This window comes from Prunus dulcis, chromosome 8, assembly GCF_902201215.1.
Source record: "Prunus dulcis chromosome 8, ALMONDv2, whole genome shotgun sequence".
Taxonomy (NCBI): domain Eukaryota; kingdom Viridiplantae; phylum Streptophyta; class Magnoliopsida; order Rosales; family Rosaceae; genus Prunus; species Prunus dulcis.
Genome location: NC_047657.1, coordinates 3,077,857 through 3,146,771, shown reverse-complemented (window position 1 = coordinate 3,146,771; position 68,915 = coordinate 3,077,857). Strand labels below are relative to the sequence as shown.

At 37.9% G+C, this 68,915-nt stretch overlaps 9 protein-coding genes and 2 pseudogenes across 16 annotated transcripts in view; 5 read left to right on the top strand and 6 right to left on the bottom strand.

Annotated features, from left to right (window-relative positions):
* LOC117637379 (germin-like protein subfamily 1 member 16) overlaps positions 1-5,484 on the top strand; it is a 6,974-nt gene extending 1,490 nt beyond the window's left edge. The window contains exons 2-3 of one of the 3 annotated variants that reach the window (XM_034372258.1): positions 4,496-4,626; positions 4,931-5,484. In XM_034372258.1, the coding sequence (XP_034228149.1) occupies positions 4,500-4,626; positions 4,931-5,484 (681 nt within the window). In that variant the 5' untranslated portion in view covers positions 4,496-4,499. Of the gene's footprint in view, positions 1-4,495; positions 4,627-4,906 lie in introns of those variants that run through there. The other 2 variants (XM_034372257.1, XM_034372256.1) reach the window with 2 other exon arrangements.
* Positions 5,485-18,932: 13,448 nt separating this feature from the next.
* On the top strand, positions 18,933-21,096 carry LOC117636985. The gene is made up of 2 exons (XM_034371711.1): positions 18,933-19,539; positions 19,625-21,096. The coding sequence occupies exons 1-2, from the start codon at positions 18,933-18,935 to the stop codon at positions 21,094-21,096; spliced, it is 2,079 nt and encodes a 692-aa protein (XP_034227602.1).
* Positions 21,097-22,709: 1,613 nt separating this feature from the next.
* Positions 22,710-24,520, bottom strand: LOC117636984. The gene is made up of 2 exons (XM_034371710.1): positions 24,224-24,520; positions 22,710-23,906 (listed from the first exon to the last, which is right to left on the bottom strand). Exons 1-2 carry the CDS (start codon positions 24,518-24,520, stop codon positions 22,710-22,712), a joined length of 1,494 nt encoding a protein of 497 aa, XP_034227601.1.
* A 1,316-nt stretch (positions 24,521-25,836) lies between these two features.
* Positions 25,837-26,812, top strand: LOC117637349 (germin-like protein subfamily 1 member 11). Its single transcript, XM_034372219.1, has 2 exons — positions 25,837-25,963; positions 26,259-26,812. Exons 1-2 carry the CDS (start codon positions 25,837-25,839, stop codon positions 26,810-26,812), a joined length of 681 nt encoding a protein of 226 aa, XP_034228110.1.
* Positions 26,813-27,376: 564 nt separating this feature from the next.
* LOC117637145 (UMP-CMP kinase) lies at positions 27,377-30,045 on the bottom strand. 4 transcript variants are annotated; one of them, XM_034371957.1, is made up of 10 exons: positions 29,867-30,045; positions 29,560-29,725; positions 29,408-29,470; positions 29,200-29,233; positions 28,997-29,114; positions 28,748-28,904; positions 28,445-28,525; positions 28,261-28,368; positions 27,926-27,990; positions 27,377-27,726 (listed from the first exon to the last, which is right to left on the bottom strand). In XM_034371957.1, the coding sequence occupies exons 2-10, from the start codon at positions 29,620-29,622 to the stop codon at positions 27,720-27,722; spliced, it is 696 nt and encodes a 231-aa protein (XP_034227848.1). In that variant the 5' UTR covers positions 29,623-29,725; positions 29,867-30,045; the 3' UTR covers positions 27,377-27,719. The 4 variants fall into 4 exon arrangements, with proteins under 4 accessions (XP_034227848.1, XP_034227845.1, XP_034227846.1 ...); XM_034371954.1 differs by having other exon boundaries at positions 29,560-29,721; XM_034371955.1 differs by having other exon boundaries at positions 29,560-29,661.
* A 4,238-nt stretch (positions 30,046-34,283) lies between these two features.
* LOC117636523 (60S ribosomal protein L3) lies at positions 34,284-37,322 on the top strand. The gene is made up of 6 exons (XM_034371063.1): positions 34,284-34,359; positions 34,812-34,906; positions 35,135-35,245; positions 35,544-35,848; positions 36,262-36,671; positions 36,848-37,322. The coding sequence occupies exons 2-6, from the start codon at positions 34,822-34,824 to the stop codon at positions 37,104-37,106; spliced, it is 1,170 nt and encodes a 389-aa protein (XP_034226954.1). The 5' UTR covers positions 34,284-34,359; positions 34,812-34,821; the 3' UTR covers positions 37,107-37,322.
* Positions 37,323-39,862: 2,540 nt separating this feature from the next.
* Positions 39,863-42,036, top strand: LOC117636983 (annotated as a pseudogene).
* A 14,406-nt stretch (positions 42,037-56,442) lies between these two features.
* LOC117637435 (germin-like protein subfamily 1 member 16) lies at positions 56,443-57,408 on the bottom strand. Of its 3 annotated transcripts, none has more exons than XM_034372318.1 (2): positions 57,282-57,408; positions 56,443-57,020 (listed from the first exon to the last, which is right to left on the bottom strand). In XM_034372318.1, the coding sequence occupies exons 1-2, from the start codon at positions 57,406-57,408 to the stop codon at positions 56,443-56,445; spliced, it is 705 nt and encodes a 234-aa protein (XP_034228209.1). The 3 variants fall into 3 exon arrangements, with proteins under 3 accessions (XP_034228209.1, XP_034228210.1, XP_034228211.1); XM_034372319.1 differs by having other exon boundaries at positions 56,443-56,996; XM_034372320.1 differs by having other exon boundaries at positions 56,443-57,005; positions 57,294-57,408.
* A 2,179-nt stretch (positions 57,409-59,587) lies between these two features.
* Positions 59,588-60,575, bottom strand: LOC117637374 (annotated as a pseudogene).
* Positions 60,576-61,608: 1,033 nt separating this feature from the next.
* Positions 61,609-65,094, bottom strand: LOC117638835 (NAC domain-containing protein 82-like). Its single transcript, XM_034373984.1, has 5 exons — positions 65,006-65,094; positions 63,979-64,437; positions 63,598-63,875; positions 62,704-63,366; positions 61,609-61,974 (listed from the first exon to the last, which is right to left on the bottom strand). The coding sequence occupies exons 2-5, from the start codon at positions 64,133-64,135 to the stop codon at positions 61,774-61,776; spliced, it is 1,299 nt and encodes a 432-aa protein (XP_034229875.1). The 5' UTR covers positions 64,136-64,437; positions 65,006-65,094; the 3' UTR covers positions 61,609-61,773.
* Positions 65,095-67,768: 2,674 nt separating this feature from the next.
* Positions 67,769-68,915, bottom strand: part of LOC117637015 (NAC domain-containing protein 82-like) — a 3,394-nt gene continuing 2,247 nt past the window's right edge. Inside the window, exon 5 of the mRNA XM_034371753.1 lies at positions 67,769-68,409. Coding sequence (XP_034227644.1) covers positions 68,194-68,409 — 216 coding nt within the window. The 3' untranslated portion in view covers positions 67,769-68,193. The remainder of the gene's footprint in view (positions 68,410-68,915) is intronic.

The window sequence follows — 68,915 nt, the reverse complement described above, 5'->3', positions numbered from 1 at the left end:
TTTTATGCATGCAATGTTGTGACATATGTGAAATTGAACAATTCATGGTATGTTGACAGTGGTTGTAATAACCACATGACTGGAGATGAAAGGCTATTGGTAGATATTAGAAGGGATGTAAATTCCAAGGTGAAAATGGGGACTGGAGAGACAGTTCAAGTTGCAGGGAAAGGCACACTTGTGATAGACACCAAAGCAGGAAGAAAGCACATTCAAGAAGTGATGTTGGTGCCTGGATTAGAAGAGAATCTGCTCAGTGTTGGGCAGATGATGGAGCATGGAAATTGCCTGATATTTGGAAAGGGAATGGTGACAATCTTTGATGACTGGTCACTACAAAATTCCATTGCTAAAGTTCAAATGACTAGCAACATGTGCTTTCCTCTCACAATGGAGCCAGCTACTCAGTTGGTGTTAAAAGCTAGTGTGACACACAGCTTGCAAACTTGGCACAAGAGACTGGGGCATCTCAATGACCAAGCATTAGACTACTTGCAAATCAAGGCATGGTTCATGGCTTACCCAGTTTAGAAAAGGATTTTGAAGTTTGTGAAGGCTGCAAGCTAGGAAAGCAACATAGAGACTCATTCCCTGCAGAATCCACTTGGAGAGCCCAGTTTCCACTAGAGTTGATACACACAGACATCTGTGGACCAATGCAAACTGCATAAATGTCAGAAAACAGGTATTTCCTATTATTCATAGACGATTGTACTAGAATGGCTTGGGTCTATTTCCTCATAAATAAGTCAAATGCTTTTGAATGTTTCAAGAAGTTCAAGGCTATGACAGAACTGCAAAGTGGACACAAGGTGAAATCTCTTAGAAGTGACAGAGGTGGAGAATTCATGTCAAATGAATTTCATGAGTACTGCAGTGAAGCTGGAATACAAAGGCAGCTGACTGTAGCATATTCCCCTCAGCAAAATGGAGTAGATGAGAGGAAGAATAGGACTGTGATAGAGATGGCAAAGTCTATGCTACATGAAAAAGGGCTTCCTTATGAATTTTGGGTAGAAGCTGTTAATACTGCAGTATATCTACTCAACAGATGTCCTTCTAAGTCTCTTAAAGAAGTGACACCATTTGAGGTATACACTGGAAGAAAGCCAGGTATTGCACATTTGAAAGTGTTTGGAGCCTTATGTCATGTGCTCATTCCTTCGGCACTAAGGCACAAGCTGGAAGAAAACAGTCACAAATGCATTTTTGTTGGCTATAGACTTTGTGAAAAGGGGTACAGGTTATATGATCCTAGAACTAGAAAAATTATCTTGTCTAGAGATGTGTATGATGAAACTGCTTCATGGAAATGGGAGAACACTAGTAATGCAGAGGTGAGAATGCCTATGCAAATGGAAAACCAGGATAATGCAGAACATGAACAGATGGTAGTTGATGAATCAACTCAAATCTTGGATACTCCAATGCAAGAAGAAGAAGAAAACTGTACCTCAAGATGAGGAAATACTTGATAGGTCTCAAGTGTTTGATCACACACCTCATAAGTGGAGGAGTATTAGTGACATCATGGCAAGATGTAACATATGCATTGTGGAACCTGACAGTTTTGAAGAAGCTGATTTGGATGAATCATGGAGACATGCAATGAAGGCTGAATTAGAGATGATTGAAAAGAACAATACATGGGAATTAGTTGACAGACCATTTGACAAACCAGTAATTGGCATCAAGTGGGTCTACAAGGTCAAGCTTAATCTAGATGGCACTGTGCAGAAGAATAAAGCTAGACTAGTGGCTAAAGGCTACTCACAAAAGTCTGGAATCGATTACAATGAAACATTTGCCCCAGTGGCAAGGCTAGCTACCATCAGAACCTTGATTGCCCTTGCTGCACAAAAGGAATGGAGTTTATATTAGTTGGATGTGAAGTCTGCCTTTCTCAATGGCATTCTAAAGGAGGAAGTCTATGTTGAACAGCCACAAGGATATGACCAAAAGAATAAGGAAACCAAAGTTTACAAGTTAAACAAGGCTCTATATGGACTGAAACAAGCTCCAAGGGCCTGGTATGATGAAATAGATGCCTATTTCAACAATGCAGGATTCAAAAAGAGCTCTAGTGAAGCTATCCTTTATGTCAAAACAAATGACACTGCAGGTATTATTATTGTCTCACTTTATGTAGATGACATTATATATACTTGTAGTTGACCCAAACTACTTGAAGAGTTTAAGAAAGATATGATGCAACACTATGAGATGACAGACTTAGGGTTGTTACATCACTTTCTTGGCATGGGAGTGGTTCAAACAGATAGGTACATCTTCATTCACCAAAAGAAATATGCAATGAAACTTCTTGAGAAGTTTGGAATGAAGGACTGCAAGTCAGTGGCAATTCCACTTGTGGTGAATGAAAAACTATGTAAAGAAGATGGAAGTGAAGCAGCAAATGAAAGTGAATTCAGACAGATATAGTAGGGAGCTTGCTCTACTTGACTGCCACAAGACCAGATGTAATGTTTGCATCTAGCTTACTTGCTAGGTTCATGCACAATCCCACAAAGAAGCATTTGGGAACTGCCAAAAGAGTTTTGAGATACATACAAGGCACACTTGATTTTGGCATTGAGTTTGTGAAAGGGAAAACAACTACTCTAATAGGGTACTGTGACAGTGATTGGGCAGGAAGTGAGGATGATATGCGAAGCACCTCTGGATATGCTTTCACACTAGGCTCAGGCATGTTCTCTTGGGCTTCTATCAAGCAAAACACAGTTGCTTTGTCCACAGCAGAAGCTAAGTATGTGAGTGCTGCAGAAGCAACTTCACAAGCTAAGTGGCTAAGATTTGTGCTTGAAGATTTTGGTGAAGAACAAGTAGAAGGTACACCAATCCTATGTGATAACACCTCTGCTATTGCAATGGCAAAGAATCCAGTTCATCACCAGAAAACTAGACATATCAGTCGGAAGTTTCATTTCATCAGGGAAGCTATTCAAGCAAAAGAAATTGAACTAATCTACTGCAAGACAAAAGATCAAATTGCTGATATTTTGACCAAGGCTCTGCCTAAGGATCGCTTTGTTAGTTTAAGAAGCCTGCTTGGTGTGAAAACAGCTAAAGGATTAGAAGGGAGTGTTGGAATGTAATCCTGCAGCTGCTTTCCTTGAAGCTGAAGTCACCAAGCTCTATTACTATCATTTATGTTTATTTCATTTGAGATGTAATTAGAACCATTGGATCATAGTCCAAGTGGATTCTCTAGCTTAGTTTTGGGATGACAAGTGTAAACACCTCATAGGGTGACAGCTGCAATTCTGTTAGAGAAGAATCTCTTCTCCCTACTCACTACCGAGTACACTATGTAAGCAAATAGAGTGTGATTCATTTTTTTATTCTTCTCATCCTTCTCTTCCTTTCTAAAACATTGCTCATTTTTCTCTGAAATTTACAAATAACCATAGAATTCTAACAGTAAAACCCCAAGAAAGAGCAACTACTCAATACAGAGACCAACCGAGTCCTAGTGACACCTAGCAAATCATGAACAAGGCTAGATCCAATCCAACTCGGAGCCATATCAAGAAAACAAACACCTAGGTCCAGACTGTAGCTCCGCTGAGCAATACAATTAGCAACCACATTTCTTTCTCTATAAACATGCTGAAGTGCCCAGGTGTCAAATTTCCCATAAGCTCCCAGCAGCTTGAAACCAGAGACACCATAGGATGTGAACCAAGAGCAGTAGAATTCTGCATCAACTTAATAGCCACAGCAGAATCCATTTTAGCAATACCACTTTCAACTAGCTAGAAGGTGAAAAAATGAAAAAGAAGAAAAAGTCATGCACTCAACGTTAATTGGTGGACTGACTGTAAAATTTTATATCGAGGCAAATTGTCACCATCAATGTTAATATATAAGGAAATGAATTTCATTGTAGAATGAATCCATATATAGCATAAGCATTGAACATTTCCATTGGTTAAATACCACCTAATTAAAAAAAATAAATAATTATCTCCTAACTACTCTTTTTTTTTGGTACAACTCCTAATACCTGGTCTTTCATCATCATAATTATATGAATATATTCTCCCTCAACTGACCTTGTCTTATAATTAAACAACCCTAATAACCCTTTACAAAAGGTAACTTATTTTATTGAAACACCAAACAGTAGAGCTGAGTCAAAGTTCTTCAAAATTCTATCACAACTGAATTTTCTTTTTCTAGTGCTAAAATATATGTAGGAAATTTATTGTTCAATAGTTAAACTTAAAGGTGAGATTTTGTCAAATACCAAGTCTTGACTTGCCTCTAAATACTACAATATTCAAATCTTTACCTGCTTCGACAAGGAAAATCATATCCAAGAGTACAAGACCAGTTCATTCTCTCCAGTCTATAAATAGGCTTCTAACCCATGAAGGATTTTCATCCCACACCCTCAAACCAAAACTCTCTACACACGAAGAAAAAACGGTAAAAGAAAGTTCTGAGGCAACCTAGCTCTAATTAAGCCAACTGCAATGAAAGGTGTTCATTTCCTCATAAGCACTCTTGCCATATTGGCATCTGCAACCTTCCTTGTCTCTGCCTCTGACCCCAGTCCTCTTCAGGACTTCTGTGTAGCACTTAATGACAACAAATCTGCTGGTATGATTTAATTATATTGATTATATTCTGGCATGCAATGCATGAATAATGATTTCCACATGAATAATTTTCTTCCTAAGGCATTTATGAATATTGTTTTTCTGTTAACTATATGCATTTGCATGGCTTCTCATGCATGAACAATCTATTAGTACATTATTATATATATATATATATATATTTATTGTCCCTTACATATGTATGTGCTATTTGTACTATATTTACCGACCATCTTACTAATCACCTCTCTAACATATCATGTGGGTTCTGTTTCGCTTAGGTGGATATTTCGGTGCAAACGCAGTGTTTGTGAATGGAAAATTCTGCAAGGACCCAAAGCTTGTCAATGCAAATGATTTCTTCTTTTCTGGCCTCCAAAACCCAAGAAACACACAAAATCCGCTTGGTTCAAATGTGACAACTGTGAATGTGGACCAAATAGCGGGGTTGAACACTCTCGGCATATCCCTGACTCGCATAGACTTTGCACCAAATGGCCTAAACCCTCCTCACACTCACCCTCGTGCCTCTGAATTTCTTGTGGTCTTGGAAGGAACACTCTATGTTGGTTTCGTCACATCCAACGGTGATGGCAATCGCCTATTCACCAAAGTGTTGAACAAGGGAGATGTGTTTGTGTTCCCAATCGGCCTCATTCACTTCCAACTCAATGTGGGACACGTCAACGCTGTAGCCTTCGCTGGGCTTAGCAGCCAGAACCCAGGAGTGATCACCATAGCCAATGCAGTGTTTGGCTCCAAGCCTCCCATCAACCCTGATGTTCTAGCCAAGGCCTTCCAAGTGGACGGCAATGTGGTTGACTATCTTCAGAAACAGTTCTGGTACGACAACAATTAGTAAAATACAACAATAATCATATGCGAAAAGCATAAAAGGCCAAGGAAAGAACAACCAATCGATGTGCTTGTTTGGATGTATTAAGTTGGCCAATATGTTTTTTCACTACGTACCTACAACAAATTACTATGATGTAATATTAATTGAATAAGATTGAAATAACATAATTTCATACTTACCCTTTGGGTTTTGAAATAATATAATTACATACTGTAGTTTTGAAATAACATTATGCATTATTTCAACAAACATATTATGACACCTTAATAATACTAAAATGGAGGAGCCTTGCCATTTTAACATTGATTAGTTTGGCCCATGCTCTAGGGCAAATCAGGTCGAAATTTTTCTCTCTTGAGGACAGCTAGTTGTGCTCGAACATCAAATTCAACCGTTGGGTCGATATTGACGGTTGAGATTAAAACATGGGTTTTAAAATGTTACATGTGGAATATGGTAAAAGAAAACACAAATCCAAGCGGGATGGTAACGGGCGGGTTAGGAGTCGGGTATGGCAATACCATCCCCATCCTTACTTTCCATTCTCGCCCCTGTCTCTGTTCCCATCCCCGATATGAAATTTCGGGGAATCCCCGTTCCCATCCCTGTCGGGGAATGGTATCCCAAACCCAGCCTAAATCCTTTTTTTTTTCTTTTTTTTTTTCTATTTTTAAATGATCCATATTGTAACACTTAAATTTAACCTTAAACTATTATTCAACTCAATTACATTCAATTGAACTATACAATTTCACTCAACTACTCAAAATCATCTCAATTTAATTTGACAAAACAAATAAAATCATATAATAAAAAACATATGTCAAAAGTTTCACCATCTTACAAAGTTTAGGGTAACTTTTTAATTGTTATATTATATATTTAGTAATTAAAAACGTGATCAAAGTTCTTTTATACATAAATATTTTCTGGATGAGCTTTTAATTTAGTTCACGTAATTAAATCTTCCCTTTGGAAATGGATAAACCATTTATGCGTAAACTAGCTGACATGAATGAAAGTTCATGTCAATTTCATCACTTAATTATTTAAGGTAGTTTTTTAATTGTCATATTATATAATATAGGCTTATTTACAGTAGTACCCCTTGAAACTTCGGTCAAATCTTACTTTACCCCGCCAACCATTCAAAAGACTGTAAAAAATGCTGACGTGGCAGGGTCATTATGGTAAAAGCACCCACAGTGGCCAATTTCTTAGCATAGTTAGCATCCTACGTGACACAGTGGACCCCACATGCTTCTAAAATCCAAATCAAAGTAGATCAGTTCGTAGATTTGGCCAAAAAAAGAAGCTTCTCAGTCGAAATAATTTGGGAAATAGGTTTTAGAGTGTATGATCGGAGAGAGAGAGAGAGAGAGAGAGAGAGAGAGAGAGAGATTCAAAAATCTGAGAAGGAGCGAATATTGCAAAAGAATCAAGGCAAAAGAATTGAAATCTTGGGAGAAGCGCAAATATTGGAAAGATTGAAAAGGACAATGGCGGTGCCGAGAGAGAAAAGAGGTTCTCAACCTGAGTTTTGTAAGCGGCCCTTCTCTTTTGAAATGGAATCAATGAAAGCGAGATATTTACAAAATATGGTCCAAGTTTAAGCTTCTTTATTGTCTGCTTGCTTTGTTGGGTCAGGTTCAAAGGTGTTGAGTTTGAAAAGCCTAGAATAAAAAATTGTTGTGGTCCCCTATGTTTTGTTGCTATGTTTTCCTATTTACTAGTTGTTTAAAGGTTCTTTTAGTGCTTTAAAATTGTTAGTTGCGTGTGAATCTTGCTCCATGTCTGTTTAATGGTAGTTTGGTGATTGTGTTGTCCTTTTTAAACTGTTCATATGACTAGGCAGTGTTTAAAGTGTGTTTTTTTTTTTTTTAATGTTCTGTTGTGCAGATGACAAAGGAATAGTCACGTTTGAAGTACACCATGGAGGTAGAATGGTAAAGTCCCCAAATCTCAATGAGTGGTGGTTTTATGTGGGGGAGAAGGGGGGTCGGTTGATTATTTAGATTGGTGTCTTCTGAACTACATAAAATTGTTAGAGATATATGAGTATGCAAAAGAGCTTGGCTACCATGACCAAGTGGTTGTGACAGGGATACAAAATGGTAAAAAAGTGTGTATAGATCGTGATGCTTAGCTACTTGGTGTCTCCTATAGCTTTGAAAGAGTGATTGTAATTTACTTGGAACACCAATTAATGTGGATGAAACTATAGTGCCTTAGAGGGAGAGGGGTCCCATTGTAAGAAATCTAGTTGCTGAATTTGAACATGAAGATTATAGTAATGAACAATCTAGTTATGAGGGTATGTATAAGGAGGATAAGGATGATGAAGAGGCTCTTGAATAGGCTATAAATGTGGAGGATGAGGATGATGACATTGCTGTTGATGACGCTATAAATGAGGAGGTTGAGGGGGATGAAGATGCTATCTATGAAGAGGCTGAGAATGACAAAAGGACTGAAAATGAGAATGAAGACAATGAAGAACATGAGAAGACCCTAAATTTTATGACAATGTGTGAGCAAAGTGAAGATGAACAATGCTTGCTGGAAAAGGATGATAAAGCTTTTGACAACTATGTTGACCACAATGCTCCAGATATTGTTCCAACTGCATATGAAAGAGAAAAGTCGGATGATATGACTGTAAGTCATGTTAATAGCTTGGATAATAGCTTATGTGATGAGTTTGATATGCCTATGAGAAAGAGAAAGAGGAAACTGCCCAAGTTTGATGATTTTAGGCCTAACACAGGTTTGACTAACCTAATCTTTAAGATTGGTCTAAGATTTCCCAGTGTCTATGTATTTAGGAAAGCAGTGAAACTATTCAGTATTTAACATAAGGAAGATTAGGTTCTCCAAGAATGATAAAGATAAGGTTAGAGTTATTCATGATGGGATCAAGAAAAGAAAATGTCCATGGTTTGTTTATGCTTCAGTTGTAAATGGAAGTAGCATGGTTCAAATTAAGAGTTATGAAGAGGAGCAGACTTGTGAGACTGTTGAACACAATGTTCATGATAACTCATCATGGTTAGCACAGAGATATTCTACATAACTGTCTAGAATAATAAATTGGGATGTATGAGCTCTTAAGGAAATGATAAATGAAGATCTATTTGTCATAGTGTAACACCTCGACTCCAAAATTAATGTCTATTTTAATTGATTTAAAATAAATTACGATTTTACCCTTGGGTAAGGGATAAATTGGTCATTTTCTTGTCCAGAAGGATTTTGGGACCATGAATGGTGTCTCTGGGTAGGTAGTACTGAGACGAATTCGTAGACACGCGGTAGACTTGAATCGGAGTTGTAACGAAAAAGTTACGAGCAAAACATTATCAGTGGCAAAACTGTAATTATTTCGAAAAGGGTTAGAGTAAAAATCAGATTTTTTTTCATTTTTACCTCACTCTCTCTTTCTCCCGATTATCTCTCTCTCTCCCACGTCGTTCCTTCCCTCCTCCACCGACTGCAATTCGGGCAGCCACCGTCACAGGCCACGGCCAGCCTCGAGACCGGACCCAAAACGTCCGACCAGACCTCGCTGACGTTCCCCAGTCCACCTCCAGCCGTCAGCCGCTGCCAAGTCGCCGGAAAATACGAATTTCAGGCCGGTTTTCGTCCGAATTTTCATTCACTCGATCTCTCTCCTCCGACCACTAATTCCAACGGGTGAGGTATGGTTTCTCATCCATTTTTGAGTTCTAGCTGCCTGTTGCATAGGTTTGGACCGATTTGTTGTCTAGAAAACCTAGGTTTTGGCCGGATTTCAAAGTGAAATTCCGGCCAGTTGCCACCCGAATTGGACCTTCCCGTAGTTGAATGAAGTGATCTTGACCTTGAGTAGAAGCTAGGATAGGAAGGGTGAGCTCAGGTGTAAAGTTTTTCCGTCACCGGAATTTACTCTACACACCTATGCACTGCCGGGGTATGTGGCGGCACTTGGGTGAGGCTGGTGAAGCTACAATTTGACCTGATGAGATCCTTAGGTTGTCACGAGTGCATAGGAATTCGCGGATCTCAATTCGGACGTCGTTTGACTATCGAATGGATTTTCGCATAGTGCGTTATCCAGGTTCGATAGGTTCTGACCGTTAGATCTTTTCCGAATTAAAATATGTTGTTCTAGATATTCCTAGGACCGTATGGGACTTCACGGATTATGAATCGGAGCACCGGATGTTCCGATTCAATAATACAAAGTTTGCGGGTTAGCGATAACCGTACAATCGTGAACGATTCCTAAACCTGTAATCGGACCTTAGGATACCTTCTTCAACGTGCACGTATTGGGAATTTGGGGATTTAAGCATTTAATTTGTGATTTCCGCTTCGACGTAATTTTATATTAATTAACGGTTCGTATCTCGAAATAGGTGTTTCGACTGCACGTACTCAGCAGGCAGGACCCTCACGTGGTCCGGCAGCGTGGGAATATTTGTGAGTGGACTTTGTTTTCAATCATATGCATGGTTTTATTGATGAAAGATTTTTGCATAATGTTTTAATGGCTTATTGAATATATTATATTCATGAGTTGAATTTGATGTTTGTATAGCGCTTGCAATATATTGTGAGTTTGGCATTTTGGGTATCAAGAGTGTGTTTTATAAGGATTTTTGGGGGAAGTATATATATATATATATATATTCTCTATAGGCGAGATACCTGGGTTGTTGTTGTGGGTGGTGGAAGAACTTGATTATGAGGGGTTGTTGAGAGAAGTTGTATGATTACACTATGTAAGTACCTTCCCCAGTCATTAGACTTTCCACACGCGGTGTTTGATGTTCCGGCTGGTGGGAAGAATAGGTTATCCGTCTCACTCGCGGCGTTGGATGTTCTAGCGTGTGAGACACTTTCCATATACGGCGTTGGATGTTCCGAGGTATGGAAAGACTCTGTATAGTGTTTAGGGTCATCACCCATGGCGTTGGATGTTCCGGTGTGTGATGATCCAGTCTGCGCTCGTAGGACATAGTTTGGGAGCTACACATGGCGTTGGATGTTCCGGTGTGGGAGCTTTGGAGTTTCGTCCCCCGGTTGGACCGCTCATCCCTAGACGCAGGATAGCACCTGGAAATCCTGCATACTAGTCAAACGATCCCCCAGTTGGATTGTTTCCCCGGTACCTAGGTAGTGTGATGAGTATATCATATAGCTATGTATAGTTATATATATATATATGTATATTTATATGTATATATATGTATATTTATATGTATATGTATAGTTGAGTGAGTGAAAAATTAGAGTTTTTCAGTGGTTTGGCAGGAGTTGCAAGATTAAGAGAATGAGGTTTACGAAGGAGATGACTTATGTTTTGAAGAGTTTTAAATGAATTATGTTTTGAGTAATTAAATATTGAATTGTGAACCTGCATGACTTGAGCATTATTTTTACACGGTGGGGTTACTATATTGTTTTTAAGTGCAAATCTGGTTTTTGTCCACTCACATGTTTTCTGTTTTGCGCCCCCCAGCCAGTAGTCGCTCCAGGAAGCGTGCAAGTGGTGTACGAGGCTCGAACTGTGAATCTTTCTAGTTAGGAACTGAGTAATTTCTTCTACTCAACTGTTCTTGTAATCTAAATTCAGTAGATGCTCTGTTATCGCCCATGGTAGATTTTACTTGTGAGGCCGGAGGCCATTTAGTATGACTTGTTCAATGCTAGTTGGGACTTTTATTTTATGTATGTTGCAGAGTACTATAATCATTAAGTCCAATTTGGAGGATGGCAAATCTAGATTTCAAAAGATTTACATATGCTTGGCAACTACAAAGAAAAGGTTTATTGATGCTCTAAGGCCAATTGTTGGTTTGGATACTTGTCACGTGAAAGGACAACACGTTGGCCAATTACTTTATGTGGTTGGTGCTGATCCTAACAACGGCATGTATCCAATAACTTATGCAATGGCAGAGGCTGAGAATTATGAAACTTGGACTTGATTTTTGGAACTCTTAGTTGTTGATTTCGGCATTGAAAATAGAAAAGGGTATGTGTTCATTACATATAGACAAAATGGCTTAATTGATGCAGTGGGTGACATGTTCCCAAACTTTGAGCATAGGCACTGTCTAAAATATCTGCATGCCAATTTTATATTTGCTGCCATAGAGGATTAGTTCTAAAACAACATATTGAGATTGTTGCAAAAAGTACAACCATACCTTGGTTTCAAGCAGAGATGAAAAATCTCCAAGATTTGTGAGGACCATCTTTTGATTGGTTGGTGAGGCTTGATCCACTGTAGTGGTGTATATCTCACTTCAAAACACACTCAAAATGTGACATTCTCTTGAATAACATGTGTAAGGCATTCAACAAGTCTATCTTTGATGCTAGAAACAAGCCTATTATAACAATGCTTGATAGGGTCAGGTATTACATCACGTTGTTAATAGCAAGTAGAAAAGTAGCTATGGACAAATGGGCTCATGATGTGAGGCCAAGAGTTTTGCAACTCTTGAAAAGCTTAAGAAGCAGTTAGCCTGATGTATTCCAAGGCTTGCTCGGGAGAGAAAATATGAGAATAAGTGGAGAAAATATGAGGTTAAGTGTTTTGGAGGCACTTAGGTGGTTGGTGATTTGAGAAACAAAAGTTGTTCATGTAGGCAATGGGATTTAAGTGGGATCCTAGGTAAGCATGCTTGTGTTACCATTTGGTAGTTAAATTACAATCATATCAGCTGTGTACATGATTATTACCAAAAAATAAAAAAAAACAAAAAACAAAAAAAAAGGCCTTTATAACAATTTACAAACCCATGGTTCATCCAATGGCAAGTCAAGACTTGTGGGCTAAAATGTAACAACCCGATGCTAAATCAATTTTTGGTTATTAATTTATTATGGGAAAAGACCATTTTGCCTTTAGAATATTTTAGTAGTATAAAAGTTGGCTTTTTCACCGAGAAGGAATGTGGAAATTTCGATTGTACTGTTGTGTAGATCACGTTGAAACGAGTCTGTAGACACGTAGTGGCCTCAAATTGGAGTTATAACAAGGAAAATACAATTAAAATACTTATAGGAGCAAAATTGTAATTTTTAGAAACTGGTTTTAAAGACCAGATTGTTATTTTCCTTCTCTCTCTCTCTCCCCCTGCAAAATTCCCTGTTTCCTCCTCCCCCCTCCCCCCCGTGACAACCCTCTCCTCTATAACCACCGCCATATGCCACGGCTAGCCACAAAATCGGCCCTAAACGAACCGGCCTGGTCTCGCCATCACACCCCAGCCTGCTCCCACTGTCAGCGGCCGCCAAACAGCCAGAACCACCTCGAAAACGAGCTGGTTTTCGCTCTAATTTTTCCGGCTTCGTTCTCCGTCCTCCGGTCACCATTTTCGACAATCAAGGTACTCGGGCACCATCAGACCAGCAGGACAAACCCTCAAAGGATCAAGCTTGCTCGGACGCCCAGTGAGTGGACTTTTGTTTTATAAATGATTTTATGCAATTAAGTTTCATTATTTGGTCTTGAATAAGTATTATTGACTATGGCTTTCTAAGCATGATTAATTGGATTTAAATATTTTTATTTATTTATTTATATATTGCCATGTTTGAAATGAAAAAGGCTTGGAAAGTAGAAGTTAAGATGATTATAGGTTTGAATGGTTCGATGAGGAATAAAACTATAGTTTTTAAGAAAGGCATGTATTTTATTTTAAAAACCACCATAGGTACCCAAGGTTGCCTTCAGATTAAATGTTGCCTTCATAATGAATGTTGCCTACGAAATAAATTGTTGCCTTCGGATATGACGATATCCAAGGACATCCTAGTTGTCTTCGGTTGAGTCAGGCGCGTTTGACAATGCCACACGAGTTTCGGGGACGCCCGGACCATTTGGAGCGAGGAATGCGGATCAGGTTTACTAAATGTCCCCTGAATCCTGTGAGGATTGCGGCTCGAGTTACTTAGTGTTCACGAGGCTTGCCAGGACGTGTCGCTTAGGTGGCATGAGGAATTGACGAAAAATAAAGGAATTGACGAATATAATAAGGGTACACCTAGGTGGTAGGGAAATATTTATTTTCAAAGTTTGAACTAATGTGAGAATTTTGTAAATGTGTGAATTACTATATGAATATAAATATGCTTGCCTGTTTTCAGTACGTGTATGTAATTTAGTTTTCTAACTGTTTTTACGGAGGGGTTAGTATGTTCATATGTTATTTTCCAAACCCTTTTTTTTGTCCACTCACATTTTTCAGTGTTTTTGCCCCCAGGCAGTAGTAGTGCACCAGAGCGCCACCACATGGCAGACACCACACTCCGCTCCACCTTTTCTTTATGTAGGATTTCTTCTGTAATCAAATTGTTCTGTTGTAAATTTCTGAACCAATTGCTATGATATTGCCCTAGGATTACTGTATGACCTGGGGCCATTTATTTATGGTTGAATTGTTTGGATGTAAACAGATGTATGCTGAACAGTTAGGTTATATATATGCTTGTTGACATGTGGAAAATTTTGGGAATTAGCAAATTAGAGGGGAGACTCTGCCAAATTTTCGGCAAAAGTCAAACTTGTAGAAACTTTGGTTTCTGGTTAGAAGGGCAATTTAGTCATTTGTGCCCAGCACCCTCCAGGTGTCAGACATGCACATGGTTCGGCTCGGATTCCAAAGTGGAATTTGGGTTGGGTCTTGTCATAAAACAAATTTCTCATCTTTGCTACCACCTATGTATCACAAGCAATTAGAGAAGCCATACAAAAGCAGGGTAAGGTCAGCTGCTGAACCACCTCCAAGCTCTAATCCTAAAGACAAACACTTGCGAACATATAATTTGGAAACCAAGTGTTGCATATATAATCAAGCGGGCCATAATAAGAGGAAATGTGCAAGGACAAATCATGGAGGGAGTAGCAGCCAGGTATAATCAAAGCATCTGATTTTAAAAGTTTTGTATGTTTAGCATTATGATATGGATTCATATGTGATTTTTGTAGGTCAAGTACCATCACAAAGGCAAAAGAAGAGAGCACCTCAAGGCAACACATCAACTCATAGAGTTATAAACAATCAAGGCATAAACAAGCATCATCTTCTACACAATCAAGGCAAAAACAACCAGTAAGTTGGGTTTATTTTATTTAAGTAGCATTATGGAACTCTTCAGCTTTTTATTTTAGTAAATGCTCATGTTAATCTAACTCTGCCACGATTTTCAGATCATATCAAAGGCTAAAAAAAGGACCAATCATCACCAAGCATCTTCTCAATCTAACCAAGGTCCTCAACCATCTCACTAACCAGCTCAACCATCTCAAGCTTCTCGGTTTGAAGAAGCATCTCAGTTTGAATAAGCATCTCAAGCTTCTCAGTTTGACTATCATCTTAGTTTGAACAACCATCTTAGTCTTAAGAACCAAATTGGTCTCAGCCTCAAGCATCTCAACCTCCACAAGCTTCTGAACAAAGGAAAGTTAGGTTTAAGTAGGTTTAAGTCTCCAGCTAAGAGGAAAGCATTCTTAGCCAAGTTTGAGCCATGAAGATATTGAAAAAACTCTGCTCAATTTTGTTTATCGCATGTGTTTTGGGTCAAAGAAAGCATATGAATGTGTTTTTATGGGTTGAATGTTGGTTTTATGTTTTGTTGTGTCTTGTGAACATATGTGTTATTGGGTAGAAACTATTTGTTTGATATTTTGTTGTCTATTTTGTTTTTGGGTATAAACTGTTTGGCATTGCCATAGGTATCACAGGTGCATATTCAGTCTTTTGTATTTTGTTTTGGCATTGCCATGGATTGAACATGTACAATTTATGTACAAGACTATGTACAAGTTATTAATCAATGGTAGTTCAAAAGCTCCGAAAGGTTTCAAGAATTCTTGGTGCATACAAAAGTGTTTAGTCTTAACCATTACAAAAGGGCTTTGAAACCATTACATTTTCAAAATGCTTCAACAATTACATAAGCCTCTCATCTCACTAAATTGTCATTCTACTAGTTACATTACACTACATTACCTAACTTTCAAACATACCACATTGCCTAACTTTCAAATATATCACATTGCCTAACTTACATTACATTACATTCCCAAACCAAACCATAAACACAAAGGCCCAAGAAATAAATAGGGCAATCCACAAATTCTTCTCTCTTGCTCTCGCACGCCCAATCTGATCTTAACTTCTCTCATTGTCTTCAGCAGCCAAGCCATCAAAGCTCTCTCATGGGGAGGCATTTCAATATCAAGCCATACAAAAAACCTACAAAAGTTTTCCCCCTTTGCATTCAAACAAAAGTTCCATCACATTCTCACAATTTATTGTCAAAATTTTGATAAAATAGCAAATCCAAAACCTACCTCTAACTTTGGACACACAAAAAATCTCCAAAGTGGATTAGACTCTATCCGAGAAATCTGCAGCTGAGCAAGCCTCCCACAGTAGCAATGAGATGCAACAACGACCGACTCTTCTCCTTATCTTCACACCTTTTAATCAAACAAAAGATGGAGAAATTTTTCTTTGCGTATAAAACCTTAAATCCTTGAAATGGTGGTAAGTAATTTTTTTGTGTTTAGAAACCATTTTATCAAAGAAGAAGAAAGCAGATTGTTCACTGGGTTCCATTTGACCCCTTGAGCTGCTTCCATTTAGATTTTAAAAGCCTATGGGGTCCATTGTGCCACGTAGGATGCTGACTATGCTCAACAATTGGCCACCATAGGTACTTTTACCATAATGACTCTGCCACGTCATCATTTTTTTATGGTGTTTTGAATGGCGTTAATGATGTGGGGTAAAGTGGAACACAAAACCACAGTCAAGGGGATTAAGTGTGCCATTGTAACTTTAGGGGAGTAAAGTGAGATTTGACAGAAGTTTCAAGGGGTACTATAGTAAATAAGCCTATAATATATTTTGTAACTAAAAATAAATACATCCCTTATTGGGCCAAGTTCAGAGATGAGGATAACAATATTATCAATGACTCGTCTCTGATCGGGTATTTTGAAAAATCAAGAATCCCTATACCTACCCCCATTAGGGCCGGAGACCCGACCCGAAGCGAATTCTTGCAATCCCACCTAACTGAGACCTATTGACTAGCACAATCATCTTCTCTTTCCTATTTCTCCCCGTTCTTCTATTTTCCTCTCTCTCTCTCTCTCTCTCTCTCTCTCTCTCTCTCTCTCTCTATATATATATATATATATATATATATCGCATTTTCTTTCCCCTTCACACCTTTCTCTTTATCTTCTCACTTTGAAAATCCTATAATCTACAACCCTAGCAACTAGGGTTCGCATTTTCTTTCCCCTTCACACCTTTCTCTTTATCTTCTCACTTTGAAAATCCTATAATCTACAACCCTAGCAACTAGGGTTATTAAATATATATATATGTATATATATATATTCGACTTACTGATTTCCATAAAAATTAAATGACAGATCTGTCTCTTTGAAATATTACTAAAGGGACTGTTTAAAAGCTACTCAGTCAAGTTGGTAAACATCATTTGTAGCTAAGCAGCATCAAATTGAATTGAGGTGTGCCTGCCAATTATCTGAATAACATCTGTGTTTTAGGACCAAAAGAAAACACAATAAGAACCAAAAAATAAAATAAAATACGCACCAGCTAAATTGTCTAAATTGTCACCATCAATGTTAATAAGGAGATGAATTTCATTCTCTTTGTCTAAATTATATAGCATAAGCATTGAACATTTCCATTGGTTAAATACCACCTAATTTTATAAAAAAATATAATTATCTCCTAACTACTCTTTCTTTTTGGTACAACTCCTAATACCTGGTCTTTCATCATCATAGTTGTGGGAGTAAATTTCCCCCAAAAGAATATTCGCCAAAAGATTCCTTCGTCTTCTCCGCCTCTCTTTCTCCCTGCAAAACAGATCGGAGTAAAAGACCACACCCGGGGGGTGTTGGCCAAAGGCCCTCCGATGCCTAAGTTAGGTAGGGTAATTCAAGGAAAACCGGGTGGCCGGAGCCGTGTGTGGTGGCCGGAGCCTTGTGTGAGAGAGAGAAAGAGAGGAGGTTGCTAGGGTTTTTAAGAAATAACTTATGCAGAGTTTGAGTAGGAATTCTGACGTACCTCAACCATTGTGTGTGGCTATGCTTTTATAGAGGTCTCGGAGGCTAGGGTTTCAGAGGAATAATTCCGTAGATGGAAGGGAATTATTCCTCCCCTTTTTGGAATTGATTTGATTTAATTAGGGATTTGATTAATTAGGGTAAATCAAATCCCTAATTGTGGTAGGTATCAATCAATCCTGATTCAATTTAGGCAATTCCTCATTTAATTGGGGATCGTGGTAATTAACCAAATCAAAATCTCAACCTAATTAGGTAACGTCCAATTTAATTGGATAATTCCCAATTAAATTGAGTAACTCCTAATTAGGTTGATTGATTCCCAATTTGGTCAAATAATCCCCAAATGGTAGGAATTATTTGACCTAGGGTTTGATTTAATTAGGTTCCCACAAATGCCCCCCAGCTTCTGCATAGCGCGTGGTGGCATGTAGGAGATATAAATTATCCGTTGGGCTGTCCAGCTGTAACTGGGCTTCCTTCGTGGACTTGGGCTCCTGCGTAGAGGAGGTGTTTGACTTGCCAATTTTATGAACTCCCAGGTTGGAAAGAATTTGTGATTCCTTGTAGGTCAAGGAATTTTTATTCTTATAAATGTAGGGCTCCTCCAATTTATTCTTCACATCCAAAATCCATTCCGATTTCATTAGTGAGAGAGAGTAAGCTTTGGAGAATTTTCCCTTCTTCTTGAGCTCTTGTCTTCATCGCACACCCAAGGTAATTTAGACTTGAGTTATATATATATATATATATATATATTTTCCTTTGTTCCAATTTTTGGCAACTTGGATCATGCTTCCAGCCGATGTGGGTAGCTGAATGGGATGCATGTCCATGCCTTGGAGCATGGCTGGAGGTGTTGGCAGTTCAGCAGATTTGGGTTTTGCACATCTTGGGCTCGAGCATGGAGGCCTGAAGGTTTCTGACCTGGTGCAGATCATGGGCTTGCACAAGGAGTGGCGCTACATGGACTCGAGCTGGGCCTCCTGCTGCGTGCTGATGCTAGCTGGGCCGTCGCTGGATGAAGTCGGTGGGCTCGAGCTGTGCGTGCGCGCAGGCCAGGCTGAGAAGGCGCGCTGGGCTGGAGCAAGGTGGGCTGCGCCTGAGCGGGCCAGGCGGAAGAAGGGCTGGAGCGAGTTGGGCCTGGTCTTGCGCGATGGGCCGAGGGCGCTAGCTGGGCTGCGCGCTGGGCTGATCCAAGCAGCCTTGTTTTGTTTTGTTTTGTTTTTTTTTTTTTTCTGATTGCTGCTGCTGCTGTTTATTTATTTATTTTTATTTTTTTTGCATTCTAACATATAGAATTTTTTTTCTTTTTGCAGCTACTTGTTGATCAACCATGTCCTCCGGAGATGGTAGCAAGGCTCCCAGTTCTCAAGTCCCTTTGTATTTATGGGGAGGCTCCATAGTGCATAGCAAGAAGTTTGTGGCCAACTTGCATCGCGTCACGACTGATGCTCAGTTCCAAAAGGGGCGAGCTGCTTATGCGTCTGCCATTCCAGATGACGTGCGAGTTAAGCTATTGAAGTCTCGGAAGGACAACGAGCCTTTGGTGGATGCGAATGATCTTGATGCTAGGATCATCACCTTCCGTCCCTTTTACTTCTCCTTGGGCTTCAAATTCCCGCTGTCAAAGCTTTTCAAGGAGGTGTTCTGCGCCATGGGGTGTGCCCCGAGCCAATGTACTCCAAATGTTTACCGGGCGATCATGTGCTTCGAGAATCTGAGTCGTTTCTTCATGTTGGAGCTGACGGTGCGAGAGTTCTTTTATTTCTTCGAAGTGAGGCACTTCGAGCGGTATGCCCAAGTTCGCGTCTACAAGGCCAAGTTGTTCAACAGTTTTAGTCAAGGAGATCATGCTTGGCACGACGATGTGTTGGAGGTCAGCGGACGGTGGGAAGGCGATGTTGGTGACGGCCCACTTGTTCCTATCACCTATTGCGATGGTATGTTCCTTTGCAATTTTTGATGCGCTTCTTGTATTTGAATTTCTTGAAGTGTGGCTGACTAACTTCTGTCTTCTGCTTGCAGTGAGTGACATCAGCAAGCAATTGGAGTTTGGGCCGGATATGGCTAAGGTCCGTCGTGCTTTGAACATCCCTCCAAGGTTTCGCGAGTGGCGCTGGCTGTTGAGCGGGTACCGGGAGGAAGATGGTGGTTTGCCCCCTGTCGAGGATGTCGAAAGGTGGAAGCAGAATGGTCCTGACCTTGATGATCTGCTCGCCGGACAGGAAGAATGTTCTGCTGAATCTCTCTCAAAGAGAAAAGCTGCCGCCAAATCTCCGAGAGGTGAAGCTACTTCTTCGCACGCAAAGGATAGGTCTCCCTCGAGGAAGAAACCAAGGCCTTCTTCTGCTGAGAAAACACAAGTGGGGTCTACTCCCTCATCATCTGCCAGGGTCAAGCATCTCGTGGGTGCAGACAACACGAAGGTTGGTGGTATGCGCGGTATTCGGGGTGTTCTGCCCGAGTCTCCTGCTGACATGCCCGAAACCCATGATATGTTTCGTGAAGCGACTCGTGCCCGACTGAGTTCTGCCGAGCGTCAAAGAGATGCAGACATTCCTCCTAGAAGTTCGAGTCGTTTGCACCGGTCCAAAGATGAAGGTCGAAATAGGAAGTCTGCTCATGATCCAGAATCATTGACTCCTTTGGAGATGAAGCTGGCAGAGGCTAAGAAGATGAGAGAGTCATCTGCCCGGGCTAAGGGCTCTTCTTCCACATCGGCAGTTGGTCCTAAGGTGAACAAGCCTAGCTCTGTAGGGGATGCATGCGTATCTGATCTGCTTAAGACGAACTTCTTGTCAAATCCATCGTCCTGTGCTGAGTTGGTTGATCACATCCGTCAAGCTGGCGATCTTGGTACTTTCTCGTGCCTTTCCTTGGAAAAACAAAGGGAAGCGTCATTCCATTTGATTCAAAAAGGACTGATTTTTGCTGCTGAGACTATTCGGAACTCATCTGCTGTTGCCCCCTCTTCTGCCCAACTCAGCGAGTTGGAGAAGAAGAATGCTGAATTGGCCTGCCAGCTTTCCGTCGAGCAGGCCCGCTATGAGAAGAAGTTGTCTGATTTGAGGGCGATGATATCTGGGCTGAAAAGCTCTCTTACCGAGAAGGATTCCGAGCTCAACTCTTCTGCTGTTGATTTGGCTAGTCGAAAAGAGGCCTTCTTTCGTCTTGAGCGTAAGAATGCCGACATCTCCCTTTGCTATGACAAGCTCCTTGCTAGATTTCATGCCTATCATAAGTCTGCTAAAGAATCCAAGTCTGAAGCCACCATAGATGCGTACAAGTTGGGCTACCTGCACTGCTCAGATGAGATTGATTCTTTGTATGCGATTGACGATGTAGACATCGAGACGCTCCGTCCCAACTCACCCCCTATAGAAGGGGGAGTTGAGGAGCAGGTAGCCGGAGAGGATGATGCAGAGGTCATGGTACAGGCAGATGGAGTTGCTGATGACGTAGCTAGTCAGGCGGATGCCGAGGAGGCTGCCGCGTAAAGAGTCTTCTGCTGGCGTCTCCAAGTAGACGAAGACTCTTTTTTGTTTCTTTTCAGCCTTTGTAGTTTGCTTTCTTGTTTAGAATAACTGGTCTTTATTTGACCATTTTCTTTTTGTTGAACTTTGGCCGGTTGGTCTGTTGCTATGGAAATTTCAGTTACATTTTCCAACTTCAATTCGCATATTTGACTTGTGAACTGCTTGAGTAACCAGCCTATGTTTTGATTGCGCGTCCTCCTTTAGAGATTTGGGAGTACCAGGGTCCTCCTTGAAGGACTCCGGGCATGCACTGCATATCCCGTAGGACGATTTCCCTTAGGAAGTTGGTGAGCACCAGGGTCCCCCTTGAGAGACTCCGGGTGTGTTCTGCACATCTCGTATGCGATTTCCCTTAGGAAGGTGGCGAGCACCAGGGTCCCCCTTGAGAGACTCCGGGTGTGTTCTGCACATCTCGTATGTGATTTCCCTTAGGAGGTTGGCGAGCACCAGGGTCCCCTTGAGAGACTCCGGGTGTGTTCTGCACATCCCATAAGATGTTTTTCTCAGGTCACAGCATGTTTAGCCTATGTCCAGAGAATCGTCGATGAGAGCGGCCCATTTGGCCTACGTCCGGAGACGTGTCAATGAGTGCGGTCTGTTTGGCCTACGTCCGGAGACGTGTCGATGAGAGGGGCCCGTTTGGCCTACGTCCGGAGACGTGTCGATGAGTGCGGCCCGTTTGGCCTACGTCCGGAGACGTGTCGATGAGAGCAGCCCGTTTGGCCTACGTCCAGAGACGTGTCGATGAGTCGGGCCCGTTTGGCCTACGTCCGGAGACGTGTCGATGAGAGCGGCCCGTTTGGCCTACGTCAGGAGACGTGTCGATGAGAAGGGCCCGTTTGGCCTACGTCCGGAGACGTGTCGATTAGAGGGGCCCGTTTGGCCTACGTCCGGAGACGTGTCGATTAGAGGGGCCCGTTTGGCCTACGTCCGGAGACGTGTCGATGAGTGCGGCCCGTTTGGCCTACGTCCGGAGACGTGTCGATGAGAGCGGCCCGTTTGGCCTACGTCCGGAGACGTGTCGATGTGTGGGCCCGTTTAGCCTACGTCCGGAGACGTGTCAATGAGTGGGCCCGTTTGGCCTACGTCCGGAGACGTGGCGATTTGGCCTACGTCCGGAGACGTGTCGATTAGAGGGGCCCGTTTGGCCTACGTCCGGAGACGTGTCGATGAGAGCGGCCCGTTTGGCCTACGTCCGGAGACGTGTCGATTGCATTTGTGAACACTCCATTGGAAAGAAAAGCTTGAACATGTATTGATGCTACGTGACTATATTGCTTTATTGAACAAAAGAGATGAGTTGCAGAGGTAACATCAAAAGTAACTTGTCTTCAATGGAGGTGAGGGAGGCCTGGCCGCCTGCTTGGAGCGAGCTGATAGGCGAGGAGCTTGTGGATAGCACATTCGGAGGTGATGGGCATTCCGTTGTCTTAGAACTTCCTTCCCTTAAAAGGTGATGTCGGGATCGTCTTTCATGATTGGGTAGCAAGTGACAGCTTGGGAGACCTTCGCTTGTCGCTTACATGATCTTTCTCTTTTGCTCCTCGGTGGTCAGCTTGGGCTCTTAAAGTCGGCTAAGATCGTGCTGATCCGTATGACTTTTTTCGTGGAGGTTCATTGGTAGTCGCGTCACGATCTTTGACTTGCTGGATAGCCCCTTTTGCGATGAATTCCGCGCAATGGCCGTCTCCGACCAGTTCTTCGAGGTGCTTTTTCCAGGCGAAGCAGTCATTTGTGTAATCACCGTGCCCTTCATGGAATTCGCAGTATCTACTGGTATCCTTCTTGGCTGGGTTTCCCTTCAAAGGCAATGGTTTCTTCAACCAAGGCATGTCCTTTACTTGGGCTAGGATCTGCTGTATCGGAATAGTAAACTTAGTGTAGGTCTCAGTTGTTGGAGCACCTCCCTGAGGCTGTAATTCGCGCTTGCCCCCATCCCTGTCTTTTATCATGTCGTTTCTTTGGCTTGTCGGCTCAACCGGCTGATCGGCTTGCTTGGCAGCTTTCTTTGCGGCGGTCCGGTCATCGTCCCAAAGCGCATAGCGCTCTGCTGTAGCGAAGACTTCTACTAGTGTTTGGCAGGGAGAGATGGTCAGCTCGCGATACAGCTCACACTCAACTGGCAAGCCCCTCTTGAAGGCCGATGACGCGATTCGATCGTCACATCCGATGATGTTCGCCCTTTCTGCTTTGAACCTCTTGATGTAATCTCGAAGGGATTCTTCGTACTTCTTTTGCAAGTTGAACAGGTGGTCAGGATTCTTCTTGATCATCCGGTAAGAAGTGTATTCTTTGGTGAAGATATAAGCTAGCTCCTTGAAGCTGCTGATCGACCCAGATGGCAGGGTATGGAACCAGTCTTGGGCTGCTCCTAGCAAAGTCATTGCAAACACCTTGCACATTAGCGCGTCGTCAGCCTGGTGGAGGATCATAACACTTTTGAAGTGTTTTATGTGGCTCTCGGGATCGGAATCCCCTTTGAAGTGTATGAACGAGGGTGTCGAGAATCGCTTTGGGTGAACAGCCTGCTCGATATCGAGGGTGAAAGGCGTAGAGTTCACCTGGTCCATCTCCTTGCGTAGTGAATCCTCGAAGTTTCCTCCAGTCTTCAAGTCTTGGAGTCGGTCATTTACGAGCTTCTCAACGTCCTCTGCACACATTGCTAGTTTGTTGCGTTGGCGACCTCCACAGGATTGACTGACTTCCTCGTTGTCCTCTGAGAGTCGACTTTCTCGTCCGTGCTGCCTAGTTGGAGTGTTGGTGGACTGCGCCTGCGAATGATTCTCCGTAGCAGTCGACGAGAATTGGTTCTTCGAGAGTGAGTAACGGAGCGTCTTTCCTCATGATCCTCATTGTGAGGGTTATCTGGCTGACCTCCTTGGGGGCCTAGTCGTTGATGTACACCTCCCTGCGGGCCCAAGCGGGCACGGACGTCGAGTCGTTCACCGGCGCGTTCGTCTAGCCTTCTCTCCTCGCCCGGTTGTCCAAGGCCAAGGTTTTGAGCAACGCCTATTTGGTTGATGAGCTGCCTCATTAGATTGCTTTGGTCGTCCATTCTCTGAGCTAGCTGGTCAACTCTTAGATTAACGTCTGCTTGACTTCGTGGATCGGGAGGAGAGAAGTGCGTGGAGCCCAACTGCACACGGGCTAGGTTTTCATTGGAGGTGTATGCAGGAGCGTGCGTCGCGCGTGGAGGCAATGAAGGGAATGCTTGGAGTCGCTCCAAGACCGGCCCCGGGTCGGCGGTGGTGACGAGTCCATCTTGATGGGAAGTTCCACCATGTTCGGCGGCGGTGGCCGGTGCGGTGGTGAGAGGTGGCGGTGCCACCATGTCGATCGCGGGATCATGGGTGGAGTGGCTTTGGGCCGTCGCGGATCTAGCCATCGCGGCGGTTTTGCCTCTCGTGTTCATGCTTCCAACCATGGTTGTTTGGAAGGCTTCGGTGGATTGGAAAATAGGAGGAACGGATTCCTTGAGCACGCGTTGAGTATAACTCGTGCTCTCAATGAAAGCACCAATTTGTGGGAGCAAATTTCCCCACGAGAATATTCGCCCAAGATTCCTTCGTCTTCTCCGCCTCTCTTTCTCCCTGCAAAACAGATCGGAGTAAAAGACCACACCCGGGGGGTGTTGGCCAAAGGCCCTCCGATGCCTAAGTTAGGTAGGGTAATTCAAGGAAAACCGGGTGGCCGGAGCCGTGTGTGGTGGCCGGAGCCTTGTGTGAGAGAGAGAAAGAGAGGAGGTTGCTAGGGTTTTTAAGAAATAACTTATGCAGAGTTTGAGTAGGAATTCTGACGTACCTCAACCATTGTGTGTGGCTATGCTTTTATAGAGGTCTCGAAGGCTAGGGTTTCAGAGGAATAATTCCGTAGATGGAAGGGAATTATTCCTCCCCTTTTTGGAATTGATTTGATTAATTAGGGATTTGATTAATTAGGGTAAATCAAATCCCTAATTGTGGTAGGTATCAATCAATCCTGATTCAATTTAGGCAATTCCTCATTTAATTGGGGATCGTGGTAATTAACCAAATCAAATCTCAACCTAATTAGGTAATGTTCAATTTAATTGGAAAATTCCCAATTAAATTGAGTAACTTCTAATTAGGTTGATTGATTCCCAACTTGGTCAAATAATCCCCAAATGGTAGGAATTATTTGACCTAGGGTTTTGATTTAATTAGGTTCCCACAATAGTCATATAAATATATTCTTCCTTACCTGACCTTGTCTTGTAATTAAACAACCCTAGTAACCCTTTACAAAAGGTACTTATTCTATTGAAACACCAAACAGTGGAGCTGAGTCAAAGCTCTTCCAAATGCTATCACAATTGATTTTTTATTTTATTTTTCTGGTGCCAACATATATATAGGAAATTTTCTTGTTTCAATGGTTTATAGAAAATTAATATCAAATTTTGGTCAACATATATATATACACCCCCTAGTTAAACTTAAAAGGTGAGATTTTGTCAAATACCAAGTCTCGACTTGCCTCTAAATACTACAATATTCAAATCTTTACCTGCTCAAAGGAAAATCATAGAGTACAAGACCAGTTCATTCTCTGCAATCTATAAATAGACTTGTAACCCATGAAGGATTTTCATCCCACCCTCAAACCAAAACTCTATACACACAAAGAAAAAACAGTAAAAGAAAGTTTTGAGGCAACCTAGCTCTAATTAAGCCAACTGCAATGAAAGGTGTTCATTTCCTCATAAGCACTCTTGCCATATTGGCATCTGCAACCTTCCTTGTCTCTGCATCTGACCCCAGTCCTCTTCAGGACTTCTGTGTAGCACTCAATGACACCAAATCTGCTGGTATGCATTAATTACATTCATTATATTCTGCCCTGCAATTATTTCCACATGAATTATTTTCTTCCTAAGGCATTAGGAATATTATGAAGATTGTTTTTCTGTTAACTATATGCATTTGCACGGCTTCTCATGCATGAACAATCTGTTAGTACATAATTATATATGTATATATATATATATATCCCTTACACATGTATGTGCTATTTGTGCTATATTTAACCAACTTACTGATCACCTCTTTAATATATAATGTGGGTTTGGTTTTGCTTAGGTGGATATTTCGGTGCAGGTGCAGTGTTTGTGAATGGGAAATTCTGCAAGGACCCAAAGCTTGTCAATGCAAATGATTTCTTTTTTTCTGGGCTCCAAAATCCAAGAAACACACAAAATCCGGTTGGTTCAAATGTAACAGCCGTGAATGTGGACAATCTAGTAGGACTGAACACTCTCGGCATATCCTTGGCTCGCATAGACTTTGCACCAAATGGCCTGAACCCTCCTCACACTCACCCTCGTGCCACCGAGATCCTTGTGGTCTTGGAAGGAACACTCTATGTTGGTTTCGTCACATCCAACGGTGATGGCAATCGCCTATTCACCAAAGTGTTGAACAAGGGAGATGTGTTTGTGTTCCCAATTGGCCTCATTCACTTTCAACTGAATGTGGGACATGTCAACGCTGTAGCCTTCGCTGGGCTTAGCAGCCAGAACCCAGGAGTGATCACCATAGCCAATGCAGTGTTTGGCTCCAAGCCTCCCATCAACCCTGATGTTCTAGCCAAGGCCTTCCAAGTGGACAACAATCTGGTTGACTATCTTCAGAAACAGTTCTGGTACGACAACAATTAGTAAAATGTAACAATAATTATATGGGAAAAACATAAAGGGCCAAGGAAAGAACGACCGGTAGATGTGCTTGGTTGGATGTATTATTTAACGAATTACTATGATGTAATATTAATTGAATAAGACTGTTGGTTTTTGAAATAATATAATTTCATGCATGAATTCAACAATGATACCATTATTCCAACGTAATAATACTAAAATGGAGGAGCCCGCCTTTTTAACGTTGATATAAGTCTGGCCCACGCTCTTGGGAAAATCAGGTAGAGGGCCGAGTTTCAACAACTCTTCAGCCAAAGATCATGGTCCTCTTGAAGTTGACTAGAAATATTAAAAGGAAACATTTTGTAGCTTGTGAAGTTCATCATTAGTTCTTGGTCAGAAGATTTTAAAACTTGGGTTTGGGTTTTAATCCATAAAAAAATTGGGTTCTTGTTGCAACAGTTTGGTTTCAACTTGGCCTAATTCAAGTCCTCTATGGGAAAGTAATGTACAGGGCCGGAAGAACAAAGTTCATATGAGGAGAAACTGTGTAGACGTAGGCCGAAAGGTAACCAAAAAAGCCCAATTGCATATCTTGAATTCAATAGAGTAATGATAAATTTCTTTTTTCCTTTTCTGTGGATGCCACAAAATATTAACATAAATTCAAACTATTCTACATTGAAACGAACCAGTTATGCTGCGTAGTTTTCCTTCCAGCTTAAGCTGGGTACATGCATCATCTAGTGCAATAATCAGGGTAGAAAAAAAATTAACCCATCTGATAATTCATTGCTTTAGACTTCACGATGCTTCTTTTGGTACAAACTTCCACTCTTCGCAGTGATCTTTGCCAAAGAGAGAAGACAGAGTACTTTAATTGAAAACCAGATGATCTTACATGCTCTGTTATTTTTCACTCAAACGTTCATTTGCTGCAGAAAGAAAAACAAGTTATTGCCTCATTGGCCTTAAGCATGGGCACACATTAACTTGTGGCTTAAAATCATATTCTTTTAGGCTGTTCTCTGCGTTTTCATTTCATATAAAAGTTTGTGCTATAAAGAAGAAGAGAACCAGGATTATCAATGACAACAAATGCTGCAAACTGGATAACAGAATAACAGAATATACCTCAATGGAGCAAAAATTGGTCGAACTTTTTCAAATATTTCATCGACTGTTCCCACTGCATTGATCTGCACAAATAAACTTGCCAATTTATTGTTCAGACAATTTATAAGTAAGACCAGAAAAAAATGGAAGGCAATAAGGTCACCAAGAATTTGAAAAGAAAAAAAAAAACACTAACAATTAAATATACATGTCTGAAACAAAAACATGAAAGGGGAATAACAGAGATCAGCTATTCAGCAAAGAAAACTTCATATAAAAATATGAGAAACTCTAAGGTATCGAGTGCTACTAACTTAAACAGGATCCACTCAAACCTTGAATGTGTCATTTACCTTGTGAAGTTTTCCCCTCTGTGAGTAGTAATTGATAACAGGCCAATTTAATTCATCGAATATTTCAAGGCGTTTCTTGATAGTGTCAATATTATCATCAACTCGGCCCTGCAATAAAACATCAAACTTTAGATAAATATGTTCACATAATTCAACCCTACAGAAAATTATAATACATAAGCACCTGATTACGATTTAGTACTCGCTTCACCATCTCTTGTTCAGGACAGTCAAAGAAAAGCACAACATCTGGTTCTGCGCCAATCTGCAACAGTTTGGTGATGCCAGTGATGAGGAATAATTTGGTTGAAAAATGAAAAACTACTAAAGATGTCACAGTTGGATTCATGATATGATATCTTTAGTTTTCTTTCATAAACTTATTTATGCTACGAGTTTGCTATAAACTGAGTTGATCCTTGCAGCCAGGTCTAACAAGAATGAATTTTCTGAAAGATTAAACAGAGTTGAATAGCAGGAAACTCACAGTTTGTTCAAATGCCTTGCGGTTCTCCTCGCTTCGAGGGAACCCATCAATCAGAAACTTATAATTGTCACTTGATTCCATCTCCTTTTGAATGAGTTCGACTGTCACTTGAGAGGGTACTATTTTTCCTTCTCTAATTGTACTAAGAATCACAGAGCTGAAATTGAAGTTACAAAAATCAAGGAAATTAAGAAGACCACAAAACACGTACAGAAACTACCATGAACAACAATAATGAACAATTATTACCCATATGCGCTACCGGAAGCTATTTCCCTCCTTAACAAATCTCCTGCACTTACATGAGTGAACCCAAACGCCTCAACTATCTTTGCACACTGAGTACCTTTTCCACTGCCAGGGCCACCTGAGATTGAGAGCACCAACATGTTACAAGCTCTTTGGTTCTTTTCAAAGCAACATAACACTTATAAATAATGCCATAACCTTACCTAAAACAAAAGTTACGAACGGAGAACCTTTCGACTGCATCCAAAGTTCCAAACAACATGATTTAGTCAATATGATTAATTAAAATGGCATCTCTTTTAGATAGATTAAGATCTCATTAAACAAGTCATCATTTGTGTATAAATATATAGTCTCCAAAGCTGTTTCAGACCCCAACCCATGACTCATAATAATGGAATTCATCCGTACCGGAGTTGGTATCTCTGATTCTGAGGTAAATGTTTCCCAAATCTTGAATGTGCTTGCTCCCTGCGGTCAGTAATCAATTATCAGTCTATCTGGAAACAAATCCTAATTGTCGATTGAATACAAGCTTATCGAATGTGCAATTGTATACCTNGGTTAAATTTGGTTGATTTCGAATGAGAAAACAGATGAGAAACTGAAGCTACGCGCCTCCACATCTCTCTCTAGCGTTGTAGCTCCTTTTGGTCTGTCGAAAACTAAAATATGATCCACAATTTTCTTCTCTCAAACAATCCACCCTCATTCCTGTATATCTTCTTCCTTTTTTTTTGGTGCAATTATAAAATACATAATGAATATGCGTGATATATAAAGACAGTAACCATAAATTTCAATTTCAATTAAATTAAATTAAAAACATCTTACATCACCATCAATTGGGAAGTAGGGTTTAAAACTCACTTGAATGGAGAGATTTGATAAAAGTGGCGGAGGCACAGCAGCTTCCGGACGACGGCAGCAGGTGGGGGTTGGGGACCTTCGGCTTAGGACTTGAGGAGCAATTAGACAGAAAATTAGAAATTCTAGAGTTTTTTGGGATGTCGGGCTGGGGAAATGGAAAAAACCTGGGCCGAAACGACGTCCTCTTTCCTAGGCTATAAAATTTAAATTTAAAAAAAATAAAGAATAAAAATAAAAAAAAAGAGGCAGGCAGCAGACTGTGGAGGTTCGTTGGGGCATTCTATCGAGCAGGTGCCAGGTGGTGACATAATTTCCTAACCCTGCAAGTCTTGGACTACTAATTCTTTTTCGAGTAGAACAATTTGTGCATAACATAAAGGGCAACTTTGTTTCAGTCATATACTACGTTTCATTCCAGACTTAAGTCTGATTTTCTCGTAAAATTCAAAATTCAAAATCTTCTCGTGGTACGTTTTCTCATTGAAACTATTGCATTTATCTATACGGTTTTGTCTTTTTAATTTATTTTTCTCGTTTGTCTTGCATGATAATTTTATTGTTTTGTGCGATAAGGCCTTGTTTGGTGAGCCAATAAGAACAAGATTGGATTGGATTGGATTTCATATTATGAACTAGACTGGTTGAGACTCGACCAGACTTTCAATCCTAGCCATTGTATGATGACACACTTTTTGAGATTGGACTGGAATTATATTTTTTTTAAACTACCTTTTTATCAAATTAATTTTTAAAATTTTATTTTATAACTCCTCTTTTATCCACTTACACACCTTTTTTTATAGTAAAAAATATTTTAAAAAAACATTAGAGGAGTGGAAATGTCATAACCCTAACTCTTTCAACATCTTTCTTTATTTATCATATAAGGATCATCTTTTTTATCATAAAAAGAAAAACCATTTTTTCTATCATAATAAAACTCTCTTAAAAAAGAAAAAAGAAAAAGAAAAAAAGGATTTGATTTATCCACTCCCATTTTCTCCACTTATAGCTCATTTGATATACCGTATTAGACTATGGATATGAGTAAATAGTCCATGTCAAGTGTTTTGTGTCAACTTGTATTATTTAATTACCTGACTATTTTATACAGGTTGAGCTTTTAATACTCTCCTTACCTGACTAACTAATACAGCTCACACACTCCGGTTTAAAAGAACACACACGTTCACGTGAAAAATCCGACGACGCTATTTTCATCTTCTTCTCCCTATGGTTCTTCTTTGCTATCTTCTCCAAGGTTATTCTCTTCACTCTATCTAGGTATCCATCTCTCTCTCTCTCTCTCTCTCTCCAATGTACTTCTTCTCTCTTCTTCTTTCTTCATCTTCTCTTTCTTTATATATTTCCTATTTTATTAAATCTGAGTGGAAATTAGGTTATGAGTTTTTCCTTTTTGACTTTTTTTATATTGGTTTAGGATTTCTTTTTTCTTGTCTGTGTATCCAACTCAATAATCAAATAATCATCATGCGGGTGTGTATCCAACTCAATACATGTTGCTGAGTTTTTTTTGCTCTTTTTTTTCCTTTATGTAGTCATCTTTTCCAAGTATCCAACTCAATAATCAAATTATCATCCCAAGTCAGCAATTAGAACAATACATGCGATTATGTTTTTCTTGCTGCAACTTTTTTTCCTTCTACTTTTGGTGCTTTGTTGTTTTGTTTTCTAGTTATTTTCGTGTTGCAACTACTGACTGATGATTCTCTTCTTGACTGCTTTTGTTGGGCTTCAATATATTCTATTTTTTTCTTAATTATATATATGCAAATTATATTGTCTATATTGTCTATATTTCCACTTAAATTATCGAAGAATTTTTTGTAAAAGAATAGTCTGACTATTTATCCGGAACAGATGTTATTCGGAACAGCACCAAATACAATATAATATTATGGATAAACAGGCAGTACTATTCGGAATAGATTAATATTATCCGATAAAAATTAGTCAGTACAGTTCGACATACCAAACAAGCCCTTACACTCCATTTTACTTTTTAATACTTTTTTAATCAATTTTGTTCTTTCCCTTTCCTATTCTACCCTTAATTTTGTTCTTTTTCTTTCCTATTCTACCATTACCCTACATTAATTTATTTTTACTTCACTTTTGTATTAATTCTTTATCTTTATACTTAATTTTTTCCTTTAATCAAGTAAGAAATTTAGGTTTTTTCTTTTAATACTGAAAATGGAGTGTAGGTTGAAAATTGAAGTATAAAGAAAAATAAATAATATAAAAGTGAAGTAAAAAAATAATAATAATATAGGGTAAAGATAGAATAGGAAAGAGAAAGAACAAAATTGATTAAAAAATATTAAAAAGCAAAAAGGGAGTGTAAGTGGAGAAAAAGGGAGTGGGAAAATCAACTCCCTTTTAAAATTATTATACAATATTTATAAAAATATAATTACGAGAAAAATCAGGAATCCATATCTACAAAAAAAACAATTCTATAAAAACATGAAAAGAAGAAATGCAAATTCTGGAACCCATATTAGGGAAACCAGATCTGAAGATGTAACAATAATATCGAAAAAAATTAAGATATATATTTTTTCATTCATTTTATTGATGGTTTTGTAACTTTTTTACAAGTTGGGGCGAAGAATTAGGCCAAGTCCAAGATATTAATGATTCTTTCACTACTATATAATTTTAAACTTGAGAGATTCTCACTTTTAAAAAAAATAAATAAATAAAAAAAATAAAAAAAGTTGCAACAGTCACCGCTATTAGGGATGGCAACGGGCCGGGTAGGGGCCGGGTATGACAATACCATCCCCGTCCCCGCTCTCCATCCCCGCCCCCATCCCCGAACCAATCCCCGTTTAATAGGTTTCGGGGAATACCCGTCCCCGTTTCCGTCGGGGGACTATCCCCCATACCCGCCCCGAATTCCCGATTTTTTTTGCACAAAAAATATTTATCATATATTTTAACATTAAGTTTCATATTAAATTATCATTCAACACATCCAAATTAACTATAAAGTTCAACTCAACTATTCAAAATCACATCAATATGAAATTCTAGAAAAGATTAGGAAGAATTAGGAGAGAGGGGTTAGTTTAGGGTTAAACATAAATATTATAATTATATATTTATTTATTTAAATATAAACATATATATTTTCGGGTCGGATTCGGGGATGGGGACGCCAATACCATCCCCTCCCCATACCCGACGGGGATTTTTTAAGTTCGGAGATCCCCATACCCGATAACCATTTGGCCCCGAAATCTCCCCCCATTAGGGTCGGGGACCCGACGGGGACCCTCCCCCGCGGGGATTTTTGCCATCCCTAACCGCTATTTCACAATCGATTCAAATAATTATTACGACGGCTTCAAAGAAATGGACAAAAACCAAACATCTGTATTAATACACAACAGATTACAATAAAGAGTAGTTAAAACAAAAGGCATGCACGTAAATAAATGTACTGATTACAAGTTATTTGATCCAAGACAGAATGATCAATGATGAGAGAAACTAATTAAGCAGCTGGTGATTAAACACTAAACTCTCTACTCTATGCAGTCACTTTTCCGCTTGCATCTCTTTTCCTGTGGTCCCTGTGAAGTGAACCCCAAATTGGTTTATATACATTATCAGAAACTATATAAAACTCATACACTTGTAGAATCTGATTCATTCGTGTATTAATTTCACCTTAGTTTCTTCTCCTTTGGGTTCGTCATCTCTCTCTCCCTATATTCTTCTTATCTTGTTTTTGTTTTTGCTATAGAATATTTGCATGCAATTTGATTATTTCTTTTTTGAAAGTAAATAATTAAACTTATAAAATTTGATTATGCTTTACAAATATTAAGTTAATTTATTATTGTTATATATAAAGTTGGTTATGTGTTTTAAAAAAATTTAATTTGAAAAATTACTTAACTAGTTGAATAAAATAAATTTGTTTTGTACAAGGGCATTTTGGTAATCAAATTGATTTTGATTCCGATTCATGACAATAATAAACTGTTTTAATAGAAATTATTTTTATTTTCATTATGATTCATGACAGTTAGTAAACAATTTAATTAGAATGTATGACTCCGATTACCGTTTAACCCGATTCTTGCTTAACTTGGTGCCTTGTTACTCCGATTCATGCTTATCCCGATTCCTGATTGGTAAATATGCCCTAATGATTTAGATTTGAACCCATATGATATCTTGACAGTGTGTGTGAGAAAACCTCTTTATCCCTAATATAACTTGTATAATAATAAAAAATTGCTCTGGCCTTGGCCCAAAAAATTGTGGCTTAGCTTTTGCTGGTTTTGGGCCTTGGGCTCACAAATATTCATGAAAGGGGATACTGGGCTTTTGCGGAATTAAAATAAAGTTGAGGGCATTTTTCATGAAAGGGGTTATTATTTAAACGCCAACAGACCTACTAGGGTTTATTCGTGATACGGAGTGGGTGCATTTCGCCGCAGCTAGAAGCTCAGGTTCCCCCTCTCTCTGTGCCTCTCTCCTTCTCTCTCACACACTAGTTTCACACTAGTTTAAGTGCTGGTTTGTTTATCTTCTGAGAAAATGGGATTTCTTATCACTGCGATTTTTACATGAAACTTTGTTTTGGTCTTGAAAAGAGAAAACACTGTTGGTTTCTTTTGCTCATATTCTAGTATTTTTCCGCTTATCTGTTTATATCTCGTTTCGTTGGTGAATTTTGGTAGAATATGTTTTCATTTTGTTTAAACATCTTGTTTCCGAATTGATTTGAATATGTGGAGCTTGTTTGTTGTTATGATTTCTTCGGAAAAAAATGTTATAGTTTTGCTAGATAGTGAGTTCGGTTGAAGCATATATGTATAGATCATTTTGTCTCCCTTTAAGATGAAGTGTTAAATCTTGGATTTTATGTGGACTTATTTTTGTTTTTGATTTTTGAATGAAGGAGGAGGAAAATGTCGCACAGGAAGTTTGAGCACCCCAGGCATGGATCCCTTGGGTTTCTTCCAAGGAAGCGAGCTGCTCGTCACAGAGGCAAAGGTATATAAACTGATTTGGTTTTTGGTTTTAAATGGAGAGATTCATAAAATATTTATCATCCGCATGGTAATGGTTTATATGTTATGAAGAAGATTCGTAAAACAGTTGCCTTTCTACTAAAATTTATTTTAAATCAGCATTTTTACATTCAATTCCATCAGCCAGGGTTTTTGTATTTGTTACTTTTTATGTGGTATTCTAACTGTTGTCAATGTTGTCGATATGCAGTGAAGGCTTTCCCCAAGGATGACCCATCCAAACCCTGCAAGTTGACTGCTTTTCTTGGTTACAAGGCTGGCATGACTCACATTGTCAGAGATGTCGAGAAACCCGGATCAAGTATGCTACATTCGAATCAATTTCTCTTGTAGATTCATATTTAATTGATGAGTTAACAGTGTATTATGTAATTCCTGAAGACTGCATGCATATTTGTATTATATTTGACTGACATGGGCACACAATCCAATCACTAAATGGGTGGTTACAGCACACTACAAATAACTTATTTACTTTAATTTGTGTGTTATTATTTCCTTTACTTAGTTATTTAATGTAAAATTTGTATAGTAAGATTTAATCTTGTAGAAATTTGTATATTATTATGTTTTTCTTACTTAGCTTTTAATGTCTTTAGAGCTTCACAAGAAGGAGACGTGCGAGGCTGTAACTATTATTGAGGCTCCTCCAATGGTTGTTGTTGGAGTTGTGGGTTATGTGAAGACACCACGTGGCCTTCGCTCTCTGAACACTGTGTGGGCTCAGCATCTTAGTGAGGAGGTGAAGAGGAGGTTCTACAAGAACTGGTGCAAGTCCAAGAAGAAGGCTTTTGCAAAATACTCCAAGAACTACGAAAGTGAAGAGGGAAAGAAGAGCATTGAATCACAGTTTGAGAAACTGATCAAATATGCTACTGTCATTCGTGTTCTGGCTCACACTCAGGTGTTGATTACAATTTATATATTGAATTGATTATATGCATGTTTGCCCTGGATGTTTGGTTTTTTATGTTTTCTATACCCAACTTTCGAAAACATTATGCACTTTTAACTTTTTTTTGTAGGTAGAAACTGTCTTTGAAATATGTGTTTCTATTCTATTGTGGTTTTTCTGTTTTCAAGTAGATAGAGTTGATTGTTTATCTGCAAACTTATTGCAGTAGTGGTATTATGCATAAAATGCTCTCCTTGTAGTGTAACATGCATTAAAATATGTAATAATATGTCCCATGGGATATCCTGATTGATGTTGCACATGTTCGTTAACTAAGCTGTTTTATTTAACTTGTTTATCTTGATTGTTATGTCATGCTTCTCTGTTTTCCTTACATGTATGCTTGTATTCTACACATACAGATCAGGAAGATGAAGGGACTGAAACAAAAGAAGGCACATCTTATGGAGATCCAGGTGAATGGAGGGACTATTGCTCAGAAAGTTGAATTTGCAAAAAGCTTCTTTGAGAAGCAGATCCCTATTGATGCTGTTTTCCAGAAAGATGAGATGATTGACATCATTGGTGTCACAAAGGGTAAAGGTTATGAAGGTGTTGTTACTCGTTGGGGTGTAACTCGTCTTCCCCGTAAGACTCACAGGGGTCTGAGGAAGGTGGCTTGTATTGGTGCCTGGCATCCTGCTAGAGTCTCATTTACAGTTGCCAGGGCTGGTCAGAATGGATACCACCACCGTACTGAGATGAACAAGAAGATTTATAAGCTTGGGAAGGCTGGGCAGGAGTCACACACTGCTGTCACTGAGTTTGACAGGTTAGTATACTCTATTAACTTGGGTAATTTTAGTAGTGTCTAGTATTGCATTTTGGAATGCTAGCAAGGATTCCTCTGAAAAATTTTGTTGGGTCCATGGATTTGGTTTTACAGAACGCCTGCTTTTGATTATGTTTTGTTGTTGTTGAATGATTCTGATGTGGATGATGTTTCAGGACGGAGAAAGACATTACTCCCATTGGTGGCTTCCCTCACTATGGTGTGGTGAAGGATGATTACATTCTGATTAAGGGATGCTGCGTTGGACCCAAGAAGAGGGTTGTTACTCTTCGCCAGTCCCTGCTCAAGCAGACCTCTCGTCTTGCTCTTGAGGATATTAAACTCAAGTTCATCGATACCTCTTCAAAATTCGGGCACGGTCGCTTCCAGACAACACAGGAGAAACAGAAGTACTATGGTCGCCTCAAGGCATAAGTATGAGAGAAACTGCCCAAGAGTTTTCAGCTATCAAATTATTAGTCAACTTTTTAGTTTCTATGCCAGTGACGTTCTGTTCCGATAGTTCCGTTTTTTATTGTTATGCATTTTGGTTTGAAGTGCTGAGGATGTTAAACGATATGAATTCAATTTTGTTTTGTTGGAGGTACTTGTTGGATATTTAAATGGTTATTTCTCCAGGATTACTTTTAATATTTTTTCAGAAACTGTTTTTAATTTTCTCCATTCATGGTTAAATTTTTGAAGGATGAGAATCAATGAGGAGAAAAGAAAAGCTTGACTGAAAACTTAATTAGAGTGGTCCTAAACTATCTTTAAAATTAACTGGGTATATTTTATCATTTAAGTATATTTTAATATTTTAATCAAAATATAAAATTAATTAAGTATATTCTATTTAACTAATAAAAAAATTCTTAGTACGCCTTATTACGTTCTATCAACACAATCCTAATACTCTATATAACTCTTGGACATCACACATATTTGTAATTAATTTCCCAATAAGCATTCACGTTCATGTTATAATTCTGAATATCGTAATAAATATTTCTTTAAGGGATCTCTACTCTGACCTACCATTTTTAAGGACACAAAATTATGGATTTTTAAATCCCAACAATATCTTGCTGTGTCTAAAGTTAGATAAACAAATTCGATGTAAAACCATTATAAAAGAACAGCTGGTAGTTCCATGGCACTCGCTGCAAGTCCGAGAAAGTTACAAATTTAGTAGGACCAGTTACTTCACATTTTGATGTTGCTTGGCTTCATCCACAACGTGTTTCAGATCGGAGACTTGCTCAATGTTGTGGTCATTCTTTTGGAATTTTTCATTCTCTTTTATTCCAGTCATTCTACTTGCAACTATGCAGGTTGCGCCTCCGTTAGTGTTCACTGGGTTGTTCGTTGTATGAAAACTTCTTTACATTTAATTAGGGTTGAATATGATGAATAGGATGTACTTATTAAAATTATATTTGGTTCACAATTCAATATATCCCTTTTAGTCATTTTATATTAGGATAAATTAGTAATTCAATAAGTAGTTTGGTAGTATGGTGTACTTAGTTAATTTTAGGGTTCATTTAAGAGTACTCTTAAAGTAATTTTATCTTATTATCCAATTTACCATTTTCTCCATGTGTTTTCGTCAGTCCTAATTTAAAATCAATCACTAATTTGTGTTTAGGCGTTCTCAGTATTCATAAACTCAAGAAACCCAGCAATTCTTCTTTGTGTATTCATCACTTGTATGCATACCTGAAATTTAATACTCATTATTGTTTTTTCTTTTTGTGGTTCATGTCATCATTGTAGTTGATTTGTTGGTTTAGTGAGGAAGTAGCCCACTAAAACTTATTGACTTGGTTTCTGCAGGGCATCTGTGGTGGGATTTACAGATGATGCGGCTCTTGGATGATGACGTATCTCTTAATCGAGAAATCAAATTGATTAGTTATAAAATTAAATTCATTAATTTAATTTAACGATTAAAAAATAAGATCTCATCTAAAGAAAGGCACAAAGCCCTCACTATAGAATGACTCGTTTGTTAGCACCAATCGTGTCTTGAACCAAACAAGGGCTTATTTAGCAACTGAACTAGCAGGATTAGCAGCTCCCTAAGTGGGCTTAACTAACAGCAGCCCAAATTTACACACACGGAAGCGAGCCCAAAGACGCGAGCTCGGGAGCTCTTCGTCTTCTCCGGCCTTCCACAGCGAACCAAATCTTCGGTAGTCTTCAACAAGTCAAATCTTCGATTGTAGTCAAATCTTTGTTCGTCTTCAAAGCTTTTTCTTCGCTGTCGACAAACAGGCAAGACCTTTTTGAAGTTGTGTTTTTGACCTGGACAGTGAACTATCAATTGACCTTTTTGAAGTTGTGTTTTAGAAAATAACCCTTTTCTAATAAAGACAGAGGATTTACATCCACATCTCTGAATAGTTGGCATCTTTACACTTTAATGGGGGTTGCAAAACTCTTTTGTGATATTGTCTCTTCCCTTTTCACATGATGTTTCAATTTGGGGTCGGTTCTATTTTTCCAAGGCCTAGCTTTGTTATGAAATAAACCAGTTGCAACTTGCACGCCAAGACCCTTAGTCGAGTACTGCTACCTAGGCAACAACAAAATTTATGTTTCACCAGATTGTTTGTTAAAGCTGCCTGTCATAATTTATACCCCATGCACTTTTTTGAGTATGATTCCATAAAACAACTAATTTAAATAGCTTTCTTATTCTTCCTGCGCAGCCTCATGAGACACGACTTTGCAAATTATCAATTGCAGAACACAAGAGAGAGAGTCGGCTAAAAGCACAAGACATTGTAGCCTTTCCTGTAGAGGAAGAATCAATACTCTTCGTTTTGGTATTTAGGGGCTTGAAAATCTGTTTCACCTTCGACGTCATGGTGAGTCCAACTTCAATTTTCTCTCTTTCCCCTTTCAAGTTTCAATTTTCTCTTTCCTTTTCGTTCTCCTGGTAGGGATTGATTTTGTCACTCAAATTGATTAGATCTTATTACAATCGACTTTTTCTAATCGACCTGTTTGACTCCTTTTACACTTAATTTCCGTTTTTTTTGTTCTGTTCAATTTTATGATATGAAGAAAATGACTAATATTAAATACTCAAGGGATCTTTTTGTCTTTCACTTGTATGCATACCTGAAGTTTAATACCCATTATTTATTTATTTTGGTTCTTATTATCATTGTAGTTGATTTATGGTGGCATTTACAGATGATGCGGTTCTCCCTGTAAGTCTTGTTTTTGATGTATTGAGGGAGATTGGGAATGGAGCTACCGAAAAGTGCGAACCTCAAATTATCACTGAAGTGTCTTCTTTAAGTAAGTTTCTTATTCTGTTTTGTGCTTTAAAGTAGTAGCGTGTCTTCTATTGTTCCCCTCTAATTTCTAAACGATGTAACCTGCAAATTTGTTTAATATTTGTTATAAACTGCTTGGGTAATAGTGTTCATCTGATTTTGTTTTGACTTATGATAGGTCAGCTTCCCCGGGGCCTTCCTCTGTGGACATTGTTTTTACTCTTTGTAGATTGATTGAATTTCTTAATAAGCAATTGTTAGGGGAAATCTCAAGAGTCTTGAAGCCTGGTGGAACAGTCCTAATTTACAAGACTTCTGATTCTTCCAAAGGGGAAAGTGATAAGGTAATTCATGTTCACATTGTCACATTATGGATTCAGTTTGAAGTGAGAAATCTATCTTTGGGTTTTCTTGCAGGCTGCCTCTGTTATTGAGCGTAAGTTACTGTTGTCTGGTTTTCTAGAAGCACAAGCTCTTCAAATTAAATCAAATTTACCATCTGAGTTGTCCTCTCTGCATGTTAAATTCGTAACACGAATCTCAATTCAACTGATCTCAGCCTGAATACTAACTGTTTGGGGTTGGCTACATGGAACCTTATCAGGTTCTAATTGGGATCCTACATACATGTGAGGTTTCTTATGCACTTCAATCCCATCTAGGGTTATTTTCTCTATTAAATCTCTTGCAGGCATGCCATTCGCAATCCCTTTTATCCACCTCATCAATCTTCCTTTATTTTAAATTGCCTCCAAGTTGTTTGTATTGGTGCACTTATATTTTTTATGTAGCACATGAACATACCATCTAAAATTGTTCTCTCATTGTTGGTTGATAATGGATTCGATGAACATGTCCAATGGCTTATCTGATTTTGCTAGTTACTCTAGCATTTTTAATAAACTTTTCTGTCTACATATAAGAATAGAATCTATGGTTTCATGATAACTTTATCACTGGATACACACTTTGGATGGACTTTTGGATGGATGTGATTTTGTTCTCTTCTCTTTCTGTAGGTCAAGGCAAAAAAGCCTTCCTGGAAGATTGGTTCCTCCTTCGCCTTAAAAAAGACCACCAAAAGTTTACCAAAAGTTCAGATCAATGATGATTCAGATCTGATTGATGAGGATAGTCTGTTAACAGAAGAGGACTTAAAGAAACCGCAGCCGCTTCCACGTAAGGCATGGTGGTTCTAATTAGTTTTTTATTTTATTTTGTGAATTTCCTACTAAGTTTGACTTTGTGAGATTCTTTTGGGGTCAACTGCAATTTTTGTGAGTTTTGTAATCATGTACTAAGCAATGTGCTTGTGCAGCTGGTGATTGTGAAGTTGGAAGCACAAGGAAAGCTTGTAAAAATTGCACTGTGGGAGGGCTGAAGAAGAGCAGAAAGTGGAGAAGTTAGGCTCGACGGTAGATTTGAACAATTTCCAGTCTCAATGTGGCAGTGTATGTCCTAGAGTTGCTTATCTGCTTTTAAAGAATTTTTGTTTCTTCTGTTTTGTTTATTTTGGTCTGAAAGTTGCAATATGCAGTGCGGACTAGGTGATGCTTTTAGATGCTCTACATGTCCTTTTAAAGCTCTTCCTCCATTCAAACCAGGCAAGAAGGTATTTGTTGGATTCAAAATCAATCCCTCCCCCCTCCCTCTGTCCCTCATGTTTAATGATTCTCTTTTCCAGGTATCATTGTCAGCTAACTTCCTTGCAGCAGACATCTAAACTCGAACTGCTTTCTTGTTTTGGGGATGAGGCTTTGGATAATTAAGATTTTGGGTTGTAGTTTTTCTGAATTGAAACATAAAATCTGGTTCAGTATCTTTGACTTAGTATGGTCCATTGTTATTAAAGATGAAATTTGTTTCTTGGATTTGCATCCGTTACATTTGTCTTGGCTACTCATCTCGAGATACCTATACGGGGCAGGCGGTCTTGGTTTACCTTAAAATTAAAGTCACAAATCGCACTCGGGTGTCACTAACTTGGAGACTGCCAGGATTTGTTCTTTTTTCTTGATTGTATATTTTTTCTTCTTTTACAGTTCACTGATTGTGATGTAGTATTGCTGCCAGTGCCAATTGCTTTTGTTATGTCCCAAACCTCACAACATTTTCCGCTTTCTACGACTCAAAAATAATCATGGGCAAGCTATACCATCACTAGAATCAGCATTGTTGATTTAAATGAACATCATTAGTTTCTTGTATAAAAGTTTTTAGCTTTTAACCTAAAACAACATAATTCTCAGGATTTAGGAACTCTAGAAAACCAGCAAACCTTAATATATCCGTCAAATTCACAATCATGTTCTCTAGTGTCACGTCCAGAATTTTTAACAACAAATAACATGCTAAGTTATTACAAACAAAATGATTTACGACGTGAAGCTCGGAACCTTCACCAAATGTACAATGAATCTTTCCTTTTTCCATAATACAATACCACATGTTCCGAACCACAATGTCAATAGTGACTCCATCTTCCGAGTCAAATATTACATTACAACATATATAATAAATTGAACAATCAACATATTACATACTCTGCTCCTCAAAGCTTAATACATACAGCGGAAGTCTAAACACACCAACACTCTCAAACCAAACTTTGTACACTGCAAGTACACCTTCTGCTTTCAGCTCCTTACGAAGTCATGGGTTCCTATTCCCTGTAGGATTAGCCCTTACAACGTCGAATAGTGTACCGGATTCATCAAAGAACAAACCCGATAAGCTTTCTAAAGCTCGTATGAGTAAACCACAACTAACAGTATAAATATGTCATTTACACATAATATACAAACACATGCACTTTCATTAGCATACCACAATCCTCGTATAACCAAGGTAATCATACTCAATCATCTCATCACAATCACAGTTCTTTTAAATTATAAGAATTGTTCGGTCCTCAGCTAACTCAAAACCTATTTCAAATCCGTTAGAAACACAACCCATAAATGTCACTCTTGGACAATAGAAGTGAGAATACGCTAGACTCTCCCAACTCACGAACACTAAAGTACACATCCATTACTGCATGTTCACAAATTTGCGACGAAGACAAGTAAACTATGTGTTACCATCATGAACATCAGCAATGGCGACAACGAGAGCTCTAACTGGTTTAGGGCCTCGCACCCCAGGCCTATAATCCCTAATTACTTGTCACGGTCAGACCTCTTTACGAGGTCCTCTTCCGATTGAAGGAATCAGTGCATTCTCACATCTATCCTTCCAATCACAACAACAACACACACCGAAAACAATAAATATGTATTTCCGCATCAAATATTGTTTTCTATCAAATTACATCCATCACAACAATATATATTTACGTGGCCATTCATTCATGAACACCACCATACAATCATAATATATATGGTCATTCCCAAGAATACCATCTATTTTGCAAAAACTTGCAAATTCATTTAAAATTAAAACACATTTAAATGATTTTAAACTCACACCAAAATTGTTTCTCAAAAACCACATCAGCATGTTAATTATATCCATTAACATTATCAGAACCACATTATATTAAATATAATAATATTTGATCTTACTCACAACCATAATGGTTTTACTCACCTCTCGTCCAAGCTGAGTAACTTTAACAACTCACAAGTCCACAACAACCACTCAAGCTCTACAATCCTCAAACTCTGGCTCTGCAAAACCTAAGAAAAGTTTGCAACTTAACTTAGAATCCAAAATTCAAGATTCCGCTCCCAAATGAGGAAAATGCCCTTTGGACCCACTTGGGGGTCCAAAGTGATCAAATCTCGTCCAAATAATTCCAAAAAGTGACGTACACATTGTTGACGTCAAAACATGACCAATGACACCCATTGTCCAAAAAGTCACTATTTGGGTTATGTGGGTCCCACACATCCAACGACACTTCTAAAATTCGCCTAGGGCCCGCAACTCAGATTTCAAATCCGATCGCACTAATGGATTCTAAATCGTCCCGACATCACCCTACATCAATTTGGGCCCGATCCAACGGTCGGATCATTTTTTATCGCACGATCAAGCACGATCAAGCACGATCGAACGGTGATCGCTCGCCTTAACTTTGAAACACAATAACTTCATATCGAGAAGTCCGATCTCCATTCCGTCTGATCCTACAGACTCAAAAAAACACCAACTATAACATATATAAATCGGAAAAGATGCAACGGTCCGATCATCTCCGATCAACATTTTAGAATTGCAAGGCTGCCATCATCAATCAAATGACGGAATCTCAACACTTAGAGCACACCACCATACTCAGCACCTCCGGGATTACAACCTGACTCAAACCCTCCAACTCAGAATCCTCACCTTGGGCCTCCACTTGCCGCACCGCTAGTGGTGGTTTAGGGTACTATTCCAGCGACAGAAAAGCTTACAATTGCCGGTCAAGACTTATACCAAAACGTTGGCAACAACAAGTAGAGCAACTTTAATTCTTACCTCAAAGTCAATTCGAAGCGGAAGTGGCTCAAATCGCTGGTTGAAGTTGTTGACTTCACTATTCATGAGCCAACTTCCCAACACCGCTGCGTCTTCACCATTGCTCAGATTACTCCGATTCTTGTTGTTCTATGCTGGCGAGATACTCAACTTTCGATCGACATGGGTGGTGTCAATCACCTTCATCAGACGCCGCCTCAGCAGCCGCGGAAAATTGCCCCTTTAGCCTTCCATAATTTATAAACAAAATTTGCAACGGTTCACTTTTGCAATAAACTCCCTGAAAGTTCAAACGAGCATAAATTCTTCGTTTCGACTCGAATTTATAAACTGTTTCAGCCTATGCGTTCTTGAGATCAAGCTTGATTTTCCAATCCAAAAATTATAATTTTCTCACTTCAATTTATTGTACTTCCTTTAAAAAATCATAAAATTAAATGTAAGGGCATTTTAGTCCTAATTTGATATTAAACTCACTTAATTCCATTATTTTCACATCAACCCAACTTTAAAAAAATCCCAAGATCACTATCCACCTTGTATGATTTTTCAAAACATTAATAACAAAAAAATCGCAATTTTGAGGTTATTTCATCTAGTGTACCACAATTTGTGGCCAAATAAACCTTAGGATTTCTGAAAAGATTGATTTCACATCCAGGAATTTTTTGTTGTTGTTAAGGTTCGTTTATTCAATCAAACATTTTGGAAGAGTGGAAAATGGAACATAGTTATAAACTTCTTGTATTAAACAAATGAACATAAAAACATAAGGATTCATAACAAATCAACAAATACAGACGGACTAAATAAGCTGCCTACAAACACCAATATTTAATTGAATGTTCTTCGAAAGCAAAGCCCCCCCTTTGGTGTTGGTGGTGGCACATTGAAGCCAGAACTCAGGTCTCTGTTGCATACCGGCGTTGGCTTAATCGGAACAATGGACGAATCAAACACCTTACTGTGACAAACAGGGCACTCCATATGAGAGGTGAAGAAGTGCAACCATTTGTCCAGACAATCCCCGCAATATAAATGACCACATGGAGTCACCACTGGCTCCGTTGCCATCTTCAAACACAACTTGCAGTCAAAATAGGCTGCACATCTTGGTGGAGACGGTGGCTCTGGGCCGTAGATTTCTTCATACTCATGATCGTGATCTTGATGATGGGTAGAGCTCAAATTATCACTTTGTGGGCCATATATCTCATGATCATGTTCAGTTTCATAGGTAACACATGAATCGCACATTGAATGAACAGAAGAACAAGAAAAGTCGTCATCAGATTCAGAGATAACATCTTCTTCATCCATGTGCTCATACTCTTCTGGTTTTGGAATGGTGAAGTGGAAAACCTCACGGGGCATCATAACGCGCATCCGTGGCTTATGGGTTTCGTTGTTATTGGAAGCCATTGATGATGCAACGCCTAGCTAGCCTGCCCAAAACTAACCAAACCCGGAATGCAAGAACACAAACAGAGTGAACAAGAAGGAAGGAACCCAAAGATTGAAGAGCAAAAACTACAGAGTGAAGTGAGAACAAATTTTAGGGGTTTCTAATTTCCTCACCATCAGATATGAGATAGGTATATATAGGGATTTCGAATCCTAAGTCTAATAGGAGTAGTAGGATTCCGTGGTCCGCAAGGTTTCCAGACGACAGTAGTATTTTTTTATTGGTAAATAATCATTTTTGTTTAAAATAAAAAGTAGAAAATACCCTCTTTTTTAAATTAAAAAATTAAAGAAAAAAAATAATATCATCTTCGTTTATGATATACTGTTGTTTCTAATGGTTTTGTTGGGCCAAAGGGAGGGAGCCACTTAATAAATGCAGTTATGAGATTTTAAAGAAAAACTCACCAAAAATAAATAAATAAAAATTCAGAATAGGATTTTCCTTTGTTGCACAAGCAGAGAGTATTGATGGTGCATTATCAGAACCAAGCCATGGATATGCACCATAGTTTGAAATATCGATAATATCGACGAAATATTGAGGATATTTCGGTTTTTTCGAATCATGGATATTTCGGAATATATTCATGTACATATCGTATAAATATCGACAATATCGACGATAATATCGAAAAATATCGATGTCAAGGGAAAAAAAAAAGGAAAAAGAAGGAAAAAAGGGGAAAAAAGGGAGGAAAAAAAAACACAAAGGGGATTTAAACCCCTCCCATTTTACTCCTCCGACACTTTAATCACCATATCACTTATGTTTTTGTGATAATATGCTAAAATATTTATATTTATATGGATGGCATGTTAACTACTCTTCACATACAAAACTATTTTGGAGATTTATCATTTGATAACTACTCTTCACAATACACTTACTCTACACATAAAGATGATGAAGATAGTGAAAAATTTGAACCTCATAGGAACTGTATGTGGTACTAAGTCACTCATGTATCTTACCATGCAATGTATGAAGTGTAAAATATTGTAGTAAATCATTATATATAAATGATTATGGTGTGTTTAATCTTTTTCATTTATTACTACATATTTTCTACACTCACAGTATTTGCGAGCTCGTTGTATAATCAACTTAAATCAGTTAAATCCATCATGCAATGCATTTCCTTCTAATTTTTTTTGTGATAAACTAATAGATAATTGACTAAATAAACATTCTCCAAAGTTTCAATAAAATTTTTCAAGTTTTTCTTACAATTTCCGTGGGTTTTATTCAATTCTTATCGATTTCGATAATATCTCAATATTTCCATCGAAATTTCCATGTTTTTGGACTACCGATATTTCCGATATCATCGATATTTTAGACCTTGATATGCACCGATTAAAACTGAGGCATGTAATAATTTTTTGTTTGGCAAAGAGAAGATAAGAAACTAAAAAAAGTTGCAAACATAATAACAGTATTCAAGGTAGGAAGAACTCAAACAAGCTCACTTGCAATAGAGATGCTATTTTTTTTTGGCCAATAGCAGTAATTCCTTGTAACATAATTAAGGGGCTTGTAACTTAAGTGGTTAAGAGTATTTATTCATGCACCTAAGGTCTTAAATTCGACTCTCCCTCTCCTAATATCACTTGTATAAAAATATATTTTAAAAAAATAGTTAAGGGGCAAATTGTCATGCTAATGCTCGTTCCTTGTCCACCATCCATGCAAAATAGAGAAGAGAAAAACAAACATTCTAGTTGGCCACACCAAAAAAAAAAAAAAACCCTAATAAGTGTTTCATTGCGTGTTATTATCATACAAGGAATGAATAATTTCATTTTGCATCTTGGAAGTGTCACATTTTTTCTTTGTTGAAGTGGGGAGACTTAGAATTTGAATTCTCCTCGAATAAAAGAGGTTTTTGTAAAAATGTCACATAAACTTTTATACTATTTTCAATTTTTCACCTTAAAGAAAAAATTTAAGAGAACTATCACCTTAATTTATCAAAATCCATAATTTGTCATCTGACTTTAACATCATCTAATTTTCTATCTATTTTAAAGATATTATAGTCTTTCATGTTTGGCTAATAGTTAGATGACATGCCAGTGTTGTTAGTCTTTTAAAATAGAATCACGTGTTTAGTATTAAAGTTGGTTAGATTGGTTAGCTGGTTTGCTTAGCACTTAAGCTAAGCTTGTAATATAAAACTATTCATCATGTGTATTTTCCTATTCAATTGAGAGAGAGAGAGAGAGAGAGAGAGAGAGAGAGAGAGAGAGAGGAAAAAAAATTTCGGTGGCCTGCTTGCTTGCTCGTCTTTAGAGCAACTCCACCCATTTGTCCTTAACCATGGCAAGGGGAGAGCTAGAGCAGCCACTATTCAAGTGAATAGTGGTTGCCCTTGCAAATAGTATTTTGTGTTTCCACCCATTGCCATGGCTAAGGGCAATGACTATTCATTTTTTTAATTTTTTTCACATATTTTTTAATGAAAATAATTAATTTGGATAATATTTTCAGATAAGATTTCCGGGTTCTACATGTCAAGACTATTCATAATCGGATAAAATTTCCGGATAAGATTTTTGGATTCAAATTTCGGATGACTTTCAAAATTCAAAATTCAGATAAATTTTTGGGTTCAAATTTCGAAATTCAAAATTCAGATAAATTAGGGTTCAAATTTCGGATGAATTTCAAAATTCAAATTTCATACAAATTTGGGTTCAAATTTCGGATGAATTTCAAATTTAAGATAAGATTTTCATCCAATCAAATCAAGCAACGTGGCATGTCTATCTTGCCAAAATTTTCTATAAAACAAGAGGCTCAGTTCATACCTCTCACACCACATCTTTCTATATTTTCATTTCAGAGTTTAGAATTCATACTTCATTCATTCTCAATAGAAGATTTTAGGAGATGCTTGGAGAGGCAAGAGCGAGAAACAAATGAGAGAAACCGTAGAGCAGATGAAATCAATGAGTTGCAGAGACAAGTCGATGAACAAGTTGTCATAACAGTGGCTTTACAAGATGAAGAGAACCAAGGTCACCGCCGTGGTTCACAAGTCGGCCGCCGCCGGAATGTGGACAGACATAGGCATTCTCGGGGTAAGAATCTTTTGGAAGATTATTTTATCCCAACTTCTTTGTACTCTGATGTTGATTTTCGAAGGCGATTTAGAATGCAACCCTCATTTGTTCAATAAAGTCATGCATGATATTTGCAATTATGATGCATACTTTGTTCAAAAGTGTGATGCTACTGGGGTTTTGGGGCTTCTTCCGGAGCAAAAGCTTACAGCTGTTATACGAATGTTGGCGTATGGAGCATCTGCTGATCAGGTGGATGAGATTGCCCGGATGGGGAAGTCCACTACGTTGGAGGCTTTGGTAAGATTTTGTCAAGTAGTTGAAACTCTGTACACTAGGGACTACCTGCGTAGACCTACTCCCAGGGACCTCCAACGGCTTCTACAAAAAGCCGAAGCTCGAGGATTTCCAGGAATGATTGGTAGCATCGACTGCATGCACTGGCAATGGAAGAATTGCCCAACTGCCTGGCAAGGTGATTACGGAAATAGAAAAGGCCAAAAAAGTATCATCCTTGAAGCCGTTGCTGGCTTCGACACATGGGTTTGGCATGCCTTCTTTGGAGTTGCAGGATCCCAAAATGACCTCAACGTGCTGGGTCAATCCCCGGTCTTCAACGATGTATTGAGAGGCCAGGGCCCCAATATCACCTATTAAGTCAACAATACAGTGTATCAGACGGGGTATTATCTAGCTGACGGCATCAACCCGAGGTGGACCACTTTTGTCAAATCCATTCCGAATCCCCGATCCCAGAAGCAAAATTTTTTTGCTACCTATCAAGAAGGATACAGGAAAGATGTCGAAAGGTGTTTTGGCATCCTTCAAGCTCGGTGGTTGATTATTCGAGGTGCGGCCCGTATCTTTGATGAGGAGATCCTCAGAAGCATTATTAAACAATTGAAAATGCAAGAAATATTAACAACATATTGAAAATGCAAGAAATATTAACAACATATTGAAAATGCAAGAAATATTAACAAAATATTGAAAATGAAAGAAATATGAACAAAATATATAAAATGCAAGAAATATTAACAAAATATTGAAAATGAAAGAAATATGAACAAAATATATAAAATGCAAGAAATATTAACAAAATATTGAAAATGCAATAAATATTAACAAAATATATATATTAGGAGATTAAACTTAATAAAACAAAAATTATAAAATATTTACCTCGTTAGTACGATTTTCCCCGTTTCTATAGTTGTCCATCGCTTTTGCCAGGGCATCTCTCCATTTTCCCAACTGTTTATTGAGAATTTTCCACCTACTAGATAATGTCATCTCCGTACGAGTAGACCCCGGAATTTTTTCACAAAATTCGGCATGAATTTTTTTCCACATATGAAAAAATTTCATCTCATTGCCAGACACGGGACAATGACAAATTTGGAGCCAAGCCTCACACAAGGGAACATCTTCCATGGTGCTCCAACCCTTCTGGTTTCGATAGAATAAGCCATAAAAATATGAAATAAAAACACAATGTGAAAAAGATGAAAATGTTGAGTAAATAGTGAATAATAGTAGAAGTATAATGAAATGTATGAACATTGGTATTGAAAGTGAAGGGTATTGATAGGTATTTATAGAAAAGAAAAAAAAAATCAGAATTTTTTAGAATTTTTTTTAAAAAATTTCGATTTTTTTTCCTAATTTTATTGCCTAAAAAATGCAAGCCCTTGGATTGGATTCAGAGAAGCTGATCTGAGAGCTGGGGGTGCGACACGTGGCTTCCACGTGCCAACGGTAAAAAAAATTTGAACGAGTGCGCGTTGACGTCACAATCCACGGACTTCACCTCGGGCTGGCCCGAGTTGGTGGGACCCACTCCCAGCACGGGCCAACGGTAAAAAAAATTTGAACGAGCTCGCTGACGTCACAACCCACGGGCTTCACCTCGAGCTGAACTGGCCCGAGTTGGTGGGACCCACTCCCAGCCAGAGCTTGGGCTCACCGCTGGAACGAAATTTTTCCCCCCCTCCCCCCCAGCCTTGGGCTCAGCTCTTGGTTGAACTTGCTCTTAGAGGGGTTCCACCAATTTGGATTGTCATGGCAAAAGCCCCCCTAGTTGCAAAAATGCACTCCACCAATCAAATCCAACTCGGGCATTGGGCTCCACCAAGACTAGGCAAGCCCGAAGATAGGAACAGTCCAAACTATTGCATGAGGGCGTTGACGTCTGTAAAGGAATTTTTTTTAAAAAAATCGAAAAAAATAATGAAAGAATACCAATAAATTCATTATTTTATTTTACTTTATAATACCTATTAATTTTTTATTTATTAGTCTCATACATATAAATAAAATTAATCCAATGTGAAAAGTAATTGCCCTTAAGTTGCCATGGCAATGAATGAGCAAAGGCAGATACTATTCATGTGAACAGTAACCACCCTTGCCCTTTGCCATTGCAAATGGATGAAAGTGTTTTTATTAGTTCAGTAACGAGGTTAATGATGGGGTGGATTCGGAACAGGGGTGGCGGTGGGTTCTCTCGCAGTCTCTCCTCCCTCAATGGCTACTTCTCTCCATTCTCTCCTCGCCCTGGCTTGGAATTTGCTTGGGCAGCCGCACTCTCTCCAACCTTCCATTTGGCAAGCTTAGTTTTCAATCTTTTTTTTTTTCTTCAAATGAATTGATTTATCTAGTTTTCATTTATTATTATTATTATTATTATTATTATTATTATTATTATTATTATTATTATTATTATTAAAGTATATGACTGGATTATTTAAATGTAGTTGAGAACTGATTTTTGGAAAGTTGATCAAAGATTTGGAAAAATGGATCTGTGGAATAAGGTAAAGCTTATGATAAGTTTCGGAATATGGTTTTCAAATCCACCACAGGATTACCCCCCGCCCCTGCGCCCCCTCCCCCCTCTCCCCAAAAAAGTTGCCTTTGAAACAGTTTTGTCAATTATGACAATGCCCCACGAGTTTCAGGGATGCCTGAATCTTGTAGTGCGAGGATGTGCGTTCTCGGGCTGACTACATGTCCCCCGAGTTCTGCGAGGATGTGCGTTCTAGAGATGACTACGTGTCCCCCAAGTTCTGCAAGGAATGTGGCTCGGGTTGACTTTGTATTTTCGAGGCCCTTGAGGATTTGTAACTTATGTGATACTTGGAATTTATGGAATATTATTGGAATTAACTGAATATTGTTGGAACATGAATAGGGGTACGCCTAGGTGGAGAATATTTGAGTTTTGAGATGTTTAAAACTAAAATTGATTATTTTATTTCAGTACTTATTGGTGAAGGTTTTAAATATATTTTTTCCAACTTATGAGACAAGGATTAAGAGTTTTCTAAATTTTAAGGATTTTATATAATTCGCAATTATTTTCTTAAGTGATGAATTTGTTTTTACATGTGAAATAGGGAAACATATTTATTTAAATTGTTGATATTGACATTAAGGTTTTTCACGTGGTCAGTGCTGTCTAATAATTTTTTCGTTTTCCTACTCATAAGTAATAAATTAATTATATCCATATATATATATATTTATTTATTTATGCACATGTGGGATGAGTAGAAGATTGTTCTAACCTCAATAGCTCTTGATTGAGTTTCAGTGGATTGATCTGAATTATTTATGAAGGTTTCTCGATTTTATTTGATTAAGTTACCTTTGTTTAGTTACAATTTATGTAGAAAGAAGTATGTATGGCTTGATCCCTTAGTAAGGGCACATAGGCAACCTAGAGTTACTAGGTGCAGTGGCAAAATAAACGGTTGAGTTATGCTTTGGAATTTGTGGTTAGTTGTAAAGTAAGAAACAAATTCGTAAAGTTATGTTGATATTGCACTGATGAGGTTGAATTTGAGGATGGAGGCCATCTGGTAATAGTGCGTGTTAGCATTGTGCGTGCTAAAGTTGTGAAATATTAAACTGTTATTTTTACAGGTGGAAATAATTTGGTAAATATCCGTTTTTCAGGGGAGACTCTACCGGTTTTCCGGTAGAAGTCAAACCCTAAAGCAGTTTTGGATTAGGGCAAGAAAGGGTATTTTGGACAATTGTGCCAATACCTGTCAGGTGTTAGACACGCACAGGGTTCGACACAAATTCCAAAGTGGAATTTAGGTCGGTTCCTATCATAACCCCATTCAAAAGACCATTAAAAAATGATGACATGGCAGGGTCATTACGGTAAAAGTACCCAGGGTGGCCGATTGTTGAGCATTAGTTAGCATCCTACGCGGTACAGTGGAAATCCAAATGGAAGCAGCTCAAGGGGTCAAGTGGATCCCATTCAACAATTCGCTTTATTCTTCTTCAATAAAAGGGTTTCTAAACCCAGAAAAATTACTTACCACCATTTCAAGGATTTAAGGTTCTATACCCATAGAATTTTTATTTTTTTTTTCCATCTTTGTTTGATTAAAGGGTGTGGAAGATAATGAAAAAACCTCCACGAGGAGAAGAGCTGGCCGTTGTTGCACCTCATTGCTTCTGTGGGAGGGTTGCTCGGCTATAGACTTCTCGGATAGAGTCCAACCTACTTCAGAGGTCCTTTGTGTGTCCAAAGTTAGAGGTAGGTTTTGCATTTGCTATTTTATCTAAATTTGGACAATAAATTGTGAGAATGTAATGGAACTTTTGTTTGAATGCAGAGGGGAGGAAACGATTTTAGGTTTTTTGTATGGATTGATATTGAAATACCTTCCCGTGAGAGAGCTTTGATGGCTTGGCTGCTGAGCACAATGAGAGAAGTTGAAGATCAGATTGACAATGAGAAAGTTAGGTAGTGTATGTAGTGTAATGTACCCAGTAGAATGACAATTTAGTGAGATGAGAGGCTTATGTAATTATGTTGTCGCATTTTGCAAATGTAATGGTTTCAAAGCCCTTTTGTAATGGTTAGGACTAAACACTTTTGTATGCACCAAAAATTCTTGAAACCTTTCAGAGCTTTTGAATTACCATTGATTAATAACTTGTACATAGTCTTGTACATAAATTGTACATGTTCAATCCATGACAATACCAAAACAAAACACAAAAGACTGAATATGCACCTGTGATATCCATGGCAATGCCAAACAGTTTGTACCCAAGAACAAAATAGACAACAAAATACCAAACAAACAGTTTCTACCTAATAACACATGTGTTAACCAAGACATAACAGAACATAAAACCAATATTCAACCCATAAAAACACATTCAGATGCATTCTCTGACCCAAAACACATGTGATAACCAAACTGAGAAGAGCTTTTTCAATATCTCCATGGCTGAAACTAGGGGTGGACATCGGGACCAGAAAATCGGAACACCGAACCGAATAGGTGAAAAAAAATCGGTTGACCAGAAAAGTCAACAAACCGGACCGAAACCAGACCAAACCAATTCCAACCGGTTACAATTCCGGTTTTACACCCCACTGCACCGGACCGGACCGGTCATATATATATATATATATAATTTTTTTTTTTTTACAAATTTTTAAAATCTAATGCCATATTTTAAATTTAGCAGTTAGGTTTCTTGCAATATGACCCATCTCCCTCCAAGCCACTGTAATTTCATCCACATTAATAATAGTAGGGTGTTCCAAGTAAAGTACAATCACTCTTTCAAAGCTAAAAGGCACCAAATGACACTATTCAAGTAGCTGAGCATCACTATCTATACACATTTTTTTACAATTTTGTATCCCTGTCACAACTACTTGGTCATGGTAGCCAAGCTCTTTTGCATAATCATATCTCTCTCACAAATTTATGTAGTCTAGAAGACACCAATCCAAATAATCAACAATCCCTCCCCCCTCAACATAAAAACCACCACTCATTGAGGTTTGGGGACTTTACCATTCTACCTCCATGGTGTACTTCAAAGGTGACTATTCCTTTGTCATTTGCACAACATAACATATAAAAAAACACACTTTAACCACTGCCTAGTCATATGTACAGTTTAAAAAGGACAACACAATCTCCAAACCAGTAAATAGATATGGAGCAAGATTCACAAGCAACTAACATTTTTAAGGTACTAAAAGAACCTTTAAACAACTAGTAAACAGGAAAACAAAATAGCAAGACATAAGGGACCACAATAATTTTTTATTCCAGGCTTTTCAAACTGAACACCTTTGAATCTAACCCAACAAAGCAAGCAGACAATAAAGAAGCTTAAACCTGGACCACATTCTATAAATCTCTTGCTTTCATCGATTCCATTTCAAAAGAGAATGATCACTTACTGTACTCGGGTTGAGAACTTCCTTTCTTTCTCGGCACCATCATTGTCCTTTTCAATCTCTCAAATATTCGTGCTTCTCCCAAGATTTTGATTCTTCTGCAATATTTGCTCCTTCTCAGATTTTCAAATCTCTCTCTCTCTCTCTCTCTCTCTCTCTCTCTCTCTCTCTCTCCCCAATTATATGCTCCAAACCCTAATTCCCAAATTATTTCGACTAAGGATATTGACTATGCTCAACAATTGGCCACCGTGGGTGCTTTTACCATAATAACCCTGCCACATCGGTATGTTTTTTATAGTATTCTGAATGGTGTTAACGGTGAGGGAGTAAAGTGGAAGACAAAATCACGGTTAATTGAGTTAAATAGGCCACTTTAACTTTGGTGGGGTAAAGTAAGATTTGGCCAAAATTTCATGGGGGTACTATAGTAAATAAGCCTATATTATATAATATAACAATTAAAAAGCTGCCTTAAATAATTAAGTGATGAAATTGACAAAAACTTTCATTCATGTCAGCTAGTTTACGCATAAATGGTTTATCCATTTCCGAAGAGAAGATTTAAGCCAAACAAATATATAAACAAAGTCCTTTAGCTTTCAAATTACGTGAACTAAATTTAAAACTTGTCCAGAAACTATTTATGTATAAAAGCACTTTGATCACATTTTTAATTACCAAAATTTCATACCGGGGATGGAGATGCGGATGGGGACAGGGGCGAGAATGGGGAGTAAGGACGGGGATGGTATTACTCCTAACCAGCCTGTTACCATCTCACATAGATTTGTGTTTTCTTTTACCATATTCTACATGTAACATTTTAAAACCCATGTTTTAATCTTAACCATCAATATCGATCCGAAGGTTGAATTTGATGTTCACACGCAACTAGCTGTCCTCAAGGGAGAAAAATTTCTACCTGATTTGCCCTAGAGCATGGGCCAAACTAATCAATGTTAAAATGGCAAGGTTCCTCCATTTTAGTATTATTAAGTTGTCATAATATGTTTGTTGAAATAATGCATAACAGTATGAAATTATATTATTTCAAAACCCAAAGGGTAAGTATGAAATTATGTTATTTCAATCTTATTCAATTAATATTACATCATAGTAATTTGTTGTAGGTACGTAGTGAAAAAACATATTGGCCAACTTAATACATCCAAACAAGCACATCGATTGGTTGTTCTTTCCTTGGCCTTTTATGCTTTTCGCATATGATTATTGTTGTATTTTACTAATTGTTGTCGTACCAGAACTGTTTCTGAAGATAGTCAACCACATTGCCGTCCACTTGGAAGGCCTTGGCTAGAACATCAGGGTTGATGGGAGGCTTGGAGCCAAACACTGCATTGGCTATGGTGATCACTCCTGGGTTCTGGCTGCTAAGCCCAGCGAAGGCTACAGCGTTGACGTGTCCCACATTGAGTTGGAAGTGAATGAGGCCGATTGGGAACACAAACACATCTCCCTTGTTCAACACTTTGGTGAATAGGCGATTGCCATCACCGTTGGATGTGACGAAACCAACATAGAGTGTTCCTTCCAAGACCACAAGAAATTCGGAGGCACGAGGGTGAGTGTGAGGAGGGTTTAGGCCATTTGGTGCAAAGTCTATGCGAGTCAGGGATATGCCGAGAGTGTTCAACCCCGCTATTTGGTCCACATTCACAGTTGTCACATTTGAACCAAGCGGATTTTGTGTGTTTCTTGGGTTTTGGAGGCCAGAAAAGAAGAAATCATTTGCATTGACAAGCTTTGGGTCCTTGCAGAATTTTCCATTCACAAATACTGCGTTTGCACCGAAATATCCACCTAAGCAAAACGGAACCCACATGATATGTTAGAGAGGTGATTAGTAAGATGATCGGTAAATATAGTACAAATAGCAAATACACTGTAAGGGACAATGTATATATAATTATGTACTAATAGATTGTTCATGCATGAGAAGCCATGCAAATGCATAGTTAACAGAAAAACAATATTCATACTATTCCTAATGCCTTAAGGAAGAAAATTATTCATGTGGAAATAATTGCATGCCAGAATATAATGAATATAATTAAAGCATACCAGCAGATTTGTTGTCATTTAGTGCTACACAGAAGTCCTGAAGAGGACTGGGGTCAGAGGCAGAGACGAGGAAGGTTGCAGATGCCAATATGGCAAGAGTGCTTATGAGGAAATGAACACCTTTCATTGCAGTTGGCTTAATTAGAGAGTTTTGGTTTGAGGGTGTGGGATGAAAATCCTTCATGGGTTAGAAGCCTATTTATAGACTGGAGAGAATGAACTGGTCTTGTACTCTTGGATATGATTTTCCTTGTCGAAGCAGGTAAAGATTTGAATAATGTAGTATTTAGAGGCAAGTCAAGACTTGGTATTTGACAAAATCTCACCTTTAAGTTTAACTATTGAACAATGAATTTCCTACATATATTTTAGCACTAGAAAAAGAAAATTCAGTTGTGATAGAATTTTGAAGAACTTTGACTCAATAAAATAAGTTACCTTTTGTAAAGGGTTATTAGGGTTGTTTAATTATATGACAAGGTCAGTTGAGGGAGAATATATTCATATAATTATGATGATGAAAGACCAGGTATTAGGAGTTGTACCAAAAAAAAGAGTAGTTAGGAGATAATTATTTATTTTTTTTAATTAGGTGGTATTTAACCAATGGAAATGTTCAATGCTTATGCTATATATGGATTCATTCTACAATGAAATTCATTTCCTTATATATTAACATTGATGGTGACAATTTGCCTCGATATAAAATTTTACAGTCAGTCCACCGATTAAAAAAAAAAAACTGGTCTTGCTCAAAGCAGCCGCTGCTCCTGATTATTTCCCGTTTGGGTTAGCTGGTGGTGCTTTTTTTCTTTTTTTCTTTTTTTTTTCATGTTATGTTTTCTTTTTGGTCCTAAAACACAGATGTTATTCAGATAATTGGCAGGCACACCTGAATTCAATCTGATTCTGCTTAACTTCAAATGATGTTTACCGACATGACTGAGTAGTTTTAAACAGTCCCTCCAGTAATATTTCAAACACACAAATGTGTCATTTAATTTTTATGGAAATTAGTAAGTCGAATATATATATATTTTTTTTAATAACCCTAGTTGTTATGGTCGTAGATTATTGAATTTTCAAAGTGAGAAAGTAGAGAGAGATGAGAAGGGAGAAGAAAATGTGAAACAGATATGAAGATTATGAGAAGATGAAAATAAAAGAAAAAAAATCGTTGTCTGAAATCCACCACAATCTGTCCGGTTCGTTCGGTCCCTTTTTTCACTACAAGATACTAGAATTGAAATCGGACCAAACTGGTCTAGTTCAGTTTTTGGTTAACTCGGTCTGATTTTTGGTTATTCCGATTTTTTTCTGCTCGATTAAGCTCGATTTTTCAATTGAATGCTCAAAGAGAGAGGATAGGAGAAGGAGAGGAAAATAGAAGAAGGAAGAGAAAGAGGAAAGAGAAGATGAGTGTGTGGGTCACTGGGTCTCAATTAGGTTTATTTGCGTTTTCTTTTACCAGATTCTACATGTTGTTGATGTGTGTAACCCTTGAGCTGAAAACCTTGGAGCTAAAGTCACAAAGTTTTTTTGAATTTCATTTTATATGTTTTAATTTATGTTTGTAATGTGAGCCATTGGATCATAGTCCAAGTGGACTCTCTTTCTAGCCTAGGATTTAAGTGATAGCTTGTGACAAATGTGAGCATCTCATAGGATGATAGGAGCAATGGCTAGGATTCAATCTTGATGTAAATCTGTTAGAGAAGCATCTCACTTCTCTCTCTCTCCTGACGATATATTGGCTAGTGGAGTAGAAATGAAAAGTAATCTCCATTTTTCTATTCAGAGCAACGTTCTCTTCTTCATTCTCTCTCTGTGATTTCTTCCTTCCTCCCAAACATCCAAAATATTCAAAACTAATTACTAGAAGCTTTGAATTCTAACACATGTAACCTTTTAAAATCGATCCAACGGTTGAATTTAATGTCTGCACTAATTGCACGCAAATAGCTGTCCTCGAGAGAGAGAAATTTCTACTTGATTTGCCCTAGAGCATGGGCCAAACTTATCAATGTTAAAATGGCAAGGCTCCTCCATTTTAGTATTATTAAGCTGTCATAATAACTTTGTTGAATTAATGCATAATGTTATTTCAAAACTAAAGTATGAAATTATGTTATTTCAAAACCCAGAGGGTAAGTAATGCAAACCAACAATCTTATTCAATTAATATTACATCATAGTAATTTATTGTAGGTACGTCGTTAAAAAAATATTGGCCAACTTAATACATCCAACCAAGCACATCGATTGGTTGTTCTTTCCTTGGCCTTATAATTATTTGTTGTATTTTACTAATTGTTGTCGTACCAGAACTGTTTCTGAAGATTGTCAACCACATTGTCGTCCACTTGGAAGGCCTTGGCTAGAACATCAGGGTTGATGGGAGGCTGGGAGCCAAACACTGCTTTGGCTATGGTGATCACTCCTGGGTTCTGGCTGCTAAGCCCGGCAAAGGCTACAGCGTTGACGTGTCCCACATTGAGTTGGAAGTGAATGAGGCCAATTGGGAACACAAACACATCTCCCTTGTTCAACACTTTGGTGAATAGGCGATTGCCATCACCGTTGGATGTGACGAAACCAACATAGAGTGTTCCTTCCAAGACCACAAGGATTTCAGTGGCACGAGGGTGAGTGTGAGGAGGGTTTAGGCCATTTGGTGCAAAGTCTATGCGAGCCAAGGATATGCCGAGAGTGTTCAGTCCTAGTAGGTTGTCCACATTCACAGCTGTCACATTTGAACCAAGCGGATTTTGTGTGTTTCTTGGATTTTGGAGGCCAGAAAAGAAGAAATCATTTGCATTGGCAAGCTTTGGGTCCTTGCAGAACTTCCCATTCACAAACACTGCTTCTACAACCCAAAAAAAATTTATATTAAACTTTAGTGTTAGAGCTATATATTCGGAGGTAAAATCCACGTACGTAAGTGGAAACCACTTTAATGTATATCAGAGAGATGATCACTAAGATGCCCAGTAAATGCAGTACAAATAGCATTATTCATATGTAAAATTACGTACTAATAGATTTTTCATGCATAAGAAGAAGCTATAGTTAACAGAAAAACGATCTTCATAAAACTAATATCTAATGAAAATAATTCATGTGGAAATAATTGCATGCCAGAATATAATGAATGTAATTAATGCATACCAGCAGATTTGGTGTCATTGAGTGCTACACAGAAGTCCTGAAGAGGACTGGGGTCAGAGGCAGAGACAAGGAAAGTTGCAGATGCCAATATGGCAAGAGTGCTATGAGGACATAAACACCTTTCATTGCAGTTGGCTTAATTTGCTAGGTAATAAAGATTTGGTTTGAGGGTGTGGGATGAAAATCCTTCATGGGTTAGAAGCCTATTTATAGACTGGGGAGAATGAACTGGTCTTGTACTCTTGGATATGATTTTCCATGTCGAAGCAGGTAAGGATTTGAATATATATACTTAGTATTTAGAACCAAGTCAAGACTTGGTGTTTGATTAAATCTCACCTTTAAGTTTAACTAGAAGGTATATATTGACCAAAATTTTATATTAATTTTCTTCCTTCCAGATCCATATAGTTTAGGGTTTGAATCTTTTACTTCAAATTAATTGCTGCTTCTTTTTTTTTTCTTCTACTTAATATTATAAGTTTAAACCCAGTGGTATTTAACCAATGGAAATGTTCAATGCTTATGCCATATATGGAATGGATTCATTCTGCCAAAGAGAATGAATTATGAAACTCATTCTCCTATTAACATTGATGGTGACAATTTGCGTCAATATAAAATTTTACAGTCCTTCCACCCTCGAAATTTGAGTGCATGACTTTTTCTTCTGTTTCATTTTTCACCTTCTAGCTGGTTTGAAACTGGTCTTGCTCTCTGTTTTCCCACTTAGGGTTTTAGCTGCTGGTGTTTCTTTTTTTCTTTTTTTTTCTTTTTTTTTGCTCTTATTTTGGTCCTAAAACACAGTTGTTATTCAGAGAGTTGGCAGGCACACCGCAGTTCAATCCGACTGGACTGATGGTGCTTTAACTTCAAATGATGTTTACCAATTTGACTGAGTCCCTTTGCAAGTAATATTTCTTGAATTGGTTGGGGACTTTTTACGTGGTTGAGAGACAAATCTGTCATTTGCTTTTTATGGAAATCAGTAAGTCTTTCTGGAAATGCTAAATCCACTTCAACTCCGCCAAAATCCTTCCCTCTTTTTATTTCATTCAAAATAACTTTCCAGCCATTTTAACTAAGAATTAGCAACCCAAAAAAAAAAGTAGTGTTTCTGGAAATGCTCAGGCTAACATTTAAACTTCTAGAATTTTCCTTTGGTCAATAGTGAATAATTCATTAAACAGCCCAAAAGCAGCAAAGGTAATACAAGCTAAGAAACATAAAGGGATACATGATTGGATAATATAGTTGAAATCAAAATAAAATCCGGAATCGGTAACCATCAATGCAAAGTAAACTTGCCATAAAAATTACATAACTAAAAGAAGAGATTAGGATGCTGAGGTTGGTCGAGATCATATAGCTCCAGAAAATGGCTCCTAGAATCAGGCTCACTGCAAAAATTATATCCAACTTCACCAACTCTACCCAAGTTTTCCAAGTCTCCTAGATCTTTATATATGTTGCTTGTATTGAAATGAGGTGTAGCATTTCCCAAATGTTTGAGATTATTAAGTTCCTGCAGGATAATATGCACACATTACTCTTAGGGAAGCCAACAGATACAGATGTATGTAAGAAAAATTAAAATGTATTAACAGTATAGAATTTACACCATCTAGTTCAAAACTCATGCTTCAAGCAATGACATTCTGTAGTTGAGAAGAGTCAGATATTACTATAAGCAGTAACATATCATTGCTCATTGGAAAAACAAGAGAGCATTATCAAGAAAGCAGGAAGAGAAAGAAAATCCTCATCAGCAGAGGATAATAGAATACAATTACTCCTAGCAAAATAAAGCAGGGTTTTTCTTTACTCTCCAGCTATGGTAAAGGAAACAGTGACAAGAACCAAGCATATCTGAAAGAAGCATCCGATAGCATAAAGGCACTAATTAGTTACAGCATTTGCAAATATCTATTGGCAAGCTACAACACATGCACAGAGAGTGTTTTAAAATGATAACACAAATAGGAAAAAAAAAGACTTCTTAGTCAAATAAACACCAAAGGCATTGCAAGATTCACATAACCAAATAAAAAATCGGCATACTTATGACTGGAAAAGGCCAAGATGAAAATGGCAAACACATCAGTACATGCGGTAACTGATAACAGTACGCAGACAAAAAAAAAAATTTGAATCCAAATATTAAATCCTAATTTGCATTTCCACTTGCCACTAAAATCAAGAATGTTACATGCCAATACTACATGTAAAGAAAAGGGAATAGCGCATTACACACCTCATTTTTGCCATTATCATTCACAAGAAACTTGCTTTCTTCTGCAAAGCAATCCATAATTGGCAGGGTCTCATCACCATTAGAAGCAGGAGGGTTCTCCATTGTAACAAAATTACAGGAAACCGATTCGTTAACATTGCAAGGTGGTAAGACATCAAATCCGCATGATTCGAATGAAGGACCTACGCATATAACTTCAGGGGAATATGTACTAGGCATGTTTGCATTTTGGGCTGTTTCTAAACGACCTTTCGCCTCAACTTTTTTAGGTTCATCTATATAGAGAGTACTTTCTTCGGTAAAGCAATCAAACATTGTAATTATATCATCACCAACAGAAGCAAGAGGCATCTCCAGTGTAACATAATTACTGGAAACCGGCTGGGAAACCTCGCAAAAAGGTGGTAAAATATCATAAATGCCTGATCCAGATGGACCTATGCCAATATCCCCAACAGAATGTGCATTAGTAACAGTTGGGCTGACATTATTGCAAGGCAGCCCAAGATCTGGCTCAGACGTGATTGCAACTTGGACTGCTTCTGAAGTAATTTCAACCTCATCATCACTCCAGTCTTCCTCTTTAAAGGGTGCACCATATTGTGCACCAATTCTTGGCCCTAGCCCTTCTTTTTGGAAAATCATGCAGAGCACATATGAGTCCTGCAACATCAAAAGAGACAACTAAGATCAATATCAACTGACCAACCATCAGCAGCAATATAACAAAGAATAAGGGAATGGAAATACAACATGATCAATCCAATTTGGATGCATGAAAAAATTTTAATCAGTTGCAGCAGAAGAAATTTGATTTGTTTAACATCCCACAAAAATTCCATTGAATAAAAAGGAAGAAATAAAAATAATTAAAGGAGGAAGAGTAGCACTTACCAGAGGCACACCCCTATCAGCCAGGCCCTGATCTTCAAGCCTATACTCATGCATAACCCAATTTGTTCGATCTCCTGATGGGGCTCGACCCGTATGAAAAATTAAAGTTTTTATCCACCCAACAATTTCACCACTGTAAAGAACGGATCTATCCTTTCCCGTGGTCTTCCAGTAACCACCTTCAGTGGCACGTTGAATTCTATTCCCACTACGATATTTCTTTTCTCTCGGACAAAAGAAATACCATTTCAGATCTCCACAATCCCAGCAAGATTTGTCTGGAAAGGAAAAACAAAACACAGTAAGAAACTAAATAATATAAAGTATGGAACTAGATGATAGATAAGGAATTCAAAGGCGAGAAAGTGAAGTGACCTATACCTGGAAGATCCCAAGGATCATACTTGTAAATGTCAACCTCTGCAATGACTTTAAAACCAAGCCTTTTCCCCAGTAACTTTCTCTTCAAGTAGTATTGCACAAGCTCAACATCAGTTGGCTTGAACCGAAACCCAGGAGCCAAGGATGATTTCCCCATGAGAGTCCCCCTATCTAATAAGAACCCTTAAATCTCAAACTAGAAAAAACTAGAAATTCCTTCACTTCTTAGAACCCTTAAATCTCAAACTAGAAATTCCTCACAAGAAGTGAAGGAATCAAGACCTCACAAGAAGTGAAGGAATCAAGACCCCCTCCTCCAAAGAAAAGGAGAGTCAAGTCCAGTCCCGAAACAATATCCTCCGCAACCACAGTCTGCCTCGGTTCATAAAACAAAATGCTCTAATAATTGATGAATGTTCCTTGTTGTGATCAAAAGACATCGGGTGCAAAATGAAGACCCTGTTTCCAACATTATTACACATAAACTTCGTTAAGCAACAGAAAACCAAACGCAAAATAACTACGAACTAAGCAATTAAAGACAGGAAACAGTAAACTCTTTTATATATAAAAAAAAAATTTCAAGACAAAATCATACAAATGATCATCTAAACCAGAAAGCAATAAAATTGGAAACCCTAATAAAAACCCACAAACCCTAGCAAGCAAAAAGAAAGAACGATAAACTCGTAAAATGAGCAGAATTCTCGAAACAAATCATACCAAAATCATAAAACCCAAAACCCACATAAAAACACACAAACCCTAGATCGCAAAAAGAAAGAACCCAAATTGAAACACAGAATCAACGTATGCGAATAATCTCCTTAATTATATTCAATATTCAAATTCCGTCACCTACCCACGAACCCGTAAGAGATAACAATATTTGAATTGACGAAAAAAAACTACATTGACCAAAAACAAAGACCTGAACGAGAGAGAGAGATAAATAAAGAAAATGAATCAAAACCTAGAAACAAGAACCAGAGAAATTGAAAATTTGAATCGAAAGAGCGAGAAATACCTAAAATGGAGAACGAGATTGAAAGGTAGGAACAGACGACGACCGAACTGAGAACACAGCAGTAGAGTGCGGAGTGTGTTGTTTTCGTTACGCTACTTGGTCAATTTATAACGCGGTTAAATCTTTATTATTTACTTTATTGTCAGAATAATTGTTTATTTAGTTTTGGACCCAAAGAAATTGTCTTTGTTCATTTTATGGCACAAAACAAATAAATTTAAAAAGGAGTTTCTTATTTGTTTGGGCCAGCCTAAATATGGGCCGGACCGGGCCTGGCCATAAACCCTTACTCTTTCAGTTTAGAAAATTAGAAGTTAATTGGTTGTTTGTGAGTAGATAAATTGAACTAATTAACAGTTTTGTAGAGTGAGAATTATTGAATCTCCGTTTTGTGGTTTATATATTGGCTGGGTTGAATTGTTTTAATTCTTTTATTTCAAGCAAGAAAAAAAAAAAAAAAAAAAAAGGGTTTTCGACCCAAATGGCCCTCCAACTTTTGCCTCAGTATTGTTTTGGTCCGCCAATTAAAATTTTCTTTTCAATAGTCCTCTAACTCTTTATTTGTATCAAAAAAATCTCACCGTTAAAGACTGTTAATATTGACTTTAAATTGAAAGGAAATTGTCCATAAAAATTAAAGAAAAATATTATAAAACTTTTATTAAAAAAAATAAAAGAAAATTGAATCACGCCAGCCACGTGTTTTTTTTTTTTTTTTTTGGAGCTGAGAATGACTTAAAAATTAATTTTTTAAAATTTTCTATTGTTTAAATTAATTTAAAAAGTTCAATCAAATAAATACAAAAATAAAATTACGAAAAATTTAAAAACTGTAACCGATGAACAATCAAACCCAGATTTTTGTGTGGAAGGGGAGAGGGAGAGTGAGCGCTGAGATGGGGGAATGGTGTCGTGAGAGGGGGAGGGGGGGTTTGTGTGTTATTACTTTTTAAAATTTATGGTTTTTTTTACTTTTGTTTTAAATTTATAATATTTATACATTTTAATTTTAATTTTAATTTTAATTTTAATTTCTGCTGTATGATTAAAAAGTTCAATTTATCCCTAAAATTGGAGCACGTGATTCAATTTAACTGAAAATTGAATGGTAGGACCGTTTTGATACCAAATGAAGAGTTGGAAGACGATTGAAATAAAAATTTTAGTTGGTGAACCAAAATGCTATTGGAGCAAAAGTTAGAGGACCGTTTCTGTCAAAAACCCAAAAAAAAAAAAAACATACAAATTAAAAGAAAATGTTTCAAATTCATCCAATTTGAATTTAGATTTGCGTTGAATGGAATTGGATTTTAAGTAAATAACAATTAAGAGAGAGTGTAAATCTCCATTTGGTAAAGTTCATTAGAAACCTCCATTACCCCCATTATAAAAAATATAAAAAAATTCATCAACAATATCACATTATGTTAAGGTTCCATTGCTAATGTACTGTTGATTGCTGGTTAAAGTTCATCAACGACCTCACATTTGACCCAAAAAAATGTACTGCTATTTATTGCTGGTTGCTGAAATTTTGACCAGAAAAGGCTATTGAAAGTTTGATTGCAAAAACCCAAACAATTTAGATTAGAATAATGCTACTCTTACCACATTTGTATACCACATTCTCATATCACCTTATGTGGCAGATGAGGTGGACAGCCACATCAATTAAAATTAGGAAAATGCTAGGCTTACCACATTTTTCATACCACAATTGTACCACATTTCTAATAGAGGTGGGCCCCATTGTATTAAAGAGGTTGTGGTACAATTGTGGTATGAAAAATGTGGTAAGCTTAGCATTACTCTTAAAATTATTTAGAATAATACTAGTCTTACCACATTTTTTATACCACATGATGTGACAGCTGATGTGTAAATACCACATCATGTAAAATACTAGTTTATGTCTTTCTAATTTTATTTATTAAAATACACTTCATTCATTTAATTGATGTGGCATATGATATGGATATGCCACATCATGTGGTATAGAAATGTTGGATAATAATGTGGTAAATGTAGCATCACTCTTTAGGTTAACCTATGAAGCTGATTTTTCCACTCCTTTTTTATTTACTTACACTCTCTTTATTGAAAATTGTATGTTCTCACTCGTCTTTTAAAAGTCCATTGTCACTCTTCGTAAGGCTAAAGCTTGTAAGTGCGATCTCGTCGGGAAAGTGAAATGAATAGATTGCATGAGTAAGGTGCGATCTTCCAAAGTTAAAAATTAGAGTTTTGCTCCACATGATGCTAATATCATCAAAATTTGCGTTGGAACTTACTCTTGGGATGGCTATTTATTTATTTATTCTAATTAATTTTCAGAAATCCTCACTTCCGCATGTTGTCTAGAGTCATGTTTAGGCCAAACTCTACTACGGACAGGGAATGTGCGACTCACTTCGAACAGGTTTGATTTGATCTCTTTGAAGATTTGTGTGCCGGAACACATACAATATTTTAAAGAAAAATAAAAATAAGGTAAAATCAAATCTTTAAAGATTAAAATTAAAGAAAAACGCTCAGAACTTGATAAAATAAACATTTTAAAAACAAAATGAAAAAACATTTAAAAAGTTCAATTCATTATGTTAAATTCAACAAAATATTGAAGCAAATAAATAAATAAAACCTCGCTAAAATAGTTTTTAAATATAAATAAAAAATGTTCAAATACTAAGATAATATGATTGAGGCAAAAGACCACAAAGAATTTCTCAAAGCAAAAGCAACAATAACACCAGTACACGTGAATAAAAAACCATAAGCCAAGTCACACAACCTCTTGATTATAACCTCAACGTTACCGACCCAAAAGAAACACACTACGAAAGTACACAAGCATAGTTTAAGCGTAAACCCTCGTAAAAGATTATAGTAAAACAATACGGTAATCCCAGGTAAACCTGATAATTTTTAATACAACACGGTAAACACAATTTTCAGTACCGTTCTGTCCCAACAATGAAAATGAATGTGCAGAGGCAACTCAAAGTTGTGTCTGATAAGTTGAACTTCTGAAAGTTAGCAAACTGGTTAACAAATTTGATCTGAAGGACTGGAGAGCAAAAATAATTTCAGAAGTTATCAAACACATTCAACTCGTCTGCAACTGGAAAAGGCATCTCTCCCATCAAAGTAGGAGGCTGAGTATATGTCGAATCAGGGCAATTCAACGGTTACCAAGATAGATCATCCAGCTCCAAGAATTGCTCATTGTCGCCTAGCTGCATTTGAGCCGGAGCACAGATTGAATTATGCACATTGGAGAAATTATATCCATCTTCACTCACTCTAGCCATCTTCCCCAAGTCCCCTAAATCTTTATAAATATCATCACTATTGAAATTGGGTGTAGCACTAGCATTTCCAGAAGGAATGACATTACCAAGCTCCTGCAAACCGTGAAGAAGTTTTACATTAGCATACATTAAAAGTTTAAAGAACATTAGCAAGATAATTAATTTGTACTAATGTACTTATGGAATCATTTTTTTTCTTTCAACAGATATAATGAAATTTTCAAAATTGAAATTCAAAGCCATCAATCTATTTTAAAACTCTAGCTTCAAGAAATAACATTTGCACTATAATTAATAACATTTCATTTCTCCATGAATAAAGAATAGGAAAATTTGCCCTCCATCCATGGAAAAGTAAACAGAAAAACAGTCAGAGAAACATCAAACCTCTCCAAAATAAAGCAGTATGAAAAAGGAAAAAGGAACCAATTAGGATGCTGAGAGAGAGAGAGAGAGAGAGATGAAGGAAATAACGCAAACCACAGATGCACGGAATTTGCAGAGCACACAAGACCCTCATCAGAAAAAGAAAAAAAAAAAGGCTAATTTGTCTCTTTCAACAACCTGGATGACATCAATGACAAAAGTAAAATATACCC

Excerpts from the sequence above, each read along its gene's own strand:
- LOC117637435 (XM_034372318.1), bottom strand. The coding sequence starts at position 57,408 with ATGAAAGGTGTTCATTTCCTCATAAGCACTCTTGCCATATTGGCATCT. Across the intron at positions 57,021-57,281 it reads AAATGACAACAAATCTGCTG|GTGGATATTTCGGTGCAAAC; the intron begins GTATGCTTTAAT and ends CGTTTTGCTTAG.
- LOC117636523 (XM_034371063.1), top strand. The coding sequence starts at position 34,822 with ATGTCGCACAGGAAGTTTGAGCACCCCAGGCATGGATCCCTTGGGTTT. Across the intron at positions 34,907-35,134 it reads TGCTCGTCACAGAGGCAAAG|TGAAGGCTTTCCCCAAGGAT; the intron begins GTATATAAACTG and ends GTCGATATGCAG. Across the intron at positions 36,672-36,847 it reads GCTGTCACTGAGTTTGACAG|GACGGAGAAAGACATTACTC; the intron begins GTTAGTATACTC and ends ATGATGTTTCAG.
- LOC117638835 (XM_034373984.1), bottom strand. The coding sequence starts at position 64,135 with ATGGGGAAATCATCCTTGGCTCCTGGGTTTCGGTTCAAGCCAACTGAT. Across the intron at positions 63,367-63,597 it reads CTGATAGGGGTGTGCCTCTG|GACTCATATGTGCTCTGCAT; the intron begins GTAAGTGCTACT and ends TTGATGTTGCAG. Across the intron at positions 61,975-62,703 it reads ATGATAATGGCAAAAATGAG|GAACTTAATAATCTCAAACA; the intron begins GTGTGTAATGCG and ends ATTATCCTGCAG.
- LOC117637349 (XM_034372219.1), top strand. The coding sequence starts at position 25,837 with ATGAAAGGTGTTCATTTCCTCATAAGCACTCTTGCCATATTGGCATCT. Across the intron at positions 25,964-26,258 it reads CAATGACACCAAATCTGCTG|TGTTTGTGAATGGGAAATTC; the intron begins GTATGCATTAAT and ends GTGCAGGTGCAG.
- LOC117636984 (XM_034371710.1), bottom strand. The coding sequence starts at position 24,520 with ATGGCTAGATCCGCGACGGCCCAAAGCCACTCCACCCATGATCCCGCG. Across the intron at positions 23,907-24,223 it reads ATCCACGAAGTCAAGCAGAC|GCGCAGTCCACCAACACTCC; the intron begins GTTAATCTAAGA and ends AATCATTCGCAG.
- LOC117637145 (XM_034371957.1), bottom strand. The coding sequence starts at position 29,622 with ATGTGGAGGCGCGTAGCTTCAGTTTCTCATCTGTTTTCTCATTCGAAA. Across the intron at positions 28,905-28,996 it reads GCTTCCGGTAGCGCATATGG|CTCTGTGATTCTTAGTACAA; the intron begins GTAATAATTGTT and ends CTTCAATTTCAG. Across the intron at positions 27,991-28,260 it reads AGAGGGGAAAACTTCACAAG|ATCAATGCAGTGGGAACAGT; the intron begins GTAAATGACACA and ends TTATTTGTGCAG.
- LOC117636985 (XM_034371711.1), top strand. The coding sequence starts at position 18,933 with ATGTCCTCCGGAGATGGTAGCAAGGCTCCCAGTTCTCAAGTCCCTTTG. Across the intron at positions 19,540-19,624 it reads TCCTATCACCTATTGCGATG|TGAGTGACATCAGCAAGCAA; the intron begins GTATGTTCCTTT and ends TTCTGCTTGCAG.